At 50.9% G+C, this 68,867-nt stretch overlaps 3 protein-coding genes across 5 annotated transcripts; all 3 read right to left on the bottom strand.

Annotated features, from left to right (window-relative positions):
- Window positions 1-3,552: 3,552 nt before the first annotated feature.
- GPR84 (G protein-coupled receptor 84) lies at window positions 3,553-4,796 on the bottom strand. The gene has a single exon (XM_054590994.1). It carries the CDS (start codon window positions 4,794-4,796, stop codon window positions 3,606-3,608), a length of 1,191 nt encoding a protein of 396 aa, XP_054446969.1. The 3' UTR covers window positions 3,553-3,605.
- A 4,343-nt stretch (window positions 4,797-9,139) lies between these two features.
- On the bottom strand, window positions 9,140-29,305 carry ZNF385A (zinc finger protein 385A). 3 transcript variants are annotated; one of them, XM_054590995.1, is made up of 8 exons: window positions 29,255-29,305; window positions 22,820-22,956; window positions 15,391-15,501; window positions 13,617-13,779; window positions 11,475-11,717; window positions 10,946-11,115; window positions 10,623-10,718; window positions 9,140-10,474 (listed from the first exon to the last, which is right to left on the bottom strand). In XM_054590995.1, the coding sequence occupies exons 1-8, from the start codon at window positions 29,262-29,264 to the stop codon at window positions 10,244-10,246; spliced, it is 1,161 nt and encodes a 386-aa protein (XP_054446970.1). In that variant the 5' UTR covers window positions 29,265-29,305; the 3' UTR covers window positions 9,140-10,243. The 3 variants fall into 3 exon arrangements, with proteins under 3 accessions (XP_054446970.1, XP_054446972.1, XP_054446971.1); XM_054590997.1 differs by lacking the exon at window positions 29,255-29,305 and adding an exon at window positions 24,036-24,134; XM_054590996.1 differs by lacking the exons at window positions 22,820-22,956; window positions 29,255-29,305 and adding an exon at window positions 18,680-18,814.
- Window positions 29,306-32,946: 3,641 nt separating this feature from the next.
- Window positions 32,947-54,886, bottom strand: ITGA5 (integrin subunit alpha 5). The gene is made up of 30 exons (XM_054590993.1): window positions 54,616-54,886; window positions 47,814-47,944; window positions 46,365-46,477; window positions 46,106-46,226; window positions 45,838-45,899; window positions 45,702-45,747; window positions 45,358-45,483; window positions 45,081-45,125; window positions 44,902-44,945; window positions 43,071-43,127; window positions 42,832-42,884; window positions 42,316-42,524; window positions 41,858-42,049; window positions 41,581-41,626; window positions 41,301-41,402; window positions 41,051-41,106; window positions 40,760-40,914; window positions 40,318-40,455; window positions 40,125-40,192; window positions 39,317-39,467; window positions 39,121-39,213; window positions 38,895-38,974; window positions 38,706-38,786; window positions 38,339-38,444; window positions 37,245-37,397; window positions 36,334-36,420; window positions 36,120-36,233; window positions 35,409-35,510; window positions 34,718-34,840; window positions 32,947-34,057 (listed from the first exon to the last, which is right to left on the bottom strand). Exons 1-30 carry the CDS (start codon window positions 54,846-54,848, stop codon window positions 33,974-33,976), a joined length of 3,171 nt encoding a protein of 1,056 aa, XP_054446968.1. The 5' UTR covers window positions 54,849-54,886; the 3' UTR covers window positions 32,947-33,973.
- Between the last annotated feature and the right edge of the window lie 13,981 nt (window positions 54,887-68,867).

The raw sequence follows: 68,867 nt of genomic DNA, 5'->3' as shown, positions 1-68,867 counted from the left end.
CAGTTCTCCTTTCCTGCCCCTCACCTCTGTACTGAGCCTTTCTTTAAGTCTTTGCTCCTGTCAGCCTCGCCCTTTTCAGAGCCATTGTCCGAAGAGCAAATTTCCCCTCTTACTCAATCTGGATAATGATATTTGAAAAGAAGTCTTTCTCAGTTCCCGGATCTCCCCGCTTCACCCCATTTGCCTCCTTCAATGCACCCTTTCTTTTCAGTCTCTCCATCTTCTCAAATCACCTCCTTTTTCACTCCCCCAGTCTTTTCTCCTCAGCCTTCCTTTTTTTTTCTGTTGCCCCTTTCGCCTCCTCAGTTTTCCCTTAGCTCTTCAGTTCAATTTCCTCTCCCTCTCCAGTCATCTCTTCTGTCCCTACCCTACCCCCAACTCCGACCCCTCAGATTTCTCCGCCCATATTTACCCACTCAAACCCCATCCTCTGCTTCAGTTCCCACCACCAACACACCCCATTTTCCCCTCTCGCTAGGCGAAAGAGAGGGGAGGAGGGGACTTGAGGAACAGGTAGAGGGAGTGCGGTTCCTTGAGGGGAGGGAGAGAAAGAGGGGGAAAAGCTGGGGAGAGGGAGACGGAAGCGGTGGCAAGAGGAGGGGCATCCCCTCTCCCCAGCTGCGCCCCCCTTCCCTGCAGGCACTGAGCCGTAAATCAAAGCCCAAGGTAGTTTGGCCAATGGTAGAGTGCCTCGTAAATCGGACTGTCAAGCTCAGCCAATGAGAGGCGGCATTAAATCAAATCCTGTCAGCGTTTGGCCAATGAAAAGCCCTGAGTTGACCATAAATCTGCCTGTAAGAGACAGCGAAAGAGAGAGAGTGTGCGGGCGAGCGAGAGCGTCGGGGGCGGGGGTGCGGGGACTAGGGAGAAGAGTGGAGAGGGAGGAGGGAGAGAAGGAGCTCTTGAGAAAAAAGGCGATAAGAGGTACAAGAGATGAAGACAGCCTACAGGACAGACGGACAGATGAAGAAAGACAAAGAGAAGCCTTGAGAGATAGCGTCAGAAAGTCAGCTATACAGCTCGGGCTCAGGCGGTAGACTAACAGAGATAAAGAGACAAGGAGAGGAACACACTCATATTCAGGAGGGACCCCAAATGCACATATTCCCCCGAGACACACGTGGGCTCTGCATCATGAGGGACTTCATGCGTGGACACGCTCATGCACACCCGCAGGAGAGAGAAAGCCTGAGAGAGGATCTTCCGTCTCTTTTCCCTCACTCAGCCCCAATTGAAATTAGGGGCGGGGGTGGGTATTTGAGCTGTGGAGGGTGAGAGAGGAATGGGTTGCTTTCTTGCTAAGATCTGTTCTCTCTGGCCCCAGACTCCAGGGTTTTGTCCTGTGTCCCTCTGAGTCATTTTTTTTCAGCGACTGATAATTGGGAAGTCCCTCCTGATGTCTAACCTCAATCCCTATTGCTGCTCATTTCTACTTGCTAAAACTTTTGAATTGCTTTTAAGCAATATGAAAACTGAACCCTTTTACAATGCTTCAGAGAACTGTCAACTTTCAGAATCTTAGAATGTCTGGGCAGGACTTAAGGATCAGTTGGTCTCTTGATTCGAATTTTAGAAAGATTGCTGTCTTGTAGACTTTGGTACTGCTGTTGGTACTGCTGTGAGACTAGAATCTGCCCTAAAATCATGGTCATGCCACTTACTAGTTCTTTGACTTGGATAAATTGGTTAACTCAAATTGTGCTTCACTTTTTTTTTTTTTTCATTTGTAAGCAAGATATTATAATAGGTACTCACTGTAAATTTTGTGGGGATTACACAAAATAATATACAGTATTTACAGGATTTAGCACAGTCCTGGGGCACATAAGAATGTACCCCACCCTCTTCTTTATACAGAAAATAAAGCCTGAGGCCCAGAAGAGTTAAGGAACCTGTTCTGGTTCACAGAACTAATTATCAAAGAACCTTGACTAAAACCCTGGTCTCTACACTCCCAGGCACATGTTCTTTGTGGTCTTTTATTGTTCATGCCACCTGTCTGGGCCCCTGCCTGGGCAGATAGAACTTGATTCAGTTTAGGCTGTTGTGATTTTTGTGGAAGAGGACACTCCACAAGCACATGTTCTAGATTAGGAGTCAGGATATCTGGGCCTTGGAAGTATGTTAAATGTGAGAGCATAGATCTGCCCACCTCACTATAGTTATTTTTTTTTCTCCTTGTCTGAATTCTCTCTGGACATTACTTTGTTCTCTCAAACCATGGACTTGGGGGCAGGGAGGAAACAGCATTCCAGCAGAGCAGTGTCACTGTTAACATGATTCACATTCCATCCCCAGTGTCAGCATTATGGCCACCCTGCTCCACCACCCTAACCAAGTAGGAAATAAATATCTCATGGCTAATATATATTTTTTTTCTTCAAGTATAATTCTTCATTTTTCTTCCTAAGTTTGAGGAAAAGGGAGGGGTACAGATAGGGGTCTCCACCCCTGCTGGCTGGGAGGGGAGAGTGTATCTCTCTGGACTCCCGGTCCCTCTATCTTCTGTCCTCAACAGGAAAAGGAAACACAGAGAACCAGCGTCACCTGGTGGTCACAGGTGCTGTCAGTTCACGTGTGTGCATGCACTAGAGTGACTGGATATTGTTCGGTCTACAGGAAAAAATAGTATGATCTCCTCTCAACCTGGTCCCTTAGCCCTCTTAACTACTGTCTCTGTTCTGCTTTCAGAACCCAGGATGACAAGAGCAAGTCTTGGGGAAATGTGAGGGGTAAGGTGAATTAGCTCCAACCAGTGTGACCCTGCTAGGGCAACTACCTATCTGTCATTGTCTCAGCTAAGCTCAGTTCCATTTCTGCAGAGCAAGAGTCCTCTCCCATGGCCATCCTTTTTGGATAAGGCAAGGGCTAGGAGGCTAGCCTCACTACAGTTGTTATCAAAGCTGGCTTGAGCCCTGGCTGGGTAGCTCAGTTGGTTAGAACATTGTCCTAATACTCCAAAGTTGTGGGTTTGATCCCTGGTCTAGGGCACATACAAGAATCAACCCATGAATACATAAATAAGTGGAATGACAAAATGATGTTTCTCTCCTTTCCTCTCTCTAAAGTCAATCAATAATTTAAAAAAAAAAAAGCTGGATTAAAATTTTGTTTTGAGCTGAAACACACGTTTGCAGTGACTGGGGGATCCTGGCAGCAGTAGTAGGGGGTTAGGGCCATTTCTGGGAAGTTAAACAAAAAGGAAGGCTAATCCTCTTAAACAAACTCACATGTTTTATACCTGGAAATGCCTCTGCTGAAGGCTATCTCAAGCCCACTGCTTCCTGCTTCTGCTCTGACCTGGATCCCCTCAAACCCTCTGCTATTAAGTTATAGCTGCAAGCCAACACTGGTCTGCTTCCTCCTACCCCAAAAACCACACCTGATCATTATAAGGATGGAATTCATTTATTGATAATTAATAATGCACCTTGAGCAACCTAGAACTGAAACACTGAACAAGGGATAGAGAGGCCTGGTTTGGGGGTTAAGGGGAAGTTGTCTGTGAAAATGCCCACACGTCTTACTTTCATCTTCTCCCATACCGGTTGGCCACTCTAGTTCTGGATGAAACAGTCTGAGATTCTGGTGACTGGAACACAGCTTTAACGTAACCTACGGAAACTCTGGGGGCCTCGTTTTAGGAGTGAGCCATAAGCTTTGCGGAAGTGGCGGTTCATGGCTGCATAGAGCACAGGGTTGATGCAACCATTGAGCCAAGTGAGGTTGGCAGCAAGCATGTGGACAACCCGGGGAGCCTGGACTCTGGCATCCAGAATGTTGAGCAGCAAGAAAGGGATGTAGCTCAGGGCAAAGCAAAGGAACACAGCAAAACACATCCGAGTCACTTTCCTAAACTCTGATGGAGAGTCCTGAGCTGTTTGGGTTCCTTTAGTTGTCCTGTCCTTGGCAGGTGCTTGTGGAAGGCTTTTCTCTGTCATCTGTTTAGTTACTTTCCTGTTGCTCTGGTCCCCCACTTCTGATGAGTCTTCTTCCAGATTCTGGGTGGTGACAGCACTGACTGGCTCAGATGAAATCCCCTCACTGGGCTCTCTGGATGCCATCCCACTGTCCAGCTCCTGGAAATGACTGGGCATGGCTTTATCTATCCCAGTCACATGGCTGAAGTGGACACTTGCCTGGTGCAGCTTGTACTGATTCAGTGCCTGTGCTGATCGCTTCACCTGGCGGTAGATGAGGCAATAGAAGATGCTAACACTACTGAGCCCAAGCACAAAGTAGATCCCCATGAGAATGGTGATGTAGGGTTGGCCTCTGATGCGGTCAAAGCTGCAGGTGCAGACTACGGGCACCAAGATATAGAGAGACCAAAGAGGGGCAAAGCTAGCCACACCTACCACCCAGGTGCCCACTAGTGCCAACACCATCCCTTTGGCACTGAACACTTTGGGAAAGAGCTTAGGGTGAGCAATGAGGAGGTAGCGTCCCAGGGCAATGAGGCAGAGGGTGAGGATGGAGACAGAATTAGATACAAAGAGGAGGAGCCCAAAAATTCTGCAGAAGGTCATTCCAGTTCTCCAGTGCAGGTGGAGGTAGGTGTCCACAGAGAAGGGCTGGAGAAGGGTGCAGTAGAGCAGATCGGCTACTGTGAGGTTGGCGATGAGCAGGTTGAAGCGGGTACGGAGCTTGGGCTGGATGATCAAGGCCAGCAGGGTGAGCACATTGCCTATGGTGCCTGTCACAGCCACCACAACCCCCCAGGTAACTGCCACATAACGATAGCCCAGCACAGACTTATGGTAGCAGGAAAAGTTGGCATCAGAGGTGTTCCACATGATGAAGGCTGAAGTGGGTGGCAGATGGGAGAAGAAGAGGGAGTCAGAACTTGACTTTGAATTTAGATCTCTTGAACTCTGGGCCCCTGGATACCTGAACTGCTCTGAGAGCTCACCAGGCTCCTGAGCCATTCCCAAGCCTCTTTATCCCAAGATTCCCAATTCTAACTCTCTCCTTAGACTTTATTAGACTTTTCCCATTCTCAAAGATTTTCTCAAATTCTTACCTAAGTATTTCATAGTCTCTGTCCACTCCAAACTCTAGGCCTCATTCAATATCCATCCAGGTACTCTCAGTAACCCCAGTGCCCTCGAACTTTTAAAATTCTTTCTCTACCCCCTAACACCACCCAGGAGTCCCCTTTCTGTATCCAAGATGCTACTATAGTCCTTTCTGCCCTTTTTTGCCACACACACATGCTGGCCTCTTTTTTCTTTTTCTTTCTTTCTTTCTTTTCTTTTCTTTTCTTTTTTTTTTTTACCACTTGTAAGATGAAGAGACAGAGAAAGAAAAGTACACCCACCACAAAATTAGTTACCTGAGTCTCCCAGTCTTAAATTCTTTCTCCAGTGGAAGAAGAAATCAAACCTACTGAAAGGGCAGTAGTTTCTAGTGGGCAGTCAGGCTTCAAACAAGGGATATCTTGCTTTCATGTCTCTTATTATAATAGACTGAAAGAGAAAGAAACTCCACAGATACTCAATCTTAGCCACTTCTTTCCCCACCTCCGGTCCTACTTCTTCTGCTTTGGTTAGCAAAATCTGGACTTCTTTGTTGAAACTCCTCTGCTACTTACACCAAAGCCATCTCATTTCTTCCCTTCTTCTTCTTGATATGCAAGCTCTGTTTCCTTCCTGTTTTTGCATAGCAGAACACTTACAAGATCATCATTGAGAACTGTCGAAGCATGGAGACAGAGCATCAGGATACCTGGGCCGCTTATCAAGGGGACAAATGACAAGACCAAGTTCCAGGAGCAACTCTAAGGACCCCAGAAGTCTTGGCTCTGTTTTAGGGGAGCACTGTTTCCCTCTCTCCAGGACTTGGAGATGGTGAAAATCAGAGGGCCCCATGTGATATCCTAGCGCATCTGAGAAAAGGAGCCAGGTGAAGTAAGGTCAGGAATGAAACAGGATTCTGGCTTCACTCCTCACAGGGCTCAGTTCAAGCATTCATCCATTCACTCAATAAATGCGTCCTGAGTGCCTGCTCTTCACTGGACTCTTAATTAGACACTGGGGATATAAGGAGTTTTGGTACATGGGCTTGTGCATAGTCTAGTAGAGGAGACAGATGTGTAAATATATAAACGCTTAATTGATTCTCTAAAGCAGGGGTCAGCAAACTTTGGCCTATGGGCCAAATCTGGCCTGCCATTTGTTTTTGTGTGGGCCATGAGCCAACAATGTTTTTTTTCCATTTTAAAATGGTTACATTTTGAATGGTTATATAAGTACCTATATAATATCTTCAATTTTGTCTCTTGGCCAGCATACCCTAAAATATTTACTATTTGACCCTTTAAGAAAAAGTTGGCAACTCTTGCTATAAAGTGTATCAGGAACTTAGAGGAAAGGAGCTAGCTGTTAAGGAGAAGGTCAAGAAAGGATCCACAGAGATAGATCTGTGCTAGATTTTAGATGATGAACAGGAGTATTTTGGGGAATATAAGTAGGACATTCTAGACAAAAGGCATAGGATGCATAGAGTTAATAGAGGTTTAGGAAGAGGTGAACAGAGTATGAGATAGGGAACAGCAGAGAAGATCCTGGAGAAGTGAGCAAGGCTGAGATCGAGGAAGGTCTTACATATCATGCTGAGGAGCTGGGGTTTTATCCTGAAGACAGTGGGGAGATAAGCACTAAAATAGCCATAAGGGGTTAAAGCATGTGGGTCAGAAATGAGAGAGAACAGTAAAGAGGCACCGATTCAGACAAGGGAGAGGTAGTGCCTGAGTTAGGGTCAGGGTCCGCTCCATGGCCATGCTACCTGTTATTACATAGGGCCAAGGGCCCAGTGCTTGGTTTACTGTTCTGCAGTCACTGTCTTGAGATCTTTATTTTTTCAATCCTCATCTGAGGATATATTCATTGATTCCAGACGGGGGGACGGTGGGGGAGAAGCATCAATGTGAGAAACATTTATCAGTTGCCTCATGAATGTGCCCCAACAAGGGAGTGAACCTGCAACTTAGGTATGTGCCCTGACCTGGAATCCAACCCATGACCTTTAGGTTTCCAGGATGACGCTCCAACCAACTGAGCCACACCAGCCAGGGCTTGAGATCTTTTTTGAACAAGGGGCCCTGCTTTTTTTATGTTGCACTGGACCCCACAAATTATGTAGCCAGTTCTGGTTAGGGTAGTGGTTGTGGGAATAGAGAACAGTAATCAGAATCTATAGGTTATTAAGAAGTCAAATAGGACTTAGTAGTGACTGTAGATGAAGGGTTAGAAAGAGGGAAGAACAGGATGAATCCCACTTTTCCAGGTGGATGGTGGTGCTCTTAATAAGATAGGGAGCCCTGGCCAGTATGGCTCAGCTAGTTGGAGCTATGTCCAGTAAAATGAGAAGTTGCAGATTTAATTCCCTGTCAGGGCACATACCTAGGTTGTGGGTTGAGTTGTAGGCTAGATCACCGGTTGGGGTGCATATGAGAGGCGACTGATAGATATTTCTCTCACATTGATGTTTCTCTCTCTCTCCCTGGAATCAATCAATAAATATTTATTTTTAATTTTTTATATTTTAAAGATTTTATTTATTTACTTTTAGAGAGAGGGATAGGAGGGAGAAAGAGAGGGAGAGAAACAGCAATGTGTGAGAGATACATTCATCGGTTGACTCTCTCACATCCCCAACCCAGGACCTCGCCTGTAACCCAGGCATGGCCCTGACTGGGAATTGAATAGGTGATCTTTCAGTTCACAGGCTGGCACTCAATTCACTGAGCAACACCAGCCAGGGCAAAAGAGAGATTAAAAAAACAAAACAAAACCACAACAAGATAGGGTATGAGGGGAGCACAAGAGCTTTAGGGAAGGGGTAAATGATGAATTGAGTTTTAGATTAGGTTTGAGGTGGTTGTGGGGCATGCTCGTACCTTAACGCCTCTAGCCTCAATTTCTTCTAGTCCCTATCTCTCCCCAAAGGTGACCCAGCCCCTGCTTTTCTCCACTCACTCTCCTATAGGGCCAGAGATCTAGATATACAGTCTCTGTCTTTTTAAATTTTTTTAGTTCAAAAGACCTGAACATAAAAACAAGCAAACAAACCCAAAACTCCTTGTTGGGTTCCATTTCTGAACCCAGACTTCCAGACCAAACCCAGGAGGCCCCTATTCCCCTCCCCTTCCTCTTTAACAGCCATCAACCTCCCTCTCCTTTTCATCTGTAAGACTGGGAAGGGGGGTAGAAAGGAGGAAATGAGCAATGATGCAACTCAGGATGCCATGGTGATTCTGGGTTCCGGGTCTAGCCTTTTTTTGCCTGAACTTTCTGTCACCCAGCAGGGTTAGGGGGAGGGGGTCGGAGAGTCATTGGCTACTTTTGGGAGTGTGTGGTTGAAGTGAATTCTGCAGATAGAGAGGAGACCTCTCTCACCCTCACCCCCCATTATATAAGAGAAAAGTGTGCTCTTCTGTTTCACAGAACACTTAGGGCACAAGATGAGAAGGTATTCTAGCATATCTGTAAATAATACAGTCCCAGTTTTTTGGTCTTGGATACATGAAGTCTTAGTAAATTTTTAAGAGATCCAAACGGGCTCATTTTGCAGTTACGGAAACTGGGGTCCAAAGAAGGGAAGTACTAACCCAAGGACACTATTTATATGGGGCAAAGCAGAGTGTAGAGGTCAGATTCCCGGTCCCTGCCCCCACTTCTTTTCATGCCTTGCCTGCTTCTGGCGTGGGTTTCCTACCAGAGGCACAAAAACCTTGATTTTTTTTTCCTTTGTCTGAGACCGGGTCTAGACCTGTCTCGCTAGACACACCACTGGAGTCTTACGCTAAGGGAGACTCCTTTTTCATGTCGTTGGCGCCGCCTTGTGGAGTTGTGGAGTATTCTCAACAGCCATGGCTGCAATCCGAGACCTGGACGCAGAATGATTCCCCAGGGCCAAGTTTACACTTGAGCTGGACCGGAGTGGGGGTTAGTGCGATGGGGAGCCTCTGCTAGCTTTGCAGAAGCCTCAGATCTTGCCTCCTCCCACCTCCGTTTTCCTAACCCCTTCCTTCTTTTTGTCCTTTCATGTGTGCCTGTCTCCCTCACCATACAGCTACATATCCCGATGTTACTGCTCCCCAAAACAGCGGGAAAAGATTGAAAGTCTGAGACTGAAGGACAGAGGGCAACGAATCCAGACTTTATTGTCAGGGAGAGGGAAAAGGGAAAGACATGGGTCGGGCGCCACGGTTGCTACATCATCAAGCAGAAAGAGTTGATGGGGAGGGGAAGGCCAGTGGGGGGCCATACCCCTCCTAGGTCAGTGGCTGGAAGGGCTGACAAGACGGAAATCATGGGGTGGGGGGGGGGAGATCACGCCCCCACCCCAGCTGTACTGTGGTGTCTGGTGGAAGTGGACAGCCATGAGGTCTAGGAGCTGGGATGGGGGAGGCTACAGACTGCAAATCTTGCGGAAAGGGGAGGGGCGGGGGTGAGGCTTCTATTGCTTTTTGCTCACAGTTTTGCGGAAGGCGAGGCGGGGGGGTGGGCTTGGACTGGACACCCCTTGCCCCCCTCGGTACCCCTTGGGCGATGGGTGCTGGTGAAAAGAATGGAATCTGTACTGGGGAGGAAGGTGAGGGAAGGGTCTATAAGGGGCATCTACTTGGTCCCACCCAAGTGCCAGAGATGCCTCCAAGTGCTGCCCCCTGCGATGGGCCCAGCTAGACCTGGGGCAGGAGCATGGTGCGGGGCGGGCACAGTGAGGTTGCAGGCGGTAAAACCAAAGTGCTTATGAGAGATCCCGCCTGTTCCCCTCCCCCTGTGGAGGACGGGAGTGTTCACGGAAGCGCTTCAATTTTGGGGTAGGGGGCTGGAATCCCAGAGTCCGCTTATTGCCAAGAAAATCCATTTCTGCCCCCTGGACCCCGACCATGGCTTGTGAACCCCGTTTTGTGCTAGGTTTGGGGGGAAGGGCTGGATGGACATGGCTTTTGGGAGGGGGGGTGTCTCCAAGGGGGCTCGGGGTGAGACGGCCCCCCCTTTTCTAGGGGAGAGGGAAAGGCAGGGGGCGGGGTTCCCTGAGATCTGGGGTGTTCCCCCCCTTCTGAAGCCCCCCTCCCCCACTACCCCTCCCCTTTCCTGGAACCCCGTACCTCGGGGTGGGGGGGAAGGAGAGAGATCATTCAGGGAGTGCCGGGAGGAGGAGCGGGCTGGGAGCCCGGAGGCCTGGGTCCCGGCTGGAGGTGGGGCATTGAATGGGAGGGGGTTCAGGGTATAGGTCAGTAGGGGGAGAAGAGGATAGGTCCGTGCGCCGTTCGGATGGGCCCGGGGGCTGGGTGGAGCAGGGGGTGGGTGATCGGTGGCCCCTGGAGAAGAGGTGCGGCTGGAGCCGGGCGCAGGGAAAGCGGGGAGCCTGCTGCCGCTGCCATTACCGCAGCCACCGCCAGGGGGCTGGGGAGCAGGCCGCCGGCCAGGGACTTGGGCAGCTCCTTGGAGAAAGTCAGCGTGCCCTACAGGGGTGGGGGGAGGAGGCGGGAAGAGAGGGAGAAGTCATTCTTTGGACCCGCACACCCCATCTCACTCTAGGTGACCGGAGTCCCCTTCTCCTTCCCGCACTGGTTCCCCCATTGCCAAATTTTCCAGCACCCAGGGCCTTACCGCCAGCTCTGCGGCGCCCCTAGGCTTCTTGTGACGGCTCAGTAACGGGTTGGGCTTCCCGGCCACGCCATCTCGATGCCGCCGGCTGGAAATGTGCTGCAGGAGTGAGTGGGTTAGGGGCCTGTGAGCCCCAGGGGAGAGGAGCAACCCCCAGGAGGCAGGACCATGAAAGTGGCAATCACAGCCCAAGTACCAGCCAGGCCCCTTCTGTGGAACCAAGGAATGGTGACCCTGTAGAAGAGCCCTCATTCACACAACCCATTCTCCCTTCCCCGCTTAGTGGGTGGAACTCCCAGAATTCTTGGGAAGGGCCTTGGACCCACCTGTTTCAATTGGACCTCCGAGTTGACCTTGACATTACAGATCTCACAGTGGAAGGTTCGGTCCTGGGCAGGGGCCTCTGGCTCCCCAGGAGTGGTAGGCCCCAGCCTAGGGTAAGCTTTGATTGGGCCCAGCCCACTTCGGGCCTCCAGTATTGTCTTGTGCTTAGTACCTGAAACCCATAGAAGGCAGGAGGTAAGGAGTGAAGGAAAAATTCTCCAGGCCTATTAGGCCTCAAATGCCCACATTCCCAATTATGATATGGGAGGCATCAAAGAGTGGGGAGTTTCCAAGCCATCCCATCCAAGCACAGGGTAGGCCAGGGGGCAGTCCTAGGTAAAAGAAGTAAGGTAAGGAGGGGGATTGAGGAAGAAAGGGGCTAAGGAATGGTGGAGATAATTAAGGAAAGAGATAAGCTGGTAGGTATGTCTTGGAGGGTACAGGGGTATTAGAAGCTATGGGAGTTAGGGTGTAGGGAACGGAAGTGAGCTGAGGACAGGGGAGTGGGGGCGGGGGCAAAGAAGTCCATACCTTTGTTATGTGCCTCAAGCTGGGACAGGGAATTCACTGCCACTTTGCACAGGGCACAGTAGAGCAGCCGCTTGGCCTTTTCCTCCTCTTCCTTGGTACCCCCAGGCAGGGAAGCTGGGGCTGGAGTCCCCCCTTCACCCTTGGTTGCACCCTGACCAGTCTCCGGAACACTGGGAGGGGATGGGGAGCCAGGCTGTTTCTCTGGGGATCCTGGGGCTGGACCCAGTCCATTCTCCATGGAAACTGTTGTTGTGGGAGAAACATAGGGGTCACCCCAGATGGCTTTTGAAGAAGATTCTTTATGTGGAGGAGACCCACCCCCATTTCCTGGAGGGCAAGAGCCCAGGAGTCCCCACCCTGTGACAACATGCATGCTCTCATGCTGGGCCAGAGCCAGATGTGGTCCAGCTGCCGCAGGCTGGGTGTGAGACTGACTGAAAAGCCTGGCTCACTCTCCATAAACTGGGAATGACGGGGGTGGGGGTAAAGGAGGGAGATGGGGGGAAGAGGGTTGTCCAGCCCCACTGGCATCTCCTTCAGGGTGAAGCTGGTAGCCAGCCTAGTCGGGGGAGAGGCATGGGACAAGGATGCACCCCTCAATGGTCTGCCAGCTGACCCGGGCTTCCTGCCTGGCTAGCCCCTTCCCAGACCAGTGCCCAGGGAAGGATGCCAAAGAACTCTAGGAAGGTACAGAGGCAGGATGACCAAGGAGAGGTTGAGAAGGCAGACACAGCAAAGGGAAACAGAAACGGCAGAACCGGAGAGGGATGAGACAGGGATGAGGACTGCTCTATAATTCATGGCTCGATTAAAGATGCACAGGCCCTAGGCCTCAGCACTGGGTTCTGGCCACTGTACAGGGGAAACTCTAGCGCTCCCATTCTTGCTCCAGCAGCCGATCCAGTTTCCGGGCTATGAGGAGGCTGGTGGTGGGGGTGGGGAGCTGGTGAGAGGCGACCTCCTGACCCCTGCAGGTGTCCATTTGCTTGTCCATAGTGTGATATTTCCCTTTATTTCACTTACTCATTTCTGACATCCTTTATCTCCATCTCAATCCAGATAGCACACTTACATCTCAGTCCAGATAGGACATCATGGCTTACAAAAGCAGGGCAGGTATCCTTAACTCCTTAGAGAGATACCATAGGAACTAAATGAGGTAATATGCATAAAGCACCTAGAACAGTGCTATTGAAGAAATATTACCTACCACCACCATCATCATCCCTATTTTATTGAGATGTTATCAAATTAATCCAAGATGATTAGGCTAAGAAGCAGCCAGGGCACAGTTAGAACTCAGCTCACCTGCCCACCTTCTCTGTGTATTGCCAAAGGGGGGTGTATGTGTGTGTGTGTGCTGAGAGTAGGGGCCTGTTCCCAAGGTGGTGGTATACATGCTTGGTTCTCATTCTGCTTAGGGGGGGGCAGCAAGGACAGGCAAGGATAAGGAGGAAATGGGCTGCTGGGTCGCTCTGTAATTGGCCAGAAGTGACATCTGATGTGGTAATCCCAGGATGGGGTGGTTCATATCTTCCCATCTTGCTAGTCCTTCTTTCTAGTTTCTTGGCTGGGAATATGTATGAAGATGGCCACTAGCCATGAGGGAGAAAGAACCTCAGAGTTGCCTTCTGTAAACCCGGTAAATACCTTAAAGGAAAGAAAACTCTGGCCTGGAAAGGTCAAATGGTCCACCCAAGATTATGCAGAGAGTTGCCTAGGTTTCCTGCATTTTCAGTCTTCCCCAAGGGGAGCCCCATTGGGCAGGCCCTCAGATATCCTGACTCCCTCCCTACTCCTCTTCCCAAGATGAAGGGGCCTCTCCCTGGATTTGACAGTTCCCTTTTTCTTGAGGAAGTTTGCCAGGTGGCCTCACCCTAGCCCCTTTCTGAGTCACTGGGTGGTGGGGAGAACAGACAGTGGGAACTCTGTTGTGAGGAGCTGAGGTGGGGGTGGGGTGACAGGATGGAAATTTTGTATCATTGTACTTGGCTCCAGTACTCACCTTGGGTGGGGGTGGGGGTGAGGGTGAGGAGGGGGCTGAGGAAGAGAGAGATGAAAGAAGCAAAGGAGAGTTCTGGGAAGTGGGAAAAGAACAGAGAAGATAAGATCAGTTGAAGAATATGGGGGAGTCAGACATACCTGGACGAGGGGCTACACCATCCCCATTTGAGGGTGTGCTGCCTGGGGGAGCTGTGTCTCCAGGTTCCCGGACGCCAGGCTCCCTGCCTCGGGTCTTGGCAGCCTCAATGCCTTTGACTCTTCGGGCGTGGCGATTACCCTTGTAGTGTGCCTCAGCCTGGCTCTGTAGGGATGGAGGGAGAAAATGGAAACTGAGATCACCTTTCATCTGACAATTCTCCCCACAGAGCTCTTTTAGGTACTGGGGTGGTCTCAGCAGGATGCAGCGAATCTCTCCCTACACCAGTGAGATGTAACGCCCCATGCTAAGGAGCTTGGCTTATTCCTGGGGCTTGGACTAGCTTCTCAAGTTTGAGTCCCTGGGAACCTGGATCCCTACCTAGCCCAGGCTCCACCCACTACCACGCCCATGGCCTGGTTGCTGACTCAGGCTTCCCACCTAGTTGTGAGGTGAGGGAGGACTCCACACCTACAGAATCTTAAATGGCAGGGGCCTAGCAATCAAGCCAGTGGGCATCCTCTTAGACCCTGGGCCTGTGTGCGGTGGTCCCAGGATCCAGCCTTTGCTGTTTCCACCCTCATTCTGAGAGTCCCAGAAGCTCTGATGCCTGGGCACTACACTGACTGCTGCCCCCGGGGTCTCATTTTCCCTCAAGCCTCTACAGACACCTTTGAGGACCCTGGCCCGAAGCCCAGCTCTGGAGACAGAGAAAGCAGCAGAGACAGCTGTCAAAACAGAGCCGCTTGGATGGGGAGGGATGGAGGGCAAAAGGAGGGGAGGACTGTCTGCTATTGGCCCCCACCCTTCTGGTCTTCCACCCCCTACCAGTGAGTGGAGCCTGGGGTTGAGGTGAAGGGGAGGCCTAAAGCTGGGTTGGTCCTGGCTCCACCCTCGCACCATATGCACCCCCTGCTAAGAATATACAATCCTGGAGCTACAAGGTCATTCAGACAGGAACAGTGTATAAAAAAGATGTGGATAAGCAGAAAAAGATTGACAGCCCAGGGGTGGGGCGGTGGTGTGCAGAGCCTGGCAGCATGGTATGTATATGTGTGGACTGGGTAGAGAAACAGAACATGCTTTATTTTCCCCTGCTCAGCAGAATGAGGCTCTGCTGTTTTTCTCCAAAAGCTCTTAGAATCTGCCCCTCACAAAGCCCCCTCTAGATCCACACAGAAGTCCCAAGGGAGCCTTGGAGGGAGAAAATCTGGGAGGCCAGATACCTAGGGTCTGAGTTCTTGGTGGCTCTTCCCCATGGGAAAGTCCCATGGAAGGGAGTGGGGGCCAGGCTTTGTGTGTGATTTGGAGGGAGGAGGGTGGAGAGGAGGAAGCCATGAGGTTAGAGGGAAGTGGGTGAGCCAGGGGAGGAGTTCAGCAGAGGCCAAGGAGGGCACAGGCTCTACAGAGAAGCCAATAACCTAACTCAGTTCTACTCCCAAGGACCAGTGGGCCAGAGGCCACATTCCTACCGAGACATTGATGGCCACCTGTGTTCCAAGAAGTTCTGAGCCAGGGATACACCAGTCCCTAAGGGAGGGAGTGCTCAGCCTTAGGAGACTGCTGTACTTCACGCTGAAATATAGTCATCTCTTGGACTTTTCAAGTGCCTTTTATCATTCTGTGCCCCTCCTACAGTACCCCATTCCCTGCTTTCCCCCTGGTATCCCCTTAGTCCCTGCCCCTCCCCCAGAGCTCCCAGCCTATGTCCTCCCCCAAGAGTCCCTGGCCGCCCCTCCCCCACCCATTGGGTGGATGAGTGACTGAGTTTCTTACCTGAGAATTGAAGCGGATCTGACAGACATTACAGGAAATGATGGGCCGCTTGGTTTTGAGCAAGGGTCCCCCAAAAGTGTGGGAAAGCACAGCCTTCTGTACAGGGTCCATCTGTGGAGGCAGGCTGAGGTGAGCCAGGAGTTCCAGCACGAGCTCATGTCCATCATCCCCTCAGTGGCGGCAGCTGGGCTGAACCAAAGCCCCCAGAGCCTCCTCCCTATCCCTCAGTATGCCTGAGGGCTCTGAGTCTCAGTCCTTCTGGATTCCCTCCCAGCCCCATCTTTGCAGCTCTAGAAAGGACCTGAGGGATCAACTGGCCCAGTGTTCCCATTTGACAGAAAGTAGAAGTGGTGTGCCTAAGGTCATACCATAAGTTAATAGCAGAGCTGGAACTTGAACCTGGATTCCTGCATTGGTCCATCATACCCTGAGGAGCCAATCCAGCTCTGTCACCTTGAACTACCCTAGAGCTAGGCTGATCTACCAGAGGCCCACTGACAGGAAGTCTCAAAGCACCTCAGATCCTAGGGCCTTCAGTTAAGGCTTTTTTGGTCTCCCCTCTGGGGCAAGACTGTCTGTCTACTAAGCCAAGCTTCTGGTCCCAGGAGACAGATGTTTCCAACTTCCTATCTCGGGGCTCCAGGTTACCTTAACATACTCATTCTCTGAACCTCTCTTTAAGGCAACAGCTTTTAAAGGGAGTAAAAGAACTCAGGAGAGAATAGGCTCTAGCAAATAATGGGGAATAAGTGGGGGAACCTAAGCAACTGGGTTGGCCTGAAGTAGCCCAGAGATCTTCTGAACTCTCTTTTTCTCTCTGATCACAGGGCTTCTGGGGCAGGGCTATGGGGCTGGGCGGGATTAGAAAGTCTCTGCCCCCACCCTGGGTCAGCAGATGTCTTTGCAGTCTCCTGCCAGGAGTTCACGTGAGGAGGGGAGAGGATGGGGATGTCTCTCTGAGGCCTTCTGCTATCAGGGGATAGAGCCAGGGGCCTAGAGGCATAAAAACTGCCTCCCTGCACAGCCGTCCATCCTCCCTTCTGGCTCCTAAGCAGCCAGGGAGAGGCAAGCCTGGAATGCAGCTGAGGCTGAGGAGGGTTGGGTGATCCTCCTAGACTTTTCTCTAATTTGGCTCTCATAAATATGGAACCAAATTAGAGCTGAACTCTTATCTTCCAGGTGGAAGGATCAATTAAAAAACAGTTGCTGGGGCCTTGGTGGGTGCAGTCCTTAGCTCCTTTGCTGAGCCCCTCCCTGTGCCTAGGACTTTATGGTTCCAAGTGAGACACCAGAGTGAGAGACAGGAATGTGAAGCAAAGGAAGGTGATTCAGATCTGGAAAGCCCACACATCCTGTCTTCCCTCTGCTCTCCCCAGTAGTCTCACTGGCTAGTTGGGGGTAATGTCAGAAAAGGGGTTTTAACATCCCTGTGAAAAGGGCTGTCCCATTTGGTAGTGGTAGAGGCAGGAACCATGACCAGGTTCAGATAAGTGATCTAGCTGAGAAGTGTCAATCCCTTGGCCTGCCCTTGGCTGGAAGCAGCCCCTCTCAGTGGCTCACTTTTCACCTCCTGAAAGCCCAGGACCTATTCAAGGAATAGCCAAACGCAGAGAATGGGTGTGTCTGTGTGTGTGTGTCTAGGCAGGCTGTGATCAATCTGTGCATGGGTGGGGTGTGAAAGAGCATCACGTGCTGTGTGTATATCATTTATGTATCAACATTTCTGTGTCGGGGGTTCTGCCGACACCATGAATGCCCAGGTTGTGTAATCTTCAGCTGTGTGTTTATCTGTGTGAATGTATGATGTGTTTGGCAGGAAGAAAGACAGATCAAGTTGGAGACGAGCTTTAATCAGAAAAAGGAGAGAGATGACTGCTTTTAGCTCTCAGTCTCCAGGCTTCGGTCCTCCCTATTCAGAGACGCCCCCAACTCTGCCCCAGGGTTCCCCTCAATCCCTAGGTTTCCTCACATGCTGTGTGGGGAATGGAATTCAGCTCAAACAGAAACCCAATCTGGGCCGGGAAACCTAAGTAGATTAGAATAACAGGGAGAGAGTAGTGGGATGGAGAGGGGAGAGCAAAGGCTCCTGATTCTGTCTGTGCCCCACCCCATCACTCCAGCCTGCTCCCCTGAGTGACTTGAGGACCCAGTGCCCTGCGGATGACTTGTGGGCTGACCATCCCAACATCCGTCCCCTGAGAATGGTCCCTGCCCTACTTGAGTCCTTCCTCCAGGGTTAGAACCTTTTCTCTTGCACAACCCTCTCCTCAGGTTTAAGTCCATAAATACCAACTGGGGGTGGGGGTAGGCAGGGAAGAGGGCATCAACCCTTTCAAGTGGGTCCTTCCCACCCTCTCCTCCAGGAACTGAAGAGACACCAGACTGAAGTGAGGGCTCCTGGCCCAATCCCTGCGCAGGTGGAATGTGAGCTACTGAAGTGCTGCTTCAGGCCAAGGTCAAGAGGCCCTGGTGACCTAGATGAGGGTTCTCTGGGGATGGGAGGAGGCCAACACCTCCCAGAGCCCATTCCACTCCAGAGCCCCTTCCCTGGGATCTTGGCCTAGGAACTACCTGGAAAGGTCCCCAAAAAGGTCCCCTTCTGCTGGCCCTCCAATAGCAGACATGAAGGGGAATTGCTCCCTGAAGCTGGGGCATAATGAATCGGGAAGGGCAAGGGGGAGGGATGGGGGAAACCAGATCAGGAACAGGAGGGGGGGGGGGCTATGATTATATTTCCTTCCATTGCCCTTTATCTGATGGTATCTGCTGCCCCTTGTTTGACCACCCCACTTCCCCACCCCCCAAAATATAGGTGAAAAGGGAAGGGGGTGGAATCTTAGCGATGAGAAGACCTGAGGGACAGGGCAGTTAGAAATAGGAAAGCGAGAGAGCTGGGGGATGTCTAAAGAGCAGGTGGAAGCTGGTGGGGGAGGGATGCTGGGAAGGAGAGACTGGGATGGGGTCAGGGCTAGATATGAGGGAACTGAGAGGCACAGTAATTTCAGGGTAGGTGTAGGACCTGACGGGATGTCTGAAGATTTGGGGGACTCCAAGGATCTGAGAAGCAGAGTCTGGGGTATCTAGGTATGGTGGCAGCAGCCTGAGGGCGCCAGCCGGGATCCAGAGATTGGTTGGGGCCGCGCCGGTCGTGGGGGATGGGCCGGATAACCCGAGGACCAGCGAAGGGAGAGGTAGTCAGCCCCGCAGGGGCGGGCGGGGATGGGGTGGGGGTGGGGGGCGCTGCGGCAGCAGCGGGAGCCAGGGCGAGAGGAAGGAACGGGTGGCTTACCCTGCGGGACCCGGGGGGCCGCGGCTCCATGGCCTGGGGTGGCGGACCCGGGCGGGGGCCTCGAGCCTGACCGGGCCAGGGAGGCCAGGGAGGCCAGGGAAGCGGCTCTCGTAGCCCGGGTGGCTGGGGCTGTGCGGCCGGGCCGGCCCGGAGAAGGGGAGGCGGTGCCGGCCGGGACCGGATCCGCCCCGGAGGCGGGGCCGAAGGCGGGCGGAGGGCGGGGGCGGGCATAGGGAGTCTAAGACGGGTGAAGAGGGGCTAGGGCGAAAAGAGGAGGGAGAGTCCGTGTCCAGACACTCGTTCCAGGGAAGACTAGTCATGGTGTGAAGGGCCGCTCGGCCTGGAGATGGGACATTGACCAGATGACCTCGGCTTTCCTCAGCTGAGAACCCTTACTGGGTCTAGTGTCCCCACCAATCCTATGGACAACCCTGTTTCTCTAGCTCGGACATATTTCCTTTCTTTCATCCCTTCCTCCTTGACCTTCACTCCTCTGCTGGCAGCCTCTCTTCCGAGTCCCCTTCCCCTGCTCCCCCTGCACACGGACCCTATGCCCTTTTACATGTCACTTTCTCTACTAGGGGTGGGAAACCGAGCCCAGGTAGCTGGGTGTCAGGCACTGCTCTCTGAGACTCCTCTGAACGGTTGGAGCTGCGGGCGCCTAGGGCAGAACGGACCTCAGGCTGGAGATCTCGTTCCGAACCTCTTCCTACCTCCTTCTCTCGCCCGCCACCTGCTGGAGAACCAGGTTCCCTAGAGTTTATATTTCGTGAACTTGCTGCCCTCTTGCGGTTGAGTGGGTGCAACACTGAGGGACGAGGGGCAGGAGAGCAGAGCTGCCCACTCCCCTAGACACCTCCTCATCCTCTCTGGGCAGGTTCTAGGATTCCCTTTCTTATCTCTGGATTTCACCACCTCCCATTCCACCTAGGGCAGAGAGATGAGCGAAACAGGGGACTAGATATAGATAGAGAGGCTGTCTTTGGGAGACTGTGAGAGATGTCCAAGGGCAGAGGGACACATAATACAGGGAGGGGTCAAAGGGGTAGGAACTGCCCGGTTAGGAGAGCGATCTGGAGGAGGTTTTAGTCCAGGGAGGGAGAGACTCTGCCATAAATAATAGTAATACCACCACCAGCTAATGCAGATTGAGCTCTTGGAATGTGCCAGCCTCTGTACTAAACTCTGTGTGGATTATCTAATTTAATCTTCACAACCACTGTTCTAAGTACTATTATTATCTTTATTTTATAGATAAGGGAACTGAGGTTAAATAATTTGCTCAAGGTCGTAAACTAGGAAGTGGCTGAACTGGGATTTGAATTCAAACCCAGGCAGCCTGACTCCAAAGCCATGTTCTTAACCACTGCACAGTATTGCCAAAAGCCCATCTGCAGCTTTTTGCAGCTTTTGTTCCCCTACAGAATTTGACCCTATTGATACAGCCCACCACACTCTCTCCCTTGGCTTCTCCAACTCTACAGGAACCTGGTTCTGTGATTCTGTCCCCACCCCCTCCAGTGGCTCCTCTATTTCCTTTGCTGTAGCCTCCTTCTGTTCCCACTACCTAATTCTGCGTATTCCTCAAGGCTGAGGCATTGGCCATACTATCTTTCTCTCTCTGATCCTCCCTTAAATAAAAATAATAGCAATAACGTAATAATCATAGCAGCTAACACTAACTGATCATTCACTTTGTGCTAGGCATTATGATTTTGTAGTATGATTCTCACAACCTTGTGAGCTGGTACTATTTCTATCTTATTTTACAGCTGGTAAAACTGAGGTTCAGTGTGGTTAAGTAATTTGCCTAAGGCTACATAGCCAGTGCTTTAATAATATCAGTTCAAATCCTACCAGTCAGATGCCAAAGTTGGTGCTGCTGAACACCTTGCTGCACTCTCCAAGCTAATCCACACTCATGGCTTTAAATTGCTAGTCCTCACTCCCCAGTAGAGGCAGTGGAGCTCTGAACCCTGGAGGAGTCAGAAACCCTGGATTATCTATGGGAATCACTAAGTAGCTTTGTGACCTTGAGCAAGTCATTTAACCTCTCTGGATCATCATTTCCTTATCTATAAAATGGGGGAAATGATTGGAGACTTGATGGTAAGTGTGGACCAGGCAATTAGATGAGGGAATAATATCCCCAGCACCTTCTGCTCTAGTTACACCCAATCAATTGCACATTCTCAAGTGCTCCTTTTCAGACCTTTTTCATGCTATTTGCTTCTGCCTGGAATGTTCTCTAAGGCTCCTTTAAAAAAAACCCTACTACTAGTTCTTCAAAACCCAAATTATATGTCACCTGCTGTATATTCAATCCCTATTTCCTCTTGTTCTCCAGCTTAGCTCAGGTTGATCCCAGCAAGTCTTTCTTGACACCCTCTTGGGCTTCCCTGTAAGCTAAATGCCTGTGACACAGCTCTTCTCACACTATAGGGTAACTGTTAACTTGCTATCTTTTCTACTAAATTGTGAGTTCCCCAAGGGTATATACTGAATTTTGTGTCCTTGATGCCAGGCACAGCCCCCAGCATTTAGTAGGTGCTCAAAATAAGTTTTTTTGTTCACTTGAATTATTGTTAGTGTCTGTTTCCCAATATTTATGAACTTCCTTTGGTTTTCATCGCAGATCACTGTACACATGTCTATATTTCTCCCCTCAATATAAGCTCCTTCAAGACTGGACCATATCATATTCACCCTCATGTCTCCATTGTATCTAGAGTAAATGCCTTGCTTATAGTTATCTGTAAAATGAGGATAAAATCAAAGCTACCCCAGGGGTTGCTATCAAGATTGAGATATGAAAAATACCTTGTAAACTTGAAAGTGCAATGCAAATATTGGTTTGGATTCTATGGGAGGAGTTTCGAGGAAGCAACGGTGGTGTTAAGGGAACTCTATTTGGAGTCACAAGCTATGGGTTCAAATCATGTTAGGCACATACTGTGTCAACTTAGATAAATTGCTAAACTCTTCTGAGCCTTAGTTTCTATCTTCCCACATGTCAAAGAGGAATAATGTCTACCTTGTTGGGTTGTGGTGAATATTAAATGAGAGCATGTACAGAAACATCTACCACAGTGCTTGGTACATAGGTGATGCTCAATACATGATTGTAGGTGAATATGGTTTGATGGTGAGTTATGTGAGTTGAATATGGCTGACTTCCCCCAAACTTTAGCTCTAGCCCAGCCTCCAGGCCCCAAATTCTGTCTGCTCAATGTTCCACTAGTACACCAGCTCACCATGTTCTAAAGGGAATTCAGTAGCCTCATGCTGGGTCTTGAGCTTCCTCCTTCAACCCTCTACTCCTGTCAAGGTGATTTCTTCCTCCCAGTCACAGAGACCTGAACCCTGGAATCACCCTTGATTAATCCTCTTTTCTCCTCAACCCCCAAACATTGGTTGGGAACCATGGTTTGTCAATATTTCCTTGGAAATATTTTGCCCATCTCTCTTCCTCTCTACTCATGTTGCTATTGTCACTAAATACCCACTAGTCTGGTATTCCAGGCTTCCCTATAGGCCCATAGTATTGGGACAGCCTCCAAATTGGCCACTCTTCTCCAGCCTCCGCTCCCTTCCATTCAGCTGCTCCACTCACCTTCCTTAAACACTGCTCTTACCGAAGTCACTCTTCTGCTCAAGAATGGATAATGGCTCTCTATTTCAAACTGTTTTAAATCTAGATGACTTTACCAGTTCTTCAAGACCAATCCTGCCCACCCTACCCACCCAACTATGGACTCCAGGGGACTGGCACTTACAAATAGGATTGCTTGCCCCTGCTTATTCCCTCTTTCTGGATATCCTATAACCCCTCCCACTTCCATGTAGTCACTGCCACCAATGTAGGTCTCCATGCTTTTCTAGAGGGTAGACTAGATGAGATGGTCATAAAACACCTAGCACAGTGTCTAGCCCATAGCAAGACCTCAGCAAATATCAGCTATTATTTTTATCTTAATAATATACCAGATAGCCAACAATACTTATAACTGACTAGAAGGGAGGTGGGATTCTAAAAAGAGATAAGGAATTAGATACAAGGGGAAGAGAAGAGAGAAAGGGTGGATCCGAGGGAGAGCTGAGGTCACAGGAGGTGGAGAAGGCTGGCAGGCTGCTACTCACGGTGCTGTAGTTGCTAAAGAGGCCAAGGGTGGGGGCCGGCTCCAGTGGGAAAGGCAGGATTTGCTTGAGGTCCAGCGGGGGCTGCATGATGGGGGTCTGCCGTAGCAGAGGGAGGGGCCCTGCCCGGCTCAGGCTGCCTGAAGGGCAGAGAAAACATTATGTGAGGCAGGAAGATAGAAGCCCATCTCTCTCACTCCCCAACTGGGGCCCCCACACTAAGAAGTATGACCCCCATGCGCACATACTTCCCCTGCTTGCTGGCTCCGGAGCAGTGGAGCACGGTGCCCTGTGGGTCTGGGGGAGGGTGCAAGCCGGTCCTTCCCTTCTGGGTGGCTTTCACTTCCCCTTTCTCTAGCCTCCCTCCTCCAAGCATTAGGCATTAAACAGACCCAGGAAGAGCACGGATCTCTGCAGACTGCCTGCTGGACCAGCAGGACCTCGGAACCCTGAGCCCCTGGTCACTCCCTTCTTCTGGTTTTGCTTTCCTCCAGAGAATCCCAAAAGCTAGGCTTCACTCCAAGGAGAATAGCTGGGTGGGCGATTCATTCCACTGTCCAGAGGGGAATATTGAGGCCTATATTTGCAGGAGGGCTACTGAATCTTTCAGGCTCCCCAAAGAGTTGTGATTTTGTTACAATCGTAATTCTTAGTTAACAACTGTCAACTGTGGAAGTGGGTAGTAGGTTAGTGGCATTTGCTCTGGAGGTGGACTACTTGGGGCCCTTTTAGAGCCCCTCACCCAACCTTCCCGTCTTCCCCCATTCCCCTCTGCCTAACCGGGAGTGTTCAGCTCCAGCTCCGCAGGAGGAACTACAACCCAGCTTCTGGGAGAGGAATGCGTTGGTCTGACCCAAAGGGGAAATGAAAGTCCAGACCAGCCACTCCGCTACGCCCCTCCCCACTCAGACCTTCTTCTCCTCCCTCCAGAGCCACAAAAGGAACCCCACCATGCTCCAAAGGGGTGTACTAAAGGCCCTCAGGACCCCTCTGGGCTTCCGCTGGCCCAGCTCCCTTCTTCGACCTCCCTGTCCACCAGTTGTGAAACTCTGGCTGCCCTTCACTGCTCCAGCAAGTCTCTGCTAGCAACAGGGGTTCCTAGGAACAAAGGAAAAGCCAGGAGGTTGCAAGCTTGGCCCGTCCTCCCTTGACCTTACTGGGGCAGAGGGTCCCCCAGATCCTTTCTTGCTCCCTCCACAGAGTCTGCCCCTTTTCATACCTTTAGTTTCTGGTGCCTGCTGCCCCCAGGCAGTGGCCTGGCCCTGGCCCCCCAGGGGCCTGGGCCTGACAGTGTCCCCTTCTCTTGGTTCTGCCCCCTGCCCTCTCCCTTGCCAGCAACCCCCCCAGTCCAGTCAGCAGAATCAGCCAATCAGAGTCCTGCAAAAGTGGGGCAGAGGGGAGGGCGGGGGAGCAGGGATTAGGGGAATCGGAGGAGAGAGGGAGGGGGTGGGGAGGACTCAGGCACAGCTGGGGGCAGGGAGCTGGTCCAGAAAGGTCTGGAGGGGTCTGTCTCTTCCACCCACTGCTAGGACTGGGTAGCCATGGTGCCTGAGTCAGAGAGGGTCAAGACTGTGGGAGTGGGCTCCAGGAGTCTAAAGGTTGAAGGGAAAGTCAGGATGCTTGGCTTTGGCCCTTGGGCATCTAGGGGTCTGTACACCCTGTGTCCATTCCCTCTTTTTTTTTCCCACCCTGTGTCCATTCTCTCGGAGTTGGGGTGGGGTAGAAGGAGAGGAAGGAGACAGACAGACAGATAAGAGTAAGTAAGAGGAAATGGAAAAGACGGATAGAAGCAGGAATTAAGTGACTGAGAAAGGGGACACAGACACAGAGAGAAAAGGATAGAGAACATTGGGGAGATGGAAGAGAGTAAAATGAGAGAGAAAAACAGGGACACTGCTGAAAAGCTGGACACAGAGCTAGAGACTGGGGTAGAAAGACCAACAGACAGAAAACAGAGCAACAGGGAGAGACAGACGGGGAAAGATAGACTGATGGGGTAGTTCAGTCATCTCCCCTTTCCAGGCTGTCCCCTCATAGCTTCTTTTCGCTGCACCCCACCCCCGCCTGCCTGGCACACAAGACCAGGGCAGCCTTAACGAGCCCCGGGTGGCATCAGGAATGGTGAGAGAAACCTGAGCACTCCCAGAGTCCCAGGCACCCAGCAGCCACCCTTAGCAGCTGGTTTGGGGTTGGCACTTGCCCCGCCCCAGAGCACCAGAGACAGCAACTCAGCTTCTTGACCCTTTCCGGGGTTGAGTATTATCACATTGAATCTCTGAGGCACTGACAATTTTATGGTAGCTGATAACTATTTTTTCCCATTTGACATATGAGGAAATTGAGGATCAGAGAAGTTGAAAACTTGGCTGATATCACACAGCTTATAAGTAACAGAGCTGTGATTTAAATCAATATCTGTTTCACCCTCTAGCAAATTCTTTCTTTGTTACGTAACCCCAAAGGACTCCAATTTAACTCTGAAGCAAAGATCTGTGTGCAGGCTTCCATCTTATTCAAGGAGAGGAAGGGGAAAGCAAGTTCCATGCACTTCCTGCGATTGGAAGAAACCAGGTATCAGCCACTCAGTTTCCTACAGCCAGCAACTCATCTTTTCCACTGACATGAGCCCTCAGGGAGGGAGGTTACTGAGGGTGGAGTTGTGGGAGGAAGGGGGGAAATAAGGATGGAGTGAGGGAAGGAAGCAAGGTGGGCAGAGGGGCAGATAGCAGCTTATAGGACAAATGGGCTGAAGCAGGTCTCTTGGTTTCAGGTAATCCAAGACTCAGTTCCCTCCCTAACCCCTTTTCTGAAAATAATGATAGTTGCCACTTTTTGAGGGATATAGTTGCCACTATATGCCAGGCACTATACATACATAGACTCTGCAGATGTAGCCACTGCTCTCTAGCTGGGTGACTAGTTAGTTTCTCAGACTCTCTTGGTCTCATTTCTTATTTATTAAATGAGAGCAAGAATATCTGTCTCCTGGAGTTGTTGAGAAGATTGAACAAATCCATGTAAAAAGTGCTTACATATCACAAAGGAGCTCAATAAATAAATGTTTACTAAATAAATTAATCTTTATCTTACAGATAATGACAGTCAGCTCAGAGAGGGGGAGTTAATTAACTAAGGTCACACAGCTAGTGAGGGATTTGAACCTGGGTGTCTGGCTCCAGACACTGAGCTTTCAAGCCCTACACATTTCTGGGTAGACTAGGGATGGCAGGGGGTGGGGTGGGGAGAAAGGCAGGAATATAGTAAGGACTGGGGAAACAGGAAATGAAGTAGGAAATTCAGGGTTTCTGTTATTTAGCTAGGTGAGGGCTTCAGGCAGGTTTGGAAGAGGGGGTGGAGAGCAAACTGGAGTGTGTGTGCATGCAATCTTGCGCAGGCAGGCAGGGCAGGGCAGGGAGGAACTGGGACCTGGCTGGAGCAGGTCACTCCAGAGGGTAGCTCATTAGAGTAATTACCTCCAACAGACACAGCCCCACCCAGCTCTGTGGGGAACTGCCAAACGCTTTATTAAAGACAGTTCCCAATGAACTTTAGAGGGGAAAACTCTCAAATCCTTGTATGGATGTCTGTCTGTCCATTTCTGTGCCCTAGCTTGCCCTAGGCACTTTGATCCTACTCAAGTTTCCCCTCTAGGACCAAGCCACAGCTGACTCCTTTCATCCCACTGGGGTCTGGTCTTTTTCTTTCCCAGAAATTCTGGCCTGGTAAGAGTCCCAGCCCCTTGGCTATCTTAGGTTGGGTCTGAGGCTCCAAGCCCTCCTGGTAAAGAATGGGAGTGTCTGCCATGAGCTGGCTCAGGGAGTGGCCCAGTACGGGTAGGAACAGGAGCCAGGAAAAGTGCTAGGATAGGGCTGTGAGTTACTGTTGTTCTGGAGAATGAGCCAGGATACAATTCAAATTAGAAGTGTCAGGGTTAGGGTTGCAAGTTTTGTTAGGACTCAAGGTGGTGAAAAGCATGAGGAATTAGACTCAGAGGCGAAGGGAGAAATTGGACTGGAGTCCAGACTGGGGTCTTTTCTCTAATCCATCTCTTTTCCTTTTCAGGCCATTTGCCCTCTTCTACCTTCCCAGAAATGCCTAATATTGGGGATTGAGGGGAGAGTCTTGAAACCCTGGGTCTTGCCTTCTTGAGCAAGTCCCATGTACAGGTCTCCTTCAGCCTCAATTTCCCCCATCTTGGCAAAAGGTAGGCTGAGGGTTCTAAAAGCTTTGAAGTGAAAGATGAAAGTGACAAGGGGATGATTATGAACAACTACTCAAAACATCATCCCTAATAACCCCAGGGTGGATGTGGGCGGAGGGCAGGACCAAAGGCAGAAGGTGGCCAGGAAGAGAAGAGAGAAAAAAAACCCCTGGGACATCCTCAAAATCTGACAGGAAAGGGCCTCCTTCAATGGCTCCTCCTTTGCCATACCAGGGGCCCAGCTGAAGAGGACAGTAAGAATGACCTGGAATAGGGAACTTGAGCCCAGAACCACCACCTTAAACCTGGGCCCACAGGCAGCCTGGGCCCTACATGCTGGGCAGGACCACCATGCTCCTAGACTCAGTAGACCTCAGCATTCAGAGCCTGAAAACCTTAGTGTGGGCCCTGAGGGTGGGGCCTGAGCCCAAGCTGTCAGTTTCTTCTCCTCCTCTTTCCTCAAAGAGGGCTAAGACATATGGGCCTGGGTCACAAGGCTTCCTGCCCCTCTGTGGTGGGGCACAAGGAGGGAGTTAATTACAGTGTCCTCCAAGGAGAGGTAGTAGAGGTCCAACTGGTGATCCAGGCATTCTTCCTGCAGTGGGCTCTTGGTCTGGTCTGAGCAGGTCCCTGAGGTCCTCTTTAGGTCCTGACCAGGAGAAGTATGGCTCACACTGGCCTGTTCTGGACAAGCATGTTGCTGTCCCTGGGCCTCATGCCTAGGGTGGGGCCCATGCCTAGGGTGGGGCCAGGGTACAGAGCTTGCGCAGGTTGGAGGAATGTGGAGCCTGTGCTCTGGGGACCTGAGTCCAAGTTGTGCTGGTGAGAATCACTCTCGGGTCATCTTCACAGATGGGTGGGAGGCTCTTCCCTGCTAGAGATACCCTTGGGAAAGAGGCAGGCAACCAGTCAATCATGACTCCTTTCCTTCATTTATTTAATAGCTATTTTGGAATGCCAGGTGGAGAGGGTCAGACATAAAGTGGTGAGAGAATGAGGAGATGCAGGAGGGGGCAAGAAAGAGATGGAGGAAGGTGCAAAGAAGGGGATAAAGACATTGGGAAGTCAACAGGGGTCAAATGAAAGAAGAAAAGAAAAAGAGCCAAGGACACAAACAGCAGAGGGCTGAGGCAGGAGCCAGGCAAACGCTGGGGCACCAGCATGGAGCCAGGTGTCCCCAGTGGGGGAGGGGAGACCACAGGTGTCTGGGCCTGGTTGGTGGGGCTCCCACCATAAACAGGGCCCAGGAACTGATCTAGTCAGGCCAGATGTCAGAGGTCAGAGGATAGAGCAGGCCTTGGGACAATCTGGAAGCAGGGGCCTGGAGCCCAGCTGACGAGGAGTCCAGCACACAGCTCATTTGTCCCTCTCCTCCCCCAACCGGGGTTCCCTTTAGATGTAGGTCATGAGGATGGGGTGGCTGTGGCTGAAGGGTTGTCAGAGCCCCGGGGGAGTTCCCCTCCCCCATCCTTACTCTCTCTGTTGCCCGTTCATCTGCTGGTCCCCCCTCCCCTCCAACAGGCAGAGATGGGGGTGGGGTGGGGGGAAGAAGGAAGAAGGAAGCCGGGAAGGAAGGGCCCAGGCAGCCAGAGCAGGGAGAGAGAGGGGCAGGTCCTGGCGTGTTGGGGCAGGATGGCTGCGGAGACAGGATCTGAACCGCAGGGGCCCTGGGATGGACAGTTTCCCACCTCTTCTTCTCCCCAGCCCCCTAATCTCCAGCGTTCAGGTTCCCACCTCCCACCACATACACCTCGAAGCTATAACCACCATCTTCTCCCCCCCCCCCCCGCCCGCCCCCTACTTCCTCCTTTCCCTCTTATCCTGGGCCCAGAAGGATGTCGGAGTGCCAGAACTAAGGGTGGGGGGAGACAGGTCAGAACCTTCCCCTCAACTCCACCGGGCCAGGACCAGCCCCCTCCCCCAACCTCCCGTAGACGGTCATATAATATTCATGAGCCTCATGAATACGCAATATACTTATTATGGGGAGGGGGTCTCACTCAGCTCTGCCTGTCCCTTTACCACTCGCTCGATTACCGGGAGAAGCGGCCGCTTGGGGAAGAGGGGAAGAGGGGAAGAGGAGACCCCAGATGTGGAGCCAGATGAAGGGGGAGGGGGAACCGGTCGCTGACGGGCGGCCGCAGTCACCGCGGTGCCGGGGAGGTGGCGAGGGGTGGGGGGTGACCTACTGAGAGGGACCCAGGAGCCTGGAGCCCGGAGCTGTAGAGCCCACTCACCGAGGATCATGCTGGGGACCCAGGCGCCCGGGGTTCCGCGTCGCTCTGTCCCGGGGGCCGTTCTGGCCGGGCTGGGGGTACAGGGGGAGGAGTCGGGGGAGGAGCAGAGGCCGGTCTAGGCGGAGCGGGGGCGGAGCCCGCAGCAGGTGAAGAGGGAGGGGGGAGACCCGGGCACCCAGGGCTCCGTGAGGGGGCGTTCTGGCGCCTCCTTTCTCCTTCCCGCTTTCTTTTCTAGTTGCTGCCCCTGGGTCTCCTAGATTTACTGTGTCACTGCAGCCAGGGCCATGAAACAAGACATCTAGAAGACGGTGTGAGGTGATGGAGGGGCTGGAAACTAAGATGCCTTGGTTCCTGGGAAGGGCTGAGTCTGAGGGCGGGAAGTCTGGTCATGGGCTGATATGGGGTGGAGGATGCCTAAATACTCCGGGGCGGGGGACGGGCCCTGGGTTGGGTGGGTCACCTTGATCCTCTCCAAAGTGATGGGTTGAGCGGGGGTGGGAGTGGGGTGCAGAGAATGTTTGCGTCCTAGTTTCTCTCACTTTGGAACAGGATGTCTGGGGGCTAGGTCTTCGGTTAAATGTGGGGTTGCAGATGGTTACCAGGTTGATCTATGGCTGGGGTCCAAACGCCTAAGTCCTTAGGGAAGGTCTGAGTGAAGAGAACGTAATCAATGGATCCAAAAAGGTGTAAATAGAAGCTTGCAGCTAAGGTCATTAGGGCAACCAGAAGATGACAGATGATCCAGAACTGGGGTTCAACTTTGTAGAGATAACATGGACTGGGGTGGGGATAGGAGTATCTATCCAGGGCCTGAACCCAGGGTACTCCCCACTAAAGTGAACTTGAATTGAAGAGCCCTGGTGGGAAGCGTTTGGTGACGTGGAGGGGAGGGTGGAGGGTAGGACAGAATGTATGGACTGAAGAGAATGTCCGGGGGAGAGAGAGTACAGGACCCTGGACGTATTCTAAGGACAAAAAGGGACTTGGCTGGAGGCAGGCAACTAGGACACCAGCATAAGGCTGGAGTCTGGGAGTCTTCGAGGTGTCTGGGGAAGGTGCAGCTACTGTAGCTGGACCTGTCTGTACCTGCTCCGAGAGGGAGGGTGGCAGGAGGCCCTCCCAGAATTCCCAGCAGCCAGCATCAGGCCAACCCTAGACAGAGGGAAAGGAGGTGTGACTGGGAAACAGAACACTTAAGATTTAGGGAGTGTGGTGGCAGGAAGGAAGGGGTGAGTGGAAAGGTGGCGGGACTGGAATCTTGGAACACTAGGGAGGGAAGGGTACTGGAGACTAGCATTCCTGGTGCAGGGAAGTTGGGACTGGATGGCTAATTAAGGCACAGGAAGTTCAAGTTCCTGTTTCTGTGCCTCAGCAGTCTCTTGTCCTCACCCCACTGATCTGGTGGGTTTGAAGAAAGATCTCTTTCGGCACCTGCCAAGATGCTCCAGCTGAAGGGCAAGAGAATGCTGGGATTACCAATGCATTGGTCTTGTTCTGATCCAGAGGCCCAGAGATCTTAGGGTACCGTGCCCTTGCTGTTCAAGTCTGGCTTTAGGGGAGAATGTGGGGTCTCTGAGCTCATCAAAGGAAGTCCACTTGCTCCAGATCTGACCTACCACCATGCCATCCAACCCTAGCATCACAAAGCCTGCTTCTCCCCAGACCTGGTTACCCACGCTCCTCCATGCCTCTTCCCATTCTTTCTCCTCCTGGGTGGACTCCTAGAACAAACCAGGCGTGGCTGGTAATAGAGACCCCTTTGCCCTCAAGCCTTTTTCCACCCTCCCACACTGCTCTAGGGACTCCGAGTTAAGAGGGTCTCAAAAGGGGCTGCTTAGCTTACCAAGGGGAGTCAGCTGGCTTGAGGGCGGGGTGACCTTGCAGGCAGCTGAGGGGGGGTGGTTAGTGTGTGGGGCGAATTCATTATTGATGAGCCCTGCACCCCGGGCTACTAATGAGCCCAGGCCGGCTGCTCTAATTGATGTCAAGAAACTTGAGACCCCCAGATCAGCTTCCTGCCTGCCAGCTGCCTCTCCTGAGCCCCCTCCCTCTCCCTGCACCCCCAGCTGCTCTTGCTCCCTTTCCAGGGCCTCCTTTCCATCTCCGGCAGACAAGGAAAGGGCTCAGGCCTCCTAGCTCCCCACCCTTATGTCCCTCTGGATCACTCAAGCCTCAAAGATGGGAGGCTGGCATCTGGAGGGGCTGGGAGATAGGGAAGGGAAAACTGACCAGAGCTTGAAAATTACTGTTCAGGGACAGAGATGCTGGTGCTAGATTACATCTGCAGCATTTCTGAACCTAAGAATTCCTTTCTTATATTGTGAGAGACCTTGTTACTCTCTGAGTCTCAAAGGTGCAGGCACTATACACATCCATGACACCAGCCCAATATTCAAAGCCCATTTTCCTTCCTCATTTCCTCCTCACGATAGTGTAAGAAATCTCAGAACCAGCCCCTAAAGTTTGACCTCCACCCCTCCCCCAAGAAAGTTCCCAGTGCCTTGTTACAGCTGCTACCTTTGTAAATGTTGAATGGCTCTTTACCTCTTCAGGTCTCTTCTTCCCCATCAATCCCTCTTCATTTAAGGAGAGGTTCCTGAGGTACAGAATTATCAAGAAGTTACAGATTTGAGTGTGGAGCAGGTTTGCTCTCCCAAGAGAGATATCATGAGGTGATGCAGGTATTGCTAGGCAGGAGCCTAAGTTAGTAAGAATAGTCCTGGTGATGGAGGAAGAGGGTGAGAGGGACCTCATACCCTCCCTTCCCTAAATTCCCATAAATTTGTAGCTATGCTGCCCTCTGGTGACTGAATTCTGGTCTAGCATGATGTGGACATCTTTGCCTCCAACAATCCCATTAGGATTTTAGCACTGCTCTCCTCTCTCTTGCTGCAGGTTAGGACAGGCCTTGAGGAGACAGAGGACACTGAGGGACACCCTAACTTTTATTTCTCTTCAAAGACCTGAACCTTATGGCATGCTGGCTAAGGAGGAGAGCTTTCACAGACAGACAAGGTTGAATTTGAGTCTGCTCTAGAGTCTATAGCTATACTACCCTGAATGTATCCAATCTCATCTGAATCTAGTCTGGAACTGTGTGACCTGGGGCAAGTTACATAACTTCTCTGGACCTCAGTCTCTCCTTGTGTAAATGGGCTTAATTGTACCTATTTCACAGGATTATTTATAGAAATTAAAGGAAATAATGTATACATTTAACACCTCCTTTATCCACCAGTACACAATAAGCAGTAAAAAGAAAACCAAATCCCAATTTCTTCTGATTTAGTTCTGTGGCTTTTTCTCTCAACCCATTTCATCATTCTGATTTAGGGAAGCCTAAGTGAGTCTTCTGGACCATCTTCCCCCACCTTCAGCCTGGACCTCCCCCTTTGCAATCTCCCCTAATCATTAAAGAGAAGGGATTTCTTTTCTTCCCTTGTAGGTGTTAGGGACCAGACCTGGTGGGGCTGAATGATGGGCAGAAGAGTCAAGCCTTCCTTTCACCCTTTCCATCATTTGTTTCACCTAAGAGAAGGGAACTCCAAAACAAGTTTCATCGTTCCTGGGGGTTATAATCTTGGCTCTCAGGGGAAAGAAGTTGCAATAAACACAGACTTTTCCTACCCACCAAGCTCTCTGGTTCCAGGATGGGTTTGGAAAGAGTATAAAAGAGATTTCAGCTCTGGAGATTCCAGGTCAGTGGGGGCACCGGGCCGGGTTTATTGCACTGCAACAGAGTTTAAATAAGTCCCAGGTGTCCCGAGCCGAGGTGAGGGGAAGGTTGGGCAGGGAGAGGAAGGGCAGCATCAGTGCAGCTGGTGGGCAAAACCCAAATTCTGCAGGCCCAGGACAGTGGGCTCCCCCTTCTCCAGAGGACTGGGAGGGCCTGCCTTTGGCCAGGCTGAGGTTCCAGATCTGTTGCCATCATGGCCCCTTCAGAGTCCTGGGCAATTCCTGACTTCTCCTGAGTCAGATGTGGATTGGGCCTCCAGGCCCAGGTGTCTGGTGCAGGCTCAAATGTTGTCCTGGATCTGCCTGGCTAGGTTACCAATGTCTGAGTCTGGGTCCTAGATCAACCCCAGGCCCCAAGTTCAATCTGGCCCCATGGGAATTCTGATTCTCCTTGGAGCTTGTTCTGGGCCAGCATTGATCCTTGTCTGGGATCTGTCCTGAGCTGGTCCTGGGGCACCATCCACAGTTAGTGTTACTTATTTGCCCACCAGGGTGGGGGGCTGTCCACAGCTGCCAGATCTCACTCCTCAGGTTCCATGTTCTTAGCTGGGGCTTCCTGTGGATCTCTGGCAAAGCCGAGGACGGACCTTTGCAGGCTGGAGCTGGACAGAAAGTCCTGGTGGCAAGTCTGGCCCAGAGAACTGGGACTGGATTCCCCAGTTCAGGTTCCAAGTTGTTTTTCAGGAAAGTCTCTCCAAAATGCAAAGGCTGCAGGGAGGCTGGGGCCTCTGTCCCTGGATCTGAGTTCCCCCATCCATGAGGAGGGCATGTGTAAACGAGGGTCCTTCACAGTGCATGGGGGGTGGGGATCCCCAGCTCCTCATCTACCATCTCTGGCCCTTCAAGTATGTATGTCTCTGGGCTGGGGAGAGGGGCTTCTCCCTGGCCGTCAGCACCTTCAGGAAGCACCCAGTTCCCTCCCTGTCAGTCGACTCAGGGTTGGGGGACTGAGCCTTCAGGATTGGAGTCTGGGATTAGGAGGCATCAGGCATCAGAGGTGGCTGGAGGCTTGAGCTGAGCTTTTTCCATGGCTGTGCCATATGGGAGGGAGCGCTTGAAGAATCCGAGCTAATGAAGGGGAAAGGAGGAAAACTTTAGATAACTCTGGCTCCAATTTCTCCCCAGATCTTATCCCAGGAGGGAATGCAGAGGACTCTAGTGTTTCCAATCTCCAGGTCTTGCAAAAGTGGCCTAAATTCAGGCTGTTACGTCTACCTTTCAAGAAGTTCAATGGGCCAGGAGGGCTAAAGCTGGGGGTGCTCTGGTATAAAGGAGTCTTTTCATCAGTGCCATAAAAATGCCCACACATAAGCTAGGGATAGCAAATAGGCTTGAACTCAAGTTCCAAGTCTGGTTGCCTAGTATTGGCTGCCTCTAGACGAGAATTCTGAGGCCACTGCTAGGGCATGATCAATTAGTGATAGCTGCCATGGGTCTTTGGAGGAAGTGATAGCACAAGTGCCATACATTTGCTACGTGTGAGTAACACTGATTTTGCAAGTATAGGCAAACTTATCAGCTTGATTCAAGAGACTCTTTCTAAGAGAGGGGCTGCAGAATGGAGGGAAGGATCCTATAGGCAGGGTCAGGATGAGAAGCATGTGGCTAAGGCATAAGTGCAGACATGTGGCTATAGAATTCATCTGGAAATAGATGCTTGGGATTGTGCTGGGTCAAGGGCAGAACCTGATGAGAGGGTGGCCAAGTCACAGGTAGAATGTGACTGACCTTGTAGAGGATGTAGATGAGCAGACCTAGGAGTAGGAGGCCAATAAGGATGGCTAGGATAATGATCCACAGTGGGACGCCATGACTGCCTTCTGCTTTGGTCCACTGCACAGCTGTGGCCACCTAGGGAGCAAGTCAGGAGAAGTCACTGAAAAGTCATTAGTTCTTTCCCACCTACACTTGGCCCCCACTTGTCATTGGACCTGGACCCACCTTTCACCTCCCATCTTGGACTAACAGAATTCTGAACTTCAAAATTTAAATTCTTAATATGTGCATCATTGTTTCTTACTTTTGGCCCTTCACACCTGCTAATTTCCTCTCCCCAGAGAATATTCCTTTCCTGAGTGGTTAACTTGGTAGTTCAGGTCTCAGTTTAAACATCATTGCTTGCAGGAAGCCTTTCTGGACGCTGCAAGACTATGTTCAAGTGTCCCAATGATGTGTTCCCATAAATATCCTGGCACTTGTCACACTGCGTTCTTATTGCCCACTAGACCATGAACTCTAGGAGTAAAGATGCCCCGTCCACCTGGCTTATCATTATATCCCTAGCACAGGACATAGTAGATGCTCAATAAATATTTGTTACAATTACAAGGGCAGCCCCAATCTATGTCCAAGTCCTAGTGCCAGGCCCAGCACTATAAGCCCTGCCTTCCTTGGCCCAGACCGCTGGCCCTGGACCCACCAGAAGTTCCTTTCGAGGAAGTTGCTGAGGCAGGATTCGGTAAGGCATCTTCAGGGCTTCATACACAGCTTCACACTGCAGACTAAATGGCTGGTGCTCTCGCTGTGGGTGGAAGAAAGGCATTCAGGGCAGCCTCCCTTTGGGGTCTAGAGGACATAGGGCTCCCCATGGTCTGGATCAGGTTCTGATCTTTCTTTATTTCAGGCTCATTCGCTCCTGGATCTCTACATTCCTTTCATGAAATGATAAATGTGTAATTGAATAGTTATAACTAAATAATGCATAGTTAGATGGCTGCATGTTCAAAACAATTTTTTTTGAATCATTGTGGGTTAAGCACCCAGGACAATACCTGGTCCATAGTGTGCCCTTCATAAATGACTGCTCTTCACTATTCTTTACTGTTCTTTCCTACTATTAACTATTGTTTCTCTGCTATAGATTCATCTTCCATCTGTTTTTCTCTGCACACTGGTCTCCCTCCAGCCCTCCCACCTCCTTTAAATGGGCCAGGAAAGGGAAGTTGTCACTCTTCCCAGTGTGGCCATAGGTGATGCCAAGGACATAGCCCTGCACTAAACAAGGGCAGGAGGGGAGCTGGAGTGCCTGGGTCCCATTCCTCAAAAGGATGTGGCTAGGGCAGTGGGGAAAGAGGGTCAGTCCAGGCAGGCCCGAAGGTCGGGGGTTAGGGCTCAGGTAAAGTTCCCTTACCTGCAGGAAGGCCTGGGCCCTGACTCGGAAATGCAGTTGCAGACTTCGGCTCTCTTGTCGGTGGAGTGGCCCAAGCTCACAGCGCAGCCGGAAACACTCCACCTCTGGGCATTTCTGGGAAGAAAGAGGAAGATTGAATCTGAAATTCTGCCCTTTAATAACTCAAACAGGTACTCCAGACTTGGTCCCAGACTTCATTCCCAGGACGACTTACCAGGATCTGAGGCCCTGAGGAGGCAGGGCTCTGGCCTGGAGCTTCCCGTCTTTGCAGTTTGTGGTTCTGGGAACCCTTAGAATCCAACTGGAAGAGGAAAGAGACTGTTAGCTGCCTCTTCCACCTTGTTACAGCGTCTAGGTCAGCCTGCACCTGGGTTTCAGGACAGCTTCAACCTGTTCTTTTGTCTGTTCAACTGCCTCCAGTGGCAAATCACCAAGCTCAGTGAAACATGGAAAAGAATTAAGACTTGGTCCTTGGAGTTTACAAGGAAGAGATGTATAAATAAATAATTAGGCCCCCATCCCTGCTTTAGGGCCTTCACATCAGCTATTCCTTCTTCTTGGAATGCTCTTCCCCAGGTATTCAGGGGTAGGTTCATCCTTATCTTTCAGACCTCCAGAGGTTTTTCTTGATGACTCAAATAGTCTCTAGTCTCTACCGCACCCCAGAATGTTAGCACTGCACTTTTATTACTTTTCAATACCTGTTTTTCTCTCTCCTTTTAATTTTTCCTTTCTATTACCCTCCACTAAAATATAAGCTCGATGAGAGTGGTGACCTTGCTAGTTTTGCTCAGTGCCATATTTCCTGAGCCTATAATATGGTTCAGAACATGTACTCATTTAATTAAATACTGTTAATGAATAAACAAGTATTGGGGCCCAGAGGAACAGATCTGAAGAAGGCTTCCCAGAGCAGTTGACACAGAGCTCTCAGAATATGCCAGGGCAAGAAATAAGGGAAGGGTATTTGAGGCAGAAGGAGGTGTCTGTCGGTATTCTGACCCTGTCCAATGGCCTTAGCGCTAGCTCTAGGCACATCCTCATCAGCTTTTCAAGGCCCCCAGTGACCTTCCCCACACCTCTCAGTCTTGGTCCCTCCCACATGCCAGTCTCCAGGCCTCTCACCTCTAGGTGCTCTGAGTTGAGGAGGTGATTGGAAGTACAGTTGCTGAGTCCAGTAAACCTGGTCATGTAGAGGAGCTGCTGACCTTCTAGAGTCTGGGGACAGCTGAGCTCCAGCATGCCCCGGCTAATGGAGCTGGGGCCCAGGTTGATGAGCTGAGGAGAGGAGAGCACAATCACCTCAAGAAGGAAGGGAATGATTCTGCTCCATTGAGACTCTGGGTCACCAAGGCCCACTATATGAGGGGGACCCCCAAAAAGCAGGAATTATCTTCTGAAGGGTGGGCCTCTTGTAGTACAAGCTTCCCCTGCTAGATGAGTGTTCTAGGAACCCATCTGTATCAGTGTACCAGCTGGCATTGTTGTGAGAGGCTGCGTTTGGCTTCAGAGAATTTTTTTTTGAAGACTCTCTCAAAGTGCCCATTTCAAGATGGATGATTTATGAGTGTACCTGCCCATGCTGCGCTGAGTGTTCAACAGTTTTTGACCAAAAACGGCCTGAACCCTGTACCCCACCGCCCCATTCACCAATCTTGCATTTTGCCAGTGTGGAAGAGGCGAAACAAAAAATGACAGAAGCACTAAAAGGCATCAATATTGATGAGTTCAAAACTGTTTTGAGCAGTGGAAAAAAAATCTTGATAGGTGTATTGCATCAAATGGAGAGTACTTTGAAGGGGACTAAAGTTTAAACATGTAAGAATAAATACACAATTTTTAATAAATCAATTCCAGTGTTTTTTTGGTCCTTTCTTGTGTGTACCCTGCTGCAAGTCTGCTATCTCAGGAGTTAAAGAGAACATCAAAGGGCAGAGATGAAATTCTCTCCAACCAATATTCTTGGAGGTGGCTCCATCTTCACTTCCAAGTCACTCAACTGTCCTGTCTTTCCTCCAGCACTCTCTCACAACTGGCCCTGCCCAGGCTTTTACAGATCACTGCCCCTCCTTCCTTTCTCCTTTTAAGTCCCGCATTCTGGTCCCAGCCATCTGTCACTCATACTAGCTCCTCCTTCCCAGTCTTTCATTGTGGCCCCACCCTTCCACTCCCAACTGCCTGCCCTGGATCTCGTCTTCCCTGTCTCCATCCCTCCTCACCTCATAAACGTGGTGGACAGCAGGGCCCAGGTCCCCCTCCTTCTGGGGCTGGTCTGGGGGATGCCAGTCACTGACTGGAAATAGCACTGCTTCAGGCTTGGAGACACTAAGGAGGAAGGTGGTTTAGCACACGGGTCCCCAACCCCGAGGCCGCAGAACGGCACCAGTTTGAGGCTTGCTAGGAACCTGACCGCAAGCAAGAGCTCCGCCTCCTCTCCACTGAGCTCCGCAGCCTCTCCCGCTTCCCCCAGCCCCGGTCTTCCAGGGGACCCTTGGTCTAGAGGGCAGTGGAAGGGACCCCATATGCATCCCTTCCTAGAAGTCCGTTTGTTCTCCCAGAGAGGGATCATTTCCCCTGGGCACTGACCCGTTAAGGGAGACCTGGGCTTGAGCCTCCACCGAGAGCCGGAAGGAAACCACTTCGCTCTTCGAGTTGTTGAGATTCTTGCTGTGGGATGGAGAGGCTGAAGTGGTGCTGGGGCCCAGCCAGGGAAGATTCCACTGGCTCAGGCCCCGCCCCCAACTCGACTGCAGCCTGGCTCCTCCCACTCCCTACCTGAGGATTTGGAAGTCAAACTGGATCGTTTTCTTCGTGTCCCGGAGGTGAGGTACTGTGAACCGTAGGCCACCCCAGAGCTGAGGGACAGGGAGGGAGGACAGGGGGCTGTTAGGCCGGGCATGTGCCTTACCCGAATTCCAGCCCTCCCTTCCCCATCCCACAGCACTGCTCTGAAGGGGCTGGTCACTGTCCTTTCAGGTCCTCTCTCCAGCCCCAGGCTTACACTGGCTCCTGCCTTCATGGGGTTGCCCAGGTCACACACCAGTAGGCGGCTCTGGTTGACGGCAAAGTAGTCACAGCTCAGGCTGGAGAAGTTCTAGGAGTGGGGTGGGTGTGCAGGTAAGGTTTTGGTTGCCCCTCTCTGGCAGGGCTTTTTCCCAAGCCCCACCTGAGCGTCCACCCTGGAAGTCCACTCATACCCCTGGGTGTCTGAGGAGTCCTGAGTACTCAGCCTCCGGAGGAGCAGTGACCCAAAGTTCAGCTTCATAGGCACCACCCTCACCCACATTCTGGGCATGGAAAGTTAGGTTCAGAGAGTTCTTGTCACCCAGGTACACGTGGTTCTGCTCCCTGGAGGGGGCACACAAGATAAGGGGACACTGGAATCAGTCCCCAAACCAGGACAATGGGCAGCAGTAACAATAATAACATAACATAACATAACATAACATAACATAACATAACATAACATAACAAAACAATATCCCTGACTAGTGTAGCTAAGTTCATTGGGCATCTTCCTGCAAAGTGAAAGGTCATGGGTGATTCCTGGTCAGGACACATGCCTGAGTTGCAGGCCTGGTCCCCTGTTGGGTTGGGGTGTGTGCGTGAGAGGTGCCAGATTGATGCTTCTCTCACACATCTATGTTTCTCTCCCTCTCTTTCTCCCTCCCTTTCCCTCTAAGAATAAATAAAATCTTTAAAAAATATAATAATAGACACTGAGTAATAATTTACTGAGTTTCAACTCTATGGTAGGCACTAGGCTAGATGTGTTATGTAGATTATTTAATTCTTCTAAAAGGCTAGAGAAACAGATGCTATTATTTCCACTATACGAATGAAGAAGTTGAAATTTAGAGAAGTTGAGCAACTTCCTAAGGTCAGACAGCTAGCTAGTACATCCCTATTGCACTTTTTCAGGTGCCAGGTCCTTGCAAGTTTCATGTATCCTGCTTGAGACCTTGACATCTGGAACCCCCCAGCTTGATGTTAGCCTTTACTTACCCAAACACTTCCAGCTGTAGGTCTGGCACACAGATGTTGTCCTCTCCACAGTCTAGTAAGATCTGAGCCTGGGAAGAAGAGCAGCTTCAGAGAGGGAGCTTAGAACCTCTTCTGGTCTGAAGGTGGGCTCCCTACCTCCAGGGCCTTGCCCCCAGGCCCCTCTCCTCCTGGCTTTTTTCTACCCTGTACTCACCTTGTCCTCTATGCGGCTCTTGCTCTGATAATGTAAGACTGGCCGGAGGCCATGGCTGTCCACAGGAGCTCGGGGGTCCAGGGAGAAGTTGAGGGCAATGTGAATCGGGGAGAGCTTGTCTCGGAACTCTGACTCGTTCTGGGGTAGGGGAGAGGGTTCACAAAATCAGGGGACACTGGGGATTTGATGGCTCTGATCCTCAGCTTCTCTTGTCTCCTTTTGTCCACTTAGGGCTTTTCAGAATTCAGATGTCCAAACTTGACCATTCTCAGTGCTTGAGAGAGACACTGACAGCCTGGTTCCCAGTTCCTCTGAGAGAGGGTCCCCTTCCTTAGCCTCCCAAAGTCCCAAGCCTTTCAGTGCAATCTCCTAATCTTAGAGGGGCCCCAGTTCTCTGTGGCCACCCTCCCCCGGCCAGTCTATATCCTGCCTGAGGCCATACCCTGAGGTAGATCTTCATTTCTCTGCAATCCTCCCGAGCCCCATTCTGGATAAGCAGGGTCTGGGTCAGGGTCGCCTGTCTGGAGGCCAGGAATAGAGCTCGCCGCACCCCTCCCTTCTGCTTCTGCCAGTCCAACTGGAGCTCCACTGTGAAACCTGCAGCCAGGATGTATGTTAAGGAGAATCTGTTGCTCCCTTTCCTTCCTAATCTATTCAGAAAGAAGGTAAGTGCCCATGTCCCTAGCCTCTCCATCCCATCCCAGTGCCTGAGAGATTCAGGAGTCTCCTTTACCGATGGAATCAGGAACGTGTTTTCCAGAAGCATTGAGGCAGAAGCTAAGGTTGATGCTAGAGGAAGACAAAGAGGAAAGCTGATGTAGCCAACTAGAAGAGGCATCCTGTCCTCCTCCTATCTCTCGGACAGACCCAGATTAGGACACCCCCACTTGTCTCCTTCTGAAGACCTGGTCTTCCTGCCCACTCCAAGGCACAGACTGAGGTAACCCAGACTGGTCCTTGAGATCTCCTGGGCCCCAGCTCACCAAGCCACAGGGTTCCCCTCTAAGTTGCAGCTGCGCTCCTCTGGGTTGAACATGGCAGGGAAGATGGTGAGGGAGGCGCTTGCAGATACGATGGGGCGACCCCTGCCAAGAATGGATGTGGGGTCAATAGAGAACTAAGACACCTCTGGCACTTGGGCACAGGAAGCTGAGGCTCAAGCCCCAGGATCCCAGTGTCCTTTGCACACTTTCCCAGCCTCAGCCCTATTGAGGAATTCTCCAGTTCCCACTCTTCCCAGGCTGCCCACCCTGGAGTTCATACCTGTATACCACAGCCTTGTCCATACCAAAGGCCCCCACAATCAGATCTGCAAGAAGTCAAGAAACGACCTCTTACAGGGAGCCCTAAATCAGGATCCTTCCTAAGACCCTTCTAGTTTCATTGCTCAAGAAGGCCCAAGTGAGGGGACATCACCATCTGGTGGCAGTATCTTAGAACTGCACTGAAGACCTTAGGAAAGTGTAGAGATGGGTTAGGGGGGGTTAGGGGTCAGTGACAGAAGGACTCTAAGATGAACAGGGCCCAGGGCACAACTCACCAGGGTATCCGTTGCCATCCAGGTCTCGGCCTCCTCGAAGGGCAGAGCCAAAGAAGTCTGGAGTGTGGCCAGCTGCCCACAGGGGCAACAAAACCTGGGAAGGCTTAGAGCCCAGCCCCGCTGGGCTCCCAGGGAATACAAACACCACTCCCTGCTGGGTCTCCCCACCAAAGGGAGCCCCGATGGCCACATCTGCAAGACACAGAACATACACCAGTCAGCAGCAGGCCCTGAATCAGGAGTCCAAATCTTTACCACCAAACCCCCGGATCCTATTTTTGCCATCTGTCATTCCCAGTATTCTAATTTCTTCAAAGCCTCTTCAAAGACCTAGACACTGGGATTAAAGTCTACACACCTCCCTGGGCAGTCACTAGGGGTCTGGGTATCTTAGCCACTCTCTCTCTAAATCCTTTCTGACTCAGGCTCCCGACTCCTCCTCAGCTCCTTGTACTTACCATTGTAGCCATCTTGGTCCAGGTCCCCCAGGGGGGTCAAGGAACTTCCAAATCGGCCAAACTCATCATGGCCAGTAATGGTAAGGGTGGGTGTGGACTCCATGCCGGCTGGCTGCTGAAGGTAGATGTAGACCCTGCCTACCTCCTGAGGTCGCCCATCGGCTGTCCGCTCCATGAGCAGGGGTGCTCCCACCAGCAAGTCATCCAGCCTGCGGGTAGGACAAAAAAATCTAGGCATCCTGACATTGTGCCTTGCCACCTCGCCTCCCCAATCCTAGTGCCAGGAAATTCCAGGCATCCTGGATTCCAGGCTCCCTCCCATCCAAGTTAGAAGAGCTGAGGCCTTCTGGTCTTAGCTCTCCGCTCTCCCCTTGACCCTGAGCAAAGGGAAAGTAGGCACAAGTGAGGAGAATCCAGAGGAAAAGCCTGGAGAAAAACTCTCCTTGCATTTTTTTGTCTCACTCCACTCTTCCTTCCTGGGAAGCACACCTTGTTGTGCCTGTTCCCACTACTCACCCGTCCCCATTGACATCTGTTGCAGCCACTGCATAGCCATAGTAGGAGGCCATCTGGGGAGGACAGAGGGGCAGCTCTGGGTCAAAACTAGGTGCTTAATCAACAGAATCAATAGGGGCTATGGGGGGAGGTCAGAGACTCCAGGGAGCCTGAGAAATTGGTCTGAGCTTGTTGGGTCAGAGCTGGGGCTTGGTTGGCAGAGGGCCAAGCTGGGAATGGGGTGGGGGGGGTGTCCTCACCTGTTCCCCTGAGAAATTGTAGAGGGATCGAATATCTGAGCCATTAAGGATGGTGACCTGGTAATGAGGAGATATGATCATTGGCCCTGAACTCCCAGGCCATCCCGTGGATGAAGGGCAGATATGTACAGGCTACCCAAGGGCATGCATTCCTGGGAGACACAAACTACCCATCCCCTAATTCCCTCCTGAGCTTTGCCCTCACATTTCCATCTCTATGCCAGTAGCTTGGTCCCACAGCTACTTAGTTATTTTTCTCCATATCACTTATCAACTATTGTCAGGTTTCATATTTATTTGTCTGTTGTCCATCTCTACCCATTAGAATGGAAGATCTACGCAGGCAAGAGCTTGGCTTTTTTCTTTGCCTCCTCTCCAAAGCCTAAAGTAGTCCTTGGCAAGCAGCAGACACTCAGTAATTATTAGCTGCATGACTGAATGCACAATGAGGCCTCCTCATCCTCTAGTCCTCCCAAACCACACCCACGTCTTCCCTATGTCCCCCTTAGCGGCTGACCCTATCAGTCCCTAAGTCTTTTGACTCCTTGCTCTCTTCCCCACTCTCCCTGCCGTTACTATGGTGAGAGCTCTCTCACAGGACTGTTGGAGGGCCTTCTGGCTACCTCCCTGCCTGGCTCAGGCTGTCCCTTCCTCTTAGCAGCCTTCCCCCACTGCAGCAGAATGACTAGCCTCAAGCAGTTCGGAGGGATGCCTCCGGTCTGGAACCCGATCAGGGTTCCCTGCAGCCACTGCTCAGTCTTGACTCCTTGGCTGGTCCTCTGAGGCCCTGGATAGCTGGCCCCAACCTGTCTGCTTTTGCTCAACCTTTCCTTATTCTCCTCATCCCCAATTAGCCCATAAGTTTGCTAAACAGGCCTGAATTTTTTTTTTCCTTTCTTTTCTTCCATGTCTTTTGCCATGCTCCTGCCTACGATGCCCTCTTGGCTCATCTCTACTCATCCTTCATAAAACCTTCTCTCAACCAAACCTGTCCTGGGAAGGAGGTTATTCCTTCTGCCAAACTGCTATGCCATCTTAACCACTTTTCTGAAATTTATCATAGTGCAAGAAGAATGCTGACTTTGTAATAAGATAGACCTGGTTTCAAATCCTTAGCCAGCCACTTACTAACAGTGTGATCTTAAACAACTTAATTCGGTCTCTTATAGCCTCAGCTTTCTCATATGTCAAATGCACATGGTATTATCTACCCTCCATCAGCTTGTTGTAAAGAATAGAAATCATGAGTGGACAATGCCCATCGCACTAAGGGGCTCCTGAATAGTAGCTGTATCTTAGGTTATAATTGTACGTGTTTTATCTCACATACTTGATCAGAAGTACCTTATGAGATAGGGTATGTCTTATTCATCTTCTTATCTTTTACTTTGCCTTAATAAATGTTAATTGAACATATTCCTAAGGCATTCTTATCTGTATCCTTTTTAAAGCCCTTGTCATGGTCTAATAATAACAGCTACCAGTTGTACACTGCCTAACAGTTCACTAAGTACTTTCACATGCATTATCTCATTTCACCCTCACAAGAGCCTTGTGAGGTCAGAACTATTATTATCCCATTATATAGAGAAGAATGAGGCTCAGAGAGGTTAAGCAGGCTGAAGGATTTTATAGAACGAAGCAGAGTATGAAAATAAATAACAGAATGATTCATCTAGAGTAAGTGCCAGAACTTGGGCCCAGGTCTGACCCCAGCGCCTGTGTTCTGATCCACTTTTTGAATCCTCGTAAACTGTCATGCAGGGTTTTTTGTGATTAGCCAGGGGAGCGGAGGGGAGGAAAAGAAGGGAGGGTCAGGCATGGTCCTTACATAACCATAGGTGAGGTTCCCTTTGGGCACGCCAGCAACAAAGTCTGCAAAGAGAAGAGAAAGTTGTGGCCTAAGGGTGAAAAAGGGGAGCCACGAGAATGGTGTCTCAGTTCCTGTGTTTCCAGGCCCCCGGTCTCCATCCACCCCCTCCCTTGGCCCTAGCCTGGGGACACACTTACCTTCTGTGTCATCACCACTGAATTCACCCACAGCCACAGAGTAACCTGGGCGACAGGGTGGGTGGGTATTAGTATTCTCGCTTTGGGGACTTGTCTGCCCTGGCCCATCCTCCAATCCCTCCCCCACCCCTACTGGGCCATCATAGTTAGCCTGCATATGACAAGTATGACAGAGGGGCTGGGGATGCCTGAGTAGAAGAAAGAGAGGCAAGGGGGTATGTGAGGACAGGGGCGCCTGAGGTTCCCCTCTGCAGTTTCCTCCCACTTGCTCACTCACCCAGATAGCTGTCATCATACATGGAACTGGCCTGGCGAGTCTGCAGCTGCCCCTGAACCAAGTTGATTAGGTACTCAGGGTAATAGGATTCTGCAATCTGTTCCTGGGTGGCTGACAGGATCTGGCCTGGGGAAGGAGATGAGGAGGAGATGGACAGAGTAGGAGGGGGCAGGGAGGGGAGACCCAGGGGTGGAAGGCGGGGTGACTGGGTAGGATTTCAAAAGACTGGTTCAATGAAAGGAGGCTTGTGGAAGAGGACATGCAAGTCTCAAGAATGGGAGAGGAGGGAAGGATGGTGAGAGGCCTTGTGCCAGGAGACTAGGGGTCAGCACAGAGGGACTTACCTTGCCAGAAATAGCTCCCAGGTCCACCCAGGACCACACGCCCTGTCTGTGGGGGGAAGCAGGTGAGTTTATATCTGGTCCTGACCCCCCTGGGCCTACCACCCACAGCCACTTCTCTCCCAGATCACTCTCTCACCTTGGTGAACTCAGCACTGAAGCCCCCTTGGCAGTAACCCTGTCCTGCTGCCCAGCTGAAATCTGTGAGGGGAGAAGGTGGTGGGAAGGAGGCCTGCACAGATGGGTCATGCAGGAAAGAAGAGAGATTGGGGAAGGAGGTGGGAGAGGGAACCCGAGGAAGGACCTCCCTGAACCGAGCAGTGAGCAGTAAGACTAATGGGGGGGAGGGCTTGTAGGGACTCTTTTAGAAAAAGCAGACACAGGCACAAGCCTACTTTTTGTCCTACCTGAGCGGCAAGGTGCATACTCCAGAATTCGGGTGAAGTTGTCTGTGGAGAGGTAGCAGGTGCCCACGGGATCACTCAATGGCTCCTTCTCTGTGCGCCAGCTGTAGAGTGGAGCACAGGCCTGGGAAGGTCCCAGAGGAGGGAGCTTCAGGTTTGGACCAACAGGAACCTTCCTCCTTCCCTCCAGGCCTGTGCTCTACTACACCTGACCACGGCCCATCCCCTAGCCACCACCTCCCTATGCCTGCTAGCCCCTCACCAAGATGGAGGAGCCATGGGCTCGAACTGTTGCTCCGAACCACTGTAAGGACTTGTACTCCACAGGTTCCTCTCCCTCTGGGATGGAGAGTGAGGATTCCAGGATCCGAGAGCCTTGGGGAAGTGAGAAAGGGGAGTCATGCAAGTAGTGGGCAACTGAGCCCTGGTATAGCCTCACCCTCAGCGTGGGTGTACCAAAGCTCTTGCAAGCCTGAAGCCCATGACTCAGTGGGAGGGGGATTGGGGAAGGGTCTTTAAACTCAGTTTTGTATAGCTTGACTCACCTCTCTTCCATACACACACACACCTGGGCTTTCTAGAGTTACCTTCCCCTAGTCCGGCTGGGCCGAGCATGCTTGCAGTGAGGTGGGGGTAGGGGAGTAGGAGGGTAGTGGGGCAGAATGGCTATTCCCAAGAGGGTACCCTTCTGGCTGCACTTCTCTCTACCTGGGCCTCATCTCTAAGCACCTTGTTCTTTTCTTGATCTTTCTCACAGTTCTGGATTGCTGTTCTCTTATGCTTCTCCCTCTCTTTTTCTTTCTGTGCATCTGTCTTTCTCTTCCTAAGCCCTAGCTCTGCCCTCTACAGGACATCCTTTTTCATTCCTCTGATTCTTACCTGTCTTTCAGGTTAAAAAAAAAGAAGAATCTTGCTGTTTCATGATCTTATCTTCCCCCTCCCCCCACCGCCCCTTGCCTCCATCTTTTTAGGCACTCCTTTTGTCCCCTCACCCCAGCCTTTATCTCTGCAGTCAGGCTGCTCAAGTTCATGTTCTTGCTCCTCCATTAACTAGTGGTGTGACCTTGAACAAGTTACTTAACTTCTATTTCCTCACCTATAAAATGGGGATAATAATACCTCAGACAGTTGTGGAAAGGATCGCATTAATATGTATGAAGTGCTTACAACAGTGCCGGGCACAGAGCAAATACTCTTGAAATGTTAGCCGTTATCTCTTGTCTGTCTCCCTCCTTCTGTCTCTGCATCTACTCTGGACCTTGAACTCCTTGAGGGCAGTGAGTGGCCAAATCATGTTTCAATCCCCTACAGACCCAGCACAGTGCTTGGCATGCACTATCACTTAGTCAGTGCTTAGTTAAGTGAATCAAATACTCTATGTGCCTCTCCCTGTCTTTGTCTGTGTTGCTGCCCTGGCCTCCCTGAGTTGTGGGTGATTCAGGGGAAATGAGAGCCACATGTTTCTGAATCATGCCCGCCCTCCTTGGGCTGGGCTGGACTGGGAACATGGTGTGAGTGCCATGGGGAGCCGCTACACGGCTGCACAGAGCTGGAGCACCACCAGAGCATCAGAGTGCTGGGAGGGCACATGGCCAAGGAACTGGGAAGGCTCTACCCTTCACTCCAGGCACCACCGGGCCCCGCCCCCAAGCCACAGCCCTACCCCCAGCCCCTCCCTGAACTTCACAGGCCTACTAAGAAGGTTGGTTACCTTTACTGTCAAACTCAATAGGGGTGCACTGTGCCAGGCTGGTGCCCCAGGGACAGAGGTAGACGGCACCACCCTGCAGCACTCCTGGCTGGCTGGTGTTAGCTTTGGGTGCTCCCACCAGCACACTGACCCTGTGGAAGGGAAAGAAGAGGCAATTCAGGGTGGCTCCTAGCTCTTCTCCAGTCTCCCAAGGCAGGAAGGACCCAGGCCTCTGGGTCAGGGGCTGGCTGGGGGTGGGGTAGATGCCCCCTGGGTTGTATTTATATCTCAGAAGATGCCTGGGATGCCAGAGGCACAGGCTGGAGTCAGGCGGTCCCCATGTGCCGCTGTCACTAACACAACCTCTCCCCTCCTCCCACCACTCTCCTTCTTCTCCTACCTTCCTCTGTCGTTAAAGAGAGAGGAGCCAGAGTCAGTTCTGGGAAGGGAAAGAGGGGCCCGTGGTTCTGGCCTCAGCTTCTCCATCTCTCTATGGACCTGCCAAGATTGGATGTGCAGCCCCTGGAGCCCAGGGTCCTCTCACCTAGCCTGTACCCTCTTGTCGCAAGCCAAAGTCTTTCTCTGGGCCAAGACCCAGGCATCCGGCCGCCCTGCTGCCCAGCCGCCCAGCCCTGGGGCGTGTAGCAGGAAAATGTGAGTCTTGGAAATCAGGCAGTAGAAGTGGAGAGAGGAGCTGGAGGATGGTGAAAATAGATCATTCCCCTGGGCTGGGGCCTGGGCCTGCCCTCACCCTGGGCTCTGGTGTGGACATCCCCAACCCCAAACCCCTTCCCCACACACCATTTCTAGGAGTTTGAATTCAGATTCTGCTCTACTGGAGCCTTAGTTCTGGACACAGTTCCTCAGTGCCCCCTGAAATGACGAGGAGAAGGTTGCCTTCGCTGGGGGCCATGTATAATGGTGTGGTTACAGTTAAGGTTCTGGACAATCTTCGCATTTTGGGCTCTGTCTCTACGATTCCTTGGTCCCTTGCCTCTGAGGTTTCTGCATAGCAGTCAGCCCTCTGGCTTTCTCCTCTAGGATCTCCTATGAGGACTGCATCTGGCAACGGAGGCAGCTGGGCCTGGGCCTGTGTCCCTGGGCCCCTGTCCCTGCAAGCCTTGGTCTCTGCTTTCCTTCCATACCTGCTCCTGGTGCTACTTCTCGATCTCTCTTCTTCTGCCCCTGTGACTGCTTGCTCTCTAGCTTCCAGTTTTGGGGTTCTCTCTCTTGCTCTCAGATCTGGGACTTCTCCATCTCTACTGATTCCTGTCCCCTTTCAGATTCGGCATTCTTAGTAACTATATTAGGGTAACTTCCTCAGCCTTTCTTATTAGGAGAGAGTGTCCAAGAGGGGGATTATGGTAGAGGTCACAAAAGCTGGGGTTGTCTTCCAAGAGTACTGCATGGGGAAGGGGGTAAAAAGGGTAGTCCAAGAGGAACAGGGGATGGAACAACAGAGAAAACAGCTCCACGGGACTGAAGTGGGGAGTGAGGAGTGGTCTAGGAGGGCCACAGGATGAGAATGGAGGAGGGAGAAGGCAGGGTTCAGAAGAATAGGAGGGGGGCCCTGAGGGTGAGAGTTCCTGGAGTGATAGGGGGTGGGGTGCCAGCCTTGGTTACCCTGGGGACAGGAAATGTTTACTGCCTGTGGCTTCCTGTCTGTTTCCAACCTCTCACTTCTCCGTTTGTCTCCCACCCACTGCGCCCCACCCTTTTCGCTCAAATATTGCATTGTTGCAGGGTGGGCATTGCCACTGTGACCTGGTCAGTTACCAGGTCCAGTAGGTAAGGCTGGTGGTGGGGAGAGGTTGCATTGCCCCAGGGCTGGGTGAGGAGAGAAGGGTGCAATCCTCTCTTTGCAGAGGCAGCCCCAGAAAAGTTGCAGTACAGGAGGCCGTGAGAAGAGCACTGGACCAGGAGTCAGCACTGGTCAGCAGTCAGGCACTAGCTCAGTGTGGACTTGGGCTATACTCTTTCCCTCTTTCTCTGGGAAAAGAGGTTCAACAGGATACCTCCAGGTCTCTGGGAGCTGATAATCTATTTCCAGGAGAACACATGGCTGTGGCCAAGGGACCCAGCTCCCACTCCGAATTTTTCCAACCCTTTCAGCTCTTGAGGATGGCCCGAGGAAGAAGCCTAGAGTTTGTCTGACAGGGTTGGAAGGTGAGAGAGAGGCCTTATAAAGCATGTGAAGCACACAAGCTCAAGTGTTGTGGCTGTGTGAAGGTTCGGCAGATCTGGCATGCAGGCAAGGGGCACAGTCCCTGATCCAGACATGCCCCCTGCCACCCATGGCTTATACCCAAGGACAGTGGCCCTTCTATCCTAGCTTTGCCAACTCAATCTAATAACTATTGTCCTTCCCTATGTGCCAAGTGAAGAACTTGGTGTCAGGGATGGCACATCACATAGCTTATCCTCATTCTTTCCCACTCTGAGTTCCCGCTTCCTAAATCCTAGAGCAGTTAGATCCTCTTAGGGATCCAAGAAGGTAACAAGGGAGGGTCCTTGGACTATTTTCAATTTTTCAGAAAGCCTAACAAAAATCATGCATTTACTTGATAAGGCAGCCCAGGCTAATTAAAACCTTAAGTATATTTGCTTTTGGCTGGAATTTTATCAACTCATGTAGAAAACCTGGCTATCTCATATTGGTCCCAAGCTCTGATTGGCAGCTATAGATGTCTTCTTGTTCTAACTTCTAGTTGATAAAAATGGGGAAACAGAATTAATTATTTCTTACTAAATGTGATTTGGTGGATAAACTCTTCTAAAATATAGAGTCCACGGGAAAAAATAATTGCCGTAATTTAATCTGAAGCCTCAGGACCCTGAAATTCCAGAGCTGGTTCTTGGAGACACAGGCTGCCACAGCTGGAAGGCACCGCAGAGGGCATCCACTGGTTTGAAGACTTTCTTGTAGATGCCTCAGGGCTGCTACAGGGAGTAAGGAGAGGCTAGTGTGGTCCTGGTACTCCTTCTCGTCTTCTTTTAGAGCAACCTCTTTTCCTTATTTTATATAGAATGTCCTGGTAATATGTCATCATTTGAATGAAAAAGAAAAGGAAATAAAGAAAAAACATTTAATTTAAAAAAACTGCCCTGGCTGGTGTGGCTTAGTGGATTGAGCGCTGGTCTTCGAACCGAAAGGTAAGTTGCTTGGATTCCCCAGTCAGGGCACACGCCTGGGTTGTAGGCCAGGTCCCTGGTTGGGGGCATGCGAGAGGGAAGCAACTGATGTTTCTCTCGCATATTGATGTTTCTCTCCCTCTCTTTCTCCCTTGCTGTCTTTCTGAAAATAGATTTTAAAAAATCTTAAAAAAACCCCCCCCACCAAACCTTACTGAGTCCTATGTCTTTATTGTATAGATGGGAAAAACTAAGTCCCAGAAAAGTGAAGTAGCATGTCCAAGGTCACTCAGAAACTTCCCCAACATAAGAACCAAAAGCCAGGAATCCTGATTCCTAGGCCAGTGTTCTGGTCTACCCTGTTGCCCATTTATCCCCTCCTCTCCACTATCTCCTCAGTCAAGTTTCTGATTAACCAAGATCCTGTTCACTAGATGGTTATTGTTTGACCCTGTTGGCCTGACAAGGTTGGGGTGGAGAGAAGCAAGTGGACCAGAGATCAGTTTCTACAGGTCTTACAGCAGCCCTGGCCATGCCAGAGGACTCCTAGTTCTGGGTTCTTCAGGGTATTCTCAAAGAAACTGCCTGGCTGGCTGGGGAGGGAGAGTTGCCTCTACCTATGGCAACTGAGTACCAGAAGGGAAAAAGTACTTAGCCCAGTACTTATCTGGGCTAAGCCCAGTGTACCTTTTAAGTTTGTGTCCTAGGCCAAGTCACTTTCTTTCTCCAAGCCTTAGATTCTCTACTCATAAAATGATGGGTTGCCCTTGAATGGTCCCTAAAAAAAAATTCTTGTTCTAAACATCTATGATTCCTGAAACTTCAGAGTGTGTGTGAGTGTGTGTGTGTGTCTGTATATAATAAAATGGAGCAATAATGCTTCCTCTGTCTAATGCAAGGATTTTTGTAATGATCCAATGGAAAAACTTATATAAACGTGTAAGGAATGTGAGGGACTATTATTACTATCACTGCTATAAGCAAGTAAGAAATGGAGGGAAAACTTAGAAAAAGAACTAGGTGGTAACTAGGGAGGAGAGAAGCAGAGACAGAAAACAACTACCTTATAAAAATCTTGCCTCCCAGGTACTGATGACTCTCTATGGACCAGATGCCTTTTATATATATATTATCTCATTTAACTCTGGCCAGTGTGGTTGGCATGTCATCCCATAGACTGAAGTGTCTCAGGTTCTATTCCTTGTCAGGGCACATACCCAGGTGCGGGTTCAATCCCTGTGCTGAAGGCAACTGATGGATGTTTCTCTCTCTCTCTCTCTCCCCTCCCCCTCTCCTTCCTCTCTCTCAAAGCAATGAAAAAGTGTCCTCAGGTGAGGATAAAAAAGTATATTATATATGTATATAGTCTCATTTAGTCCTTAGAACAGCCTCATAAGTTAGATGTCTGATTTCGTAAGAACCCCAGGCTCTAAGAACTGGCCCCAGGTCACACAAAGAACAAGTAAGTGGAGGGACCAGGGTGCACATGCAGTTCTCCCTAACTTAAGGCTTGTCTCTTGCCTACCATGCAAACTGTATTGTGCTCGCCTTGCCCTTTGATGCTCTTTTGGTGTCCAGAGTGAGAAGTGATGCAGAGGGACCAAGAACACGGAGGCCCTCCCTCTCCAGAGATGGAGCCAGGTGAGGGGCTATGTGTGTCCCTTTTGGGTAGGAGGGGGTTGAAGGCCCAGCTGTGGTGGAAGGGAGGTCACTGGGGAGGTAGAATGTTCAGAGTCCTACTCTAAGAGTGCATTGTAAAGAGAAAAGGAGAGGGAGAGGAATGTAAGCTAGACACCTGGGATCTCTTGGAAGGAGAAATGAGAAGGGGAGGGGAGAGGGATAAAAATGCTGGGTCCTGTTTTAGAAGAGGGCTTTAGGGACTGCGGGATCAGGCCAGGGGCCAGACAGACACCTAGGGAACCGGAAGTGCATGAAAGTCCAGATGTTTTAGAGGAATGTTTTAAAAGGGAGATGACACTGTTTTTAGGTGTGGGGTGGGGTAAGAGGAAGGTTACCCAGATATGGGGAGAATCTTATCCCCTCCCTCTTTTCTTCTTTTTTACTCCTTTAGGGTTGTGGTAAGCAGTTTCAGGGGGCCTTGGGGAGGCCAGACCTGGCAGAGGTTCCAATCTAGGGTGATGCAATGGGGTTTGGGCAACAGGCCAGGGGGGTGGGGTGGGGGGTGGCTGGGGACCTTGAATAGCCCAGAACCAACAGCTAGGGCCTAACTATCTTTCTTTCTTCCCGTTTCCAAGTCCTCCAGACAATGGAGAAATTTAAGCCCCCTCCCCAATTAACTCGTTTCTCCTAAAATTAAAGAAAATTAATAGAGATCAGTTAACTGTTTCAAGTGTCAAAACAGCTAACCTCTGACAGAGGTCCTATCAAGCCTGGAGATACTAGTGATTGGAGTGGTGGTGGTGGCCAAGGCGGCGGCCAAGAGGTGGGGGCAGGCGGGGAGCGGTGGGAAGCTCAGAGCCCATAAATGTGGGAGAAAGGATTATTGTGAAGGATTAGGAATCTGGCATCTGGAGGTCCCTGTCCCAGTCCAGGAGCAGCTACCTTCCCCTCTTACTTCGCAACCCCCCACATTTAAATACCCCCCACCCCCAGTTCTAATGTTGCCTCAACTCCAACTTCGGTTTCCCCATGACTGTGGGCTCCCCATTTTCCAGCCACTCAGAGTCACCCTGCTGAGCTAGGAATGAGGATCCTCCTTTGAGCCTTCCCCTGACTCTGATGTCCTGTGTTCTGATGCTACTGGGCCCAGCGAGTCGGCGTCTTCCCAGCTTCCGACCCCAGCCCCAGAATTCCCGGTCTCAGTTCAGCTCCGGCCCACAAGCTACAGGAAACCAGCTTTTCTCTTCCTCCCCAGAGCTAGAGGAAGAGGGAAACCGCCCACCCCCCTTCACGCGCGCACACACACCCCTCCCGACACATCCGAGCACCCGCCCTTGGCTGAGCCCACCCCCAGCCCTGGCGCCCCCAGTGCCAGGGTCCCAGGACTCTCCCCAAGTTCCCGGATCCCCTCATCCGAACAGAGTCAGGGGGTGGAGGGCGGAGTAGGAGACCAAGAAGAAAGGGAAGGGAACCGCGGTCTCCTCCCGGGTCTTTCCCAGTCTGAGCTGAAGGGGGAGGGGAGGATGAGGCTGGCCCCCATTTAACCTCTGCGCCCCCTCAGTCTCCGACTCGCCTCTTACTACACACAGTTCATTCTGCTTCGACCAGTTCTCTCTCCTCACAATGGCTCTCAGGGACCTGAGGTCCCCCGGTGCTCCAAAGAGCTCTTCCCGGCCTCCGCGACCCCTCTTCGCCCGCATCCGCCTCTGTCCCGGCAGCTCACAGATCTCAGCCGGAGACCCTCCGCTCTCCATTCACGCGCCCTCCTCTCCTTTGGCCCCGAGACCCTGCGCAGGCTTCTCCTGGTTCCAGCTTCGTGTCCTCTCCCCACCCCACACATGTCTCCCTACTGACTTCTCTCAAACGCCAGGCCCCCTCCACGCCGGCCACTGTCTCCTCCTTACTCCTGCGCGGGCCCCCAACTCCGGCGCGGGCCCCCAACTCCAGCCCTAGTCCTTCCAAACTCCGCCTCTCAAACTCAAGCCTCGGTCCCCTCCAGACTTCAGCCGCGCCCCCACTTCCAGCCGTCCCCACTACCCCCTCCATCCCGCCGCCAACTCTCCTCACTCACCCATCTGTTCCCGGCCGGTAAAACTCCACCGAGAAGCCGAAGAAGGAGCCCGGGGGCCCAGAGAGCACCGCTGGGGCCTCCGAGTCTAAGTTGAAGCCCCCGACCCTGGGTGTCGGCGGCAGCAGCAGCAGCAGCAGCAGCGGCAGCAGCCGCGGCAGCGGCGGGGGTCGGTGCCGGGGGCCCCAGCGTGGCTGCGCGGCGTGGAGAGGGGACCCTGGCGCCCAGCTCCCCATAGCGCCCGCTCTTCCCTGTCCTGGGGCCACCGACCCGGAGCCGCTTCCTAAACCTCCCAGAGGCGAATGACTCAACGCGGGGAGGAGTTTGCCAAACTCCCGGCTGAGCCCTCCCCCCGCCTGCCGGGGGGGTGGGCGGGGGGGCATTCCTGGGTCCTCGGAACGCCGAGCCCTCGCCCCCCACCCCGAAGGGGCGTGGGGGGGCCGCACCTCTCCACTCCTTTCTCCCAGCCCCAGCTGGAGGCCGGTAGTTTGTACTGGGTCAGACTGGGCGGGTTTGGGCTCTTCCCCCTCCTCTCTCTGCTTCCCCCTCCTTCCTCCCCGCTCCTTTCCAGATGTACAACGTAAACGCTCGGAAAAGGAGTCGGAAAAAGGGAGCCGAGAATTTCCTAATGAGGAAAGGAATCACCTCTGGAGGTCGGAGGAGCCTGTATGTGTGTGAGGTCTCCCTCACTTTTTCAGGGAGGAGACTTTTGGGTGGAAAGAGACAGGAGGTATCTCTGGCATCTGGCCAACTGGGATTCCCCTTTGCCTTCCGGGGCTGCTGGGTGCCGCCTGGATTCCTGCCAGCTGGATTTGGGACTCAGGAGGTGAGGTACAGAGCGCTCCTGATCTGATAGAGGACCTCCACAGGCTCCTCGAGTCTGCTACCCCTCACCCCAAGCTGTTAGAATTGAAAACTTAGGAGTTTGGGGTCACTCACCAGGAGGTTTCTGCTCCAGGTCACCCCCTTCTTGGTTGCAGGGTATGGAGACCTCTGTTGAGCTTCCTAGAAAATGGCAGTTGACCAAGAGCCTGGGAGTTACAGGGATAGTGGTGCTTTGGCCCCTCAGTGTCTTCTTGATCAAATCGAAGTGATTCTTATAAACCTGGGGAGTTGCAGCAGGGGGTGGAGTGGTGGTGTTGGTATCTTGCAAAGGGGCCACCGCATCCTCCCTAGGTCCCCTGGTGATGTAGAGGAAGGAACTCTGTAGCAAGGGATGGCAGTGACCCCCTGCCCACCCCTTCCTCCAACCCTGGTTCGTGTAATGAGGTCACCTTTCAGGACTCTAGTCTAGGGAGGGGGACTAAGGGGACTAGATTATCGCCTAAACTCAACTCCCTTCCAGACCCCTTCCTGCCTCTCCCCCCGCCCCCCAGGGACTCCTTTCCTTCCAGAATAATAATTCCTCAAATTAAACCCTGCTTCCTCTGTTCCCCAGTCCCCTGCCCCACTCTTGCTTCAGGGACTCAAAATAAAAGTGCCCAGAATCAGTACTTTTTCTTTTGCTATGAGTTTCCTTCTGCTACTCTATTTTCTGTCCCAAATCACCCAGTTGTTTTTTTAAAGCCCCCCCTCCCACCACGAGTCAGCTGCAGCCCAAGGGAGAAGCCAGCTGATCAGACTGTGGGATAATGCTGGCCCCCATCCCACTCATATCTGCAGGTCCTGACCCTTTCTTAGGTGAGGAACCCAAGCAAACTCTGAATCAAGATCTGTAAGCACAGCACTGCCGCAAGGCTGAGAACCCTCTTTGGGAGGAGAGTGGCTGGGGCCTGACTGCTGTGTAAACCAGAAAAGTACGTGTATATGAACCCAGCTCTCTCCTTTTTCAGCCCAGGGACAAGCTTTTTAAGTTTTCTCAGGATTTAGGAGTTTGGGATGGAGGGTGGAGGGGTACAGGGAGGGAGGTGTGTGACTCAGCTCCTCCCAGGAGCCTTGGTGGGGGACAGGGGACATAGCGTTCTACTCCAGTTTTCTTCCCAACTCCACCCCCCCCCCCCCCCGACTTGGCCAACTCAAACAGGCCCCCTCCCTGTCCATTCCCTGCTTCTGTTTACACCGGGAGCCCCTTAGTCATTCTCTGGCTGGCTTTTCTACTCTCTCCAATATCCCTCTTCCCTTGGCTCTCTGTGCCCTTATAAGTCCTCTCCCAGTGGCCCCAACACCTCCTGCTTTTCCTCTCACCATGCCTGCTCCAGGTGAGGCCTGAACTTGGGGTTTCTTCTTGGTTGGAGGTGCTTCAGCATAGCCCTCCAGGTCTGGAAAGATCAGCCAGGAGGAAATTCTAGAGGTTATCAGCCCAATCCTCTCCTTCAGAAGAGGAAAAGGGTGTGTAGAGAGTTTAAGTGACTTGCCCAAGGTCACATAGCTAGCAAAATAATGGTGAGTCTTGAACCTAAGTCTTTTGACTCTAAGCCCAATGCGTTTTCCTCTCAACCCATTGCCGTTGAAATGCTCCATCTTCTCTCAGCTTTTTCTGTCTCATGTATCTCTCAGCTTCTCTCTGACCTAGTCTGTGTATCTCCAAGTGTCTCTGTTTCCTCTCTCAGATATGATCTCTCTGGTAGCCTCTGTCCCTTCATCTATCAGTAGGAATGATTTGCTGTGATGACAGACTATTATTAATCATGGTCTGCTTGACAGAAGAGTAGAAGGGGTGAAGGGCAAGGGCGGGACACTCACCAGCCTTCCTGCCCAGAACGCTGGAGCTTTAGAATCAAAAGAGTGAATTTCCATAGAGATAGACAGGATAGAGGTGTAAGTTCTAAAGCCAGGAGCCATGCTGAGTTTCAACAGGGTGAGAGATTGGTGGGAGAGTATTAATAATGGTTTATTTAGCATGTGCTATATGCCTGCTCCTGGGCTTGATATTTAACCTGCCTTCATCCCATTTAATCTTCCCAACTATCCAGCATTAAAGATACCATGATCCTCATCTTACTGTGAGGAAACTGAGGCTCAGAGAGTGAGTTGACTAAGCCAAGATCCACAGAAATAAAGGGCCAGAGGTGGAATCCAAATTTAGTCCTAGTTGATTCCAAAGCCTGTCACTTTTCCCACTACACTGTTAGTTTAGTCCTTTAAATTGGGCTGAATTTCTACGGGGGAAGATTCTGGAGCAGGAATCTTTAACTTAGGTCCATTGTTCCCGGAGTGGGGTAGAAGGAAATTGGGTGCATAATTGTCTAATCCTCTGAAACTGGAAGTTTTCGTGTATACGTATGTGATTTCTCTGAGGTGAGACTCAATTGCTTCTTTTAAATTCTCAAATGCTGGAAATTCTGAGAGCACTGAGGCTGGATGTCCTGATTTCAAGGGATAGATCTGAGCCTTGTTGAGCCTATGAAAACCCTGGTTGAGGCTTTAGTTGAGTGAAGTCTTCATGAAATTAAACCTTCCAACTGATGTGTGGTAGCACGTACAAATAGGGTGTAGGTGTGCTGAGAGCACATTAATCCTCAACTCTTGCAGCCTGCCAAAGTCCCCAGGCTGGTGGCTTTTGCCCAGAGTGAACTCTCTTGCTTACTCCAGGGGATTGTAAAAATATAACGTCAATGTGATATGATGCAAAAAAGTTTGGGAAGAATTTGCTGGTCAAAGGAGCCAGAGGAGTTTGTTGGCTTGTGGCTCCTGGCTTTGGCTCTGGGGTCCCACTCCTGCCCTGTGGTGGGTGATGAATGGGAAGAGGGAAGGAAGGAGGGATACTTATAAAGCTGTAAGTGGATCTCTGAAGGAAAACAGGAGCCCAGTTATCCCAGGAGTCTGGGTCCAGAGCCAGCTAAAGTTGGGGCATTGCTCTGTGTATGTGTCTAAGAGAGAGAAATTGGAAAGTACAGGAATAGGACATCTGAACTCTGGGACTCTGTCACTGCCTTGACTCAAGGTCTTGGCCTAGGGAAACTGATGGCTCCATCATTTGTGAGTCACCACCCACCACAAGCACTCCCTGTCTGACCTGGGTAAAACCCCTCCCCCATGTCTGTCCCAGACCTAAAATAAACCCAAACTCCCCTTCCCTTTCCATCCCCGCTTTGCTCAGAGCACAGGAGGGATGGATGAAGGATGTTTGCTAGGGTGACAATATCAGGCCTGGGGGATAAGATACTTGAGTTCACTTGGTGCTCCAGGACTCTGAAACTAGGGATTGAGAGTATGACCATATATCTCTGTAAGGACCAAACTGGAAGTTTTTCCAGGCTGGGCTAGGTTGGGGAGGGACAGAAGGACAGGGATTAGGGGAAGGGCACTAACTGGAGAGGAGCGGGGCTAAGTGGACATTGGGGTAAAAGATATGAGACCCAGGGGCCAAAACAAGTAGATCAATGAGAAGGAAATTCCTCTATCCCAGCTAGAGCCTTCTCTTCCAAACACTCTTCAGTTTTTCTATTCTGTTTTTTTTTCCCCACAGCAACAAAATTCTATAGCAAAACATAACAACCCCAGATAGGAAGTTAAAAGGGAAATAAGATTCTCTGGGTTTGTCTTAAACATTGGCCTCATTTGCTTTGCTCATCCACCCCACCCCGTTATTTTCTATTCTTTTTCTCTGCTCTGCTGCCATGTACCTACCTTTGGAGAGGAAAGGAGTGCCTGAAGCTTCTGGGCTCAAGGATCTGGAAACTGGAGGAGAGATCCTTCCGGGGTGGGAGCTGTGGGCGGGAGCATCAGTTTCCTGGGATGGCCTTCACAGATGTAAGCACATCTGGAGCCCATCAGGGAGGGACTTGGAGCATCAGGATTCTCAATACACAATCTGATTGAGGCTGTGAGGCTCTGAGGATGAGCCAGGAGGTCCTCCCACCCTCACAAGTTTGCCTGCCATTTCTAGTCCTCTCTTGGGAAGGATTACCAACCCCAGACAGGAAGTTAGGGCACCAGAATAGGCCAGGAGGAGGACAAGAGTGCCAAGGATTGCACCCATACCCAGACATATTTTTCACTAGCTTCATCTCTTTCTGGCTCTATAAAGGTGATAGCATTTCTGATCAGGTAGGAATCAGGGTGGGGGTGTGTGTGTGTGTGTGTGTGTGTGTGTGTGTGTGTTCAGTGTAAGTGTGTCATTTGTCTTTAACATAATAATATATACACTGTAGTATCAGGTTGGGGATGGGGACCAGTGTGTACCCCTCCTTGCTTTTCATGAAAAGGCATAAGTCCTTCTCATGAGTTCTCATGAGTTCTCTGGACTTTTGGCACTTCTAACCCTTCTACCAACAAACAAACACACACACTCCTTCCTTGGCTGCTAATTCCTCCTTGTCCATCATCACCTTGTAATGAGCACATTTGTTTTCCAGGGATCATGCACAGGGCTAAGAATAGGTCCATCTACTTGCCCTTCCTCTTAGGGAAATCTAACATTTTGGGGTGCTGAAATAGTGGGTAAATGGGTGTACAGTAATCCTGGCAAGGGTCCAGAAGTCCCCAGCAGCCAGCTCCTCAGGGTGAAATGGAAAGTCTTTGGGGCCGAGATTCAGGCTCAGTGATGTGGAGCACTCTTGAGGAGCAGAGCTCGCTTTCTTCCACAGCTGTAGCTTGAGGAAGGAACTGAACCTTAAAAGATTCTTGAACAACTCCTTGACCCCAAGGTTATGACTTAATGAGTTGAGATAATATAATAGAAGGTAGTGTTGTATAACATTTAAAAGTGGTTTATTCCTGGGTCTAACTTACAAAAATTGGGCTTCCTTCCTCACCTTCAACGTAAGTTGAATGGCTATGCTCTGTGAGCCTCCACCCCTTATCACCCCTGGCCTCAACCCTGGATTGGACTTCAAAGACCCAGGGGAGAAGCCAACGGGACAAGTTTCCTGACTGTTTGACTTAGAGTCATTATGATAGCTGTCCAGCAGTTCAGAGGCCAGAGACCTCTCTGTCCCACTTTTTGACATAGACTTGGCTAGAGGGTCCCAGCTGACAGAATTGTAGGGCTAAGGCCTTCAGGTCTCAGAGATAGAGGAGGGCTGTGTGATAGAGATTGGCCTGGGAAGTTTGGGGTCTGGGTAGAGAGCTGAGTGTCTAGGGGAGGGAAAGGTGGGATGGAGCTCTAAGATTTTACTTCCAGGAAATCAATGCTTCCTTCAGGTCACACCCAGCCTGCATTGGCTGGCCACACCCCCACAGCTGGCTGGGAAGAGATCTCACCACCAACCCACCCCCCCCAAGCGGATTGCTTACAGATGTTCTAGGAAAGGGGTGGAGGTTGAAAGGAGAAAGGGAAGATAGAGGGTGTAGGGAAGAAAAACTGAAGGAAGAAGGGAGAGATTCATGAAAGGGAGAGAGGAAAAATTGTGTCAGATGGGCAAGCCTATGAAGGTGAGGAAGAGTGGGAGGAAAACAGTATGGGAGGGAATGAAGAAATGAAACAGAAGGTCTTACTTCCTCTATAATTTGCCCTATTTACTGAAGGCAAATTAATCTTGTGAAATCAAGGCTCTGATGATGTTACTTCTTAGCTCAAAACATTTCATGGCTCCACCCTTTTAACTAATAAGGATCTATCTACTCCAAAGTGCCTAGAACTTAACAAGACACATAGTACCATTGACATTGACCCAATTCAGTATACATTTTTGAGCACTAACTATGTGTAAATCTCAGTGGGCCATGCTGGGGGTAAAAAAAAAGGTGAAGAAGAAGAGGGAATTGGGATAGGATGGGGACACAAATAAGATCAAAGAGATGGATAGAGAGAGGACTCAGAAAGACAGAAGATGCAGAGTGACTACAGGGACGGAGAGCCAGGAGTGATGAGTAGAAAGTGAAAGAGAAAGGGGGTGGAGGAAGCAGGAAGGAGGATCCTGGAAAGGTGGTAGAAGAGGGGGAAGCACAAAAGAGAGGAGAAGGAAATAAAAGTGTGTGTGTTGGGGAAGACTGATGGAGAGGAATGTGGAGAAAGGGAGTGTGGGGTCATGGAGAGTGGGAGATGGGTAGAAATGGGGGGACGATCCTCTCTTCCTGCTGGGTCGGGGGCTCCCTACTGGCCAATGAGAGGCAGTTGGGAATGGGCAGGAAGCCTGCAGGCCACCTGGTCTGCTCCCTACCTCCTTCCCATTTAGGACCCAGCTTTCTATGTCCTTTTCCATTTTTGGGTCCTTGGAGTCTCTTCCTTCTCTGATTTCCTGCCTTCATTACCTTCACCTCTTGTGTACAGATTTCTGAAGTCAACTTCCTCTTCAGTCATCACACTGCAGGCCAGTCTCTCTTGTCCCTCTTCTCTAGGCTTCTTTCTCTGTAGCGTGTGGGCAAGGATGAAACAGACTGGAGGTGTTTCCAACCCTGGTTTGCTCCTTACTCAGTGACACCCCTCCTCCGCCAAACTGGTCCAGGGCTGAGATGTTTGTGTCAGAAGTCCCTTTGGCCTCCTTCCTGCTCCTGAATCCCTGGGGTGGTATTTGAGGGTAGGAGGAGGGGTAAGGTCCGAGGTGGAAAGTCTGACGCTGAGCTCAGGCCCCCAGCCCCTCTCAGACTGGCTGAGCTCATCTCTCCAAGCAACCACAGCTGGACATTTTCCATGTGATCACCTCAGGGAGGAAAGCTGAGTTCCAGAAACTCAGACAGAGCTGACTGAGTTTCACAACAAGGAGGCTTGAGGACGGAGCACCCTCAGGTGCTGCCACCCCTCCGTTGCTGGGCTCTGCAGAGAAAGCCCTGGGGGAGGAGACACAAGCCTGGAGAAGAGCCAAAGCTGGAATAGATTTTGGGCCCAAGTTGGCCCAGGTTTCTCTATTCCTGCACATGAATGTTCAACATTTGTGCTGGCCACGCTGGGAAAAGATACTGTGTGATGTGAATGTTTATGTGATGTGAAAATGTGTGTGTGTGTGGTCTGAACATCTGAACATGCTTCTGTCGGTTGCATGTATGCATGGGTGGGGGCATCTATGCCTGGAGTGGTCAATAGTCAAAGTTGGGTGTGCGTGTGTGTGAGGGTGTGATCGCCCTGCTCTCTTCACAGTGTAGAGGGAGAGGAGACAGCTGCCTGGGGAATGAGGGCTGCTTGCTCTCCCCACCACCCAATCCGTTCTCTAATCCATGGCCTTCTCTCAACCACAGATACCTGGAGGGCCAGAGAAAGCAAGCCACAGAACAGAGAGAGGAAGGGGTCACTATCCTTCCCAGAAGAAATTAGGGCAAGGGGCTTCCTGGACAGGCTGTGGTGAGAGTCACTCCCCTAGGAATAGATGCAGGGGTTGCTGTGAGAGTAGCCTGCAGCGCCCCCCCACCCCCGCCCCTGTCATGAAGGCTGCTGAGCTAGAAGCATTAGGGGGTGTCCAGTGTGGGTCTCTACACCCCTTTCCTCCTCCCCCAGGCTTTGAGATGTTGGGACAGATTGGAGGAGGTTGGTGAGGAGTGTAAGGAGGGGAGGCAGGGAAGGGGGTGGGCAGGAAGCACTTGGCTGTTTGTTCCCTCTCTTTCCTGACTCCTTTGTGGCGGCAGACTGGCTTCCTTCCTCCCTGTGACACTTTGGCCCCCAGCTCATTTCCACTCTTAGGGCCCTCAGCACAGCTCCTAGTCTGGCACAGCAGAGTTTTTTCCAAACTGGGTCTTTTGGGAGGAGGGACCCCTAGATGAGTGGGAATAGGGGCTGAGGAAGCAAATGAGATGCCAGTGTGCCTGTGCAAGCCATTCAAGGTCAGTAACCCAAGCCTGAATGAACCATAGAAGGGCTCAGCAAATGGGAAGTGCTCTGAGCAAAGCAGGGAGCCAGGTGTTTTGTTATGTGGGAACTGCCTCTCCTTCAGCCTGGGATGTGGAGAGAGCAGGCTGGGGAGACACCTCATCCCCTCTCTAACCTCACTTCCCCCTCTGTGTCCCTACTTGGCTGTCCTTGCTTCAGTCTGCCCCTGCCCCACCTCCCACCTCCATCCACTGCCCTACAAGTCAAGGAATGTAAGTTTTCTCTCTCACTTACCCATTGATTAGTCATGGGCACCCCGATCCTCAGGGGAACTGTTACTCACCCTTGGCCACCCCCTCACTGGCGGTTGTCTCCCCGGAACTGGCTGAACTTCTGTGGGAGGAGCTCACAGAGTTGGACGTGAGTGAGGAGGTAGTGGGGGTTGTGGGTTGTGGACAGTGCCCTAGAGACAGCCAAATCAGGAGCCCCTCCCTCTCCCCAGTACAAGGAGGTCATATTCTTGGTTGTAGCTACTTTAATGGCCACAGAGGTTTAGGCAAAAGGATGGGGTTGGGATAGAGTACTGTGTGCTGTGACTGTGTGGAGAAGGGGCCCAAAACAACGGAGCATCTATTTTCTTCACCAGTGCTGGCTTTGGGGCCAGGATAAGGGCCTGGGGCCCACTCTTTAGACTTGGCTGAGTGCCCAGGCCTGGCCTCTGTCTCACAGAATCAGACAGGGGCCTTTCCCAATAAGGAGCCTCGAAACTCTGGGTCCACTCCCTTGCTGCCCCCACTCTCTCTCCCCTGTAACAGCTCCTCTGCCCTAAAATGGCCACATTTTCCTTCCTTTTCTCCTTTCCTCCCCTACACCTAGGTTTGGGCCCCAAGGGAGACAAGGGGGCTGGGTAAGGATGAGACTACACAGGGATCAGATGGGCAGGTTTGGAGAAGGGTAATGGGATCTCAGGAAGAGAGGGGAATGAGAACACATGACCTAGGCATGGATAGGGGTGGGGATGGAGGCATGGCTCCCTGGAGTTATTGTCTTTCCCATAATAGTAATAGCTTGTTCTATTATTATACATACTATATAATATATATGATTATACATATTATTATACATATCGAATGTGTTATTATACATATTATAATATATACTATGTATTCTAAGAGTTTTACATGTCTTAACTCATTTAATCGACACTGCCACCCTATGAGGGAGGTATTGTTGACCTCTCTGGTAAGATGAGGAAACTGAGGCACAGAGACTTGGTTAAGTAACTTGCTCAGGTTAAGTAGAAAAGCTGGATTCAAACTGAAGCAATCTAGCTTCACTTAGGAGAAATCAACCCACTCGCTTTGCCTATAGAATTCTTGAGAGCCACTGACAGAGGCATAAGGAATGTCCAAGTGGCCCATGGGGTGGTGATGCTCACAGAAACTGCCAGTCAGATATGACCCACTATGGATCCCTGGGTGTTTGCATGGATTCAGGCTAAACACTCCCAGAGAGCCACTGACCCATGTTTTAAAAAAAACAAAAAGTTTTTAAAACATCTATTGTTGAGTGACATGTGAATGATATGTAGGTTAGCACAGAAGCCACATAAGTGTGACTGGTGGGGAAGGGTTGGGGGATGCAAGAAGAGGCTGAAATAAGAGTTAGGGAAGAGTTGGGAGGATGAAGGAAAAAAAGCACAGGGGGTGTGTGGAGGGACTTCCTTGGGCCCTCTTCCAGCCTTTTCTTGTGTTCTAGGCAGTTAAAAATAGTGATTTATTCTCTTCGGTGAGGGGGAGAAAGGATGAAGGGGTTGAGAATTCTTCGAGCCCTGCAGCAGGGACCGCCTGGGATGGATCCAAGGACTTGACTTGGAAGTTCCAGCTTGAGCAAGACTCTGCCCTTTTCTGGCTCTCAATTTTGTCCTTCCTAAACCAAAGGAATTGAACGAGGTGATCCCTGAGGTTCTATCTCCAACACATTTAGATTCGTATGTGGGAACTCAGTGGGGAAAACCAGCATGGGGGCTGGAGTCTTTGTGTGAGGCCAGGACTAAACAAACTCTTGGTAACTAGGATGAGCTCAGAGCTCTAGAAGAAACCCTGCAGGGGGTGATGGGAAGTCAGCCAGGCCAGAGGAGGCCCAACCCCAGAAAAGTGAATGGACAGACTCATCCATTCATTCTACTGTTCCTTCAGAACTTAAAACCTAGAAAACTGACCTTCCCATTCAGGAAGGCTATAATGAGAGTATGAGCTCTAGATGTCTAGGAAGGGCAAACTCTCAGGTATCTCCCCAGTTTTTGAGGTATTATAAGAAAAATTAACATTTGAATATATGTGCCATGTCACCTCAAAATATCCTATGAGGCAGCATTTTATTTTTCACATCAAATTACCTGTTTAATCTTCATAACAACTCTCTAAAGTTAATAAATCCATTTGGTTGATGAGAAATCTGAAAAAGGAGGAAAAGGGAAAATTAGATTTCTAATAGGACTTTTCTGACTGGTAAAGGTGGAAGACCCCAGAAGGAGTTAGGGGACCCTCACTTCCCAGGAAGATCTTTTCTGGCTCTGGGTTCAGAATTGGTTTAGATGAAGGGAGGGTAGGTGCACTGGCTTTCCAGCTCTTGATAGATGGGAGATAAAGATATACACCAACGTTACTGACAGGTTACAAATCAGTAGAAAATGGCAATCCGATATCTTCGGGAATGTTTCTGAGAAGTGTTTGGACAGTAATTTTAAATCAGCAAAGGGATCTTGAAAGGCCACAGGCAGAATTCTGATTGAACTAGCTGCCATTTGTTTCCAACAGCGGGAGATAAGGAAATTAGACAGGTAGTGGGACTTCCCTATTGTTTAGGGGCTGATAGGGGGATCTTGCTTCCTTAGGTGATTGTAAAGTTAATGCATTTTTCCATCACTAGGCAGGAGGAGGAGGTATGAGTGGTAGTGGTGGTGGAGGAGGGGATGGTAGTGGAGATGGGACGGTTCCCCTGGTTGACCTCTGACCAGCTAGGAGAGCCTGAGAATTCTGAGAGGGAAATTTTCCAAAAGGGCACATAAGTGGGTCGGGGGGTAGTTTCCATGTATTTGGGCTCCAGTCTGGGGTGAAGTTAGAGACATAGGTCACACCTCTCAACTGCCCATTTCTTCTTTGAGTTCATTTCCCAGCCAAAAAGTCCAGCTATCCTACCTGAGGAGTGAGTGTGGGTGTAGGGGAGGGACCAAGATGCTGGAAGCAGGTGGTTGGGAACTGGAATTAGTAGAAATTAGCCAGGACTACAAATGGTGTCATGAAATGGGCTCAGGGTCAAGGCTCGTAGAGCTGGGAGCCCAGAGATCCTAACAAAACTGAGTTGTAGACCCATCATCCCCTTGGGGTACACCCAGAGCTCTACCGAGTCTGCTGAATTCTCCTCTCCCACAAATAAAACTACTGGAATATGCCTAAGGGCACAGACACCTACATAGACACACCCCCTATTCTTCCCTCATCCAATTGTTGCTCACTTTTGCCAGAAGCCCTCAGATTTTTGGAGTAGCAAGTTGCATTAGGAAAAAGGAGCGGATGTGAGAGGGATGAGTATCCTGGCTTTTCGTTAAGAAACATCCTCTGGTGATCTCATAGACCTGCACTGTCATCTCTTTTGCCCTTTCCCACTGGGGACAGGTCTGGATGATCTTTCCTCTCACTTTAGAAGAAACTTGGTGATGTGTTGCCCTCTTAGTACACAATACTTCCTAACCATACTGATGGAGGAGCTGGAGCAGGAGGCATGAGATGGAGTATGCATGTTGTGTAGGGTAGATGTTTGAGGGCAGGAAGTTGAGAAGGGTACTCAGTGGTGTTTTCTGCTGGCTTGGGTCCAGGTTGCCGGGTTCTGTCTGATGCTAGTAGTACCTCCTAACTTCTTTCTTCGGTCAGCTTCCTCCTCAGTGCTTATTTGGTGGGTAAGACAGGAGAGGCTGGGTTCCTCAGGAGAAAAGGTACCCCTTCCCTCAGCCCTTTTCCAGGTGACTGTTCTGGATTGACTACAGGGACTTGGAGGCATCAGTAACCTTATCCAGCTTGGGACCATCCCACCCATGCTTAGTGTTCTCTTCCATGTAAAGGACTTCGTCATGGCCCCATCATTGTATAACTATAAGCACTTTGACATCTAATGGGAAACATGACACTTTTATTTTGGGTTAAGTTTACCCCATTCTGTTCTCTGAATTGTCTGCTTGCATCCCCATTAGATTGGGAGCTTTAATGGAACAAAAATTGTGTGTGTGGTACAGCCCCCAGACCAGTTTAAGGAAAATAATATAATAATTAATAAAATCCTCCTTTACTCCCTCTCCACCCAGCAACCCCACTCTGTCAGGAAATCCTGCCACCATTGTTCATGTGTGTAAGTTCTTCAGCTGCTCCTTTTCCTGTACTGGACTCTACATCCCCATGTCTATTCTGTAACTACCTATTTGTACTTCATCTTTTTAAAAAAATATATTTTATTTATTTATTTCTAGAGAGAGGGGAGAGGAAGGAGAAAGAGAAAGAGAGAAACATCAATGTGTGGTTGCCTCTCATGCACCCCTAACTGGGGACCGGGCCCACAACCCAGACATGTGCCCCAATTGGGAATCAAACTAGCGACCCTGTGGTTTGCAGGGTGGCACTCAATCCACCGAGCCACACTAGCCAGGGCCTCATTTGTATTTCTTAACCCCCTCATCTCTTCACCCATTCCCCCATGCTCCCCTTCTACCTGGCAACCATCAAAACGCTCCCTGTATCCATGATTCTATTTCTGTTTTTCTTGTTTGTTCAGTTTGGTTTTGAGATGCAATTGTTGATAGATGTTTGGGGTTTTTTTCTGCCATTTTATTGTTCATAGTTTTGATCTTCTTTTTCTTTTTTCTTTTAAAGATTTTACTTACTTATTTTTAGAGAGAGGAAGGGAGGGAGAAAGAGAGGGAGAGAAACATCAATGTGTGGTTGCCTCTCGAGGGCCTTCTACTAGGGATCTGGCCTGCAACTCAGGCATGTGCCCTGACTGGTAATTGATCTGGCGACACTTTGATTCACAGGCTGGTGCTCAGTCCACTGAGCCACACCAGCCAGGGCTTCTATTTCTAAAATAAGTCCCTTAACATTTCATTTAATAATGTTTTGGTGATAATGAACTCCTTTCGTTTTCTCTTGTCTGGGAAGCCCTTTATCTGCCCTTCGATTCTAAATGGTGTCTTTGGTGGATAATCTTGGCTGTAGGTCCATGCTCTTCATGACTTTGATTATTTCTTGCCAATCCCTTCTAGTCTGCAAAGTTTCTTTTGAAAAATCAGCTGACAGTTTTATGGGAACTACCCTGTAGGTAACTAATTTCTCTTGCTGCTTTTAGGATTCTCTCTTTGTATTTAACCGTTGGCATTTTAACTATGATGTGTCTTGGAGTGGGCCTCTTTGCATTCTTCTTGTTTGGGACTCTCTGTGCTTCCAGGGCTTGCATGTCTATTTCCCTCACCAAATTAGGGAAGTGTTCTTTTGCTGTTTTTTCAAGCAGATTTCCCATTTCTTGCTCTTCCTCTTCTCCTTCCGGTACTCTTATGATGTGAGCATTGGACCTCTTAAAGTTGTCCCAG

Source organism: Pteronotus mesoamericanus, unplaced genomic scaffold (assembly GCF_021234165.1).
Source record: "Pteronotus mesoamericanus isolate MK-2021 breed Mesoamerican mustached bat unplaced genomic scaffold, CSHL_Meso_final scaffold_21, whole genome shotgun sequence".
Classification (NCBI taxonomy): Eukaryota; Metazoa; Chordata; class Mammalia; order Chiroptera; family Mormoopidae; genus Pteronotus; species Pteronotus mesoamericanus.
This window is presented reverse-complemented; position numbering and strand designations above follow the sequence as displayed.

Coding starts and splice junctions, on each gene's coding strand:
- GPR84 (XM_054590994.1), bottom strand. CDS start 4,796: ATGTGGAACACCTCTGATGCCAACTTTTCCTGCTACCATAAGTCTGTG.
- ZNF385A (XM_054590995.1), bottom strand. Junction 11,718..13,616: donor TGGTGTAGCCCCTCGTCCAG/GTATGTCTGACT, acceptor CCACAACAACAG/TTTCCATGGAGAATGGACTG. Junction 11,116..11,474: donor GCTTGAGGCACATAACAAAG/GTATGGACTTCT, acceptor TATGGGTTTCAG/GTACTAAGCACAAGACAATA.
- ITGA5 (XM_054590993.1), bottom strand. CDS start 54,848: ATGGGGAGCTGGGCGCCAGGGTCCCCTCTCCACGCCGCGCAGCCACGC. Junction 41,107..41,300: donor GAGGGGAACCCTGTGGCTTG/GTGAGCTGGGGC, acceptor GTCTTCCTCTAG/CATCAACCTTAGCTTCTGCC. Junction 34,058..34,717: donor TCATCTACATCCTCTACAAG/GTCAGTCACATT, acceptor CCCCTTCATTAG/CTCGGATTCTTCAAGCGCTC.